Source organism: Saccopteryx bilineata, chromosome 5, assembly GCF_036850765.1.
Source record: "Saccopteryx bilineata isolate mSacBil1 chromosome 5, mSacBil1_pri_phased_curated, whole genome shotgun sequence".
Classification (NCBI taxonomy): Eukaryota; Metazoa; Chordata; class Mammalia; order Chiroptera; family Emballonuridae; genus Saccopteryx; species Saccopteryx bilineata.
In genome coordinates, this window is record NC_089494.1 from 229470048 (window position 1) to 229542136 (window position 72089).

At 42.7% G+C, this 72089-nt stretch overlaps 2 protein-coding genes across 3 annotated transcripts in view; one reads left to right on the forward strand and one right to left on the reverse strand.

Moving 5' to 3' along the window:
- Positions 1-7424: 7424 nt before the first annotated feature.
- On the reverse strand, positions 7425-57698 carry SPATA18 (spermatogenesis associated 18). 2 transcript variants are annotated; one of them, XM_066279066.1, is made up of 13 exons: positions 57180-57698; positions 41203-41308; positions 40899-41014; positions 38586-38689; positions 33754-33849; positions 31873-32142; positions 29169-29565; positions 26294-26452; positions 18743-18918; positions 14314-14437; positions 12422-12505; positions 9576-9621; positions 7425-9250 (listed from the first exon to the last, which is right to left on the reverse strand). In XM_066279066.1, exons 1-13 carry the CDS (start codon positions 57264-57266, stop codon positions 9243-9245), a joined length of 1773 nt encoding a protein of 590 aa, XP_066135163.1. In that variant the 5' UTR covers positions 57267-57698; the 3' UTR covers positions 7425-9242. The 2 variants fall into 2 exon arrangements, with proteins under 2 accessions (XP_066135163.1, XP_066135164.1); XM_066279067.1 differs by lacking the exon at positions 33754-33849.
- Positions 57699-64915: 7217 nt separating this feature from the next.
- The window catches only part of SGCB (sarcoglycan beta), a 17997-nt gene continuing 10823 nt past the window's right edge, over positions 64916-72089 (forward strand). The window contains exons 1-2 of the mRNA XM_066279068.1: positions 64916-65080; positions 71309-71518. Of these exons, the coding sequence (XP_066135165.1) occupies positions 65048-65080; positions 71309-71518 (243 nt within the window). The 5' untranslated portion in view covers positions 64916-65047. The remainder of the gene's footprint in view (positions 65081-71308; positions 71519-72089) is intronic.

The window sequence follows — 72089 nt, forward strand, 5'->3', positions numbered from 1 at the left end:
AACACTAATAATTTGAAAAATCTTGGAAGTCTTAGAGGATCATTAAAGAAACTACCATTTTCTCCTCTTCTGTGTTTAAAAGCAAAGAGCTTTGTTCAAAACATTTACTAACAGACTGAATTTTGTCTCAACAAGAAATCTAAGTTAACAAGGTGATGGTTTTAGGCTGCATAAATGGGTTTTTTAATTAACACACAAACACACACACACACACACACTTTTGTTCTAGCAGAGGAATTGCTTTCCGAACCTTGAAATTCAAATGTGGAAATCCCTTATTTGGGTACAATTATATAGTTATTTAACACTTCACATTTCCCATCATGCTCTTTGTATTTTATGCCTGGCCATCCTCCAAAATTTATTTCCCAAATTTATGGAGAGCGATTAAACTAAGTTATAGACTTTATCTGAGGAATTGCTATTTATTTGTTTGTCTTGTTACTACTAGCATCCTCTCATTTCTTAAGCAACATTGCCATCTGGTGGCTATGCCTATACATTTCCCAGGAAAACTCCAAGTTTAAAGGAACTAGAGATAGCACCAAAGATTAGAACTGATTTATGTCCCTAAAATTTCCTCCAGTTGTGGACCTTGGTTAGAAAAGGAGAGGTCATCCTCAGACATTTTACAACTTTAGTTTCCAGTCATCAATACTACTTTGTTTTACATTACCACCTTTGGCTATTCAATGAAGAAAAGCTGAATTCAGACAAGGAAAACATTAAGAACAAAGTAAGTATCTCCATTGGAACTATTAGCCCATGTGTTTCAAATCTTGGCACACTCAAAATTGATGTTACATTTGGCCCTCTGTATCAAGATTTTTTTCCTGGAACTTTTTAAAACCTGCTTTTCAGCCTAGACACTGTAGTGATGAGAGATTCTATTGGGGTCTAAAGAGAAAAGATTTAAAAATCCTTCACTTTTAAGGATATTAAAACAGGTTCGTTTCCAATATTTTCTGGAGCATCTGATACTTTACAAAGTAAACAGAAAAGGCCAAATCTCTCTCCTCTATTCAATGTTTGGGAAAATTCCAGTTGAGGTAGACCACCTGTGAGGTCTAGTATTTGGACGTCAGTGTCACTCTATTTTAGATTTTTCTCTAGAGACTCATATGCATATTCATAAGGATGTTCCTAACTCTGAATCACCCAGGTGATCAGCTCCATTTGGCACATACCCACGAGGAGGCAAAACATGACCAACGGGGACTCATTACTCATTACTCCAACCATGACTCTCTCGGTTGTACACAATGAACACCGATCTATAGGGTGGACATCTATGAGTAAGAAATACATATGCTGACAGCTCAACAAAGATGCTGTCCAAATATGAAGCACGAGAGGAAAATTTTAACCTTCAGGGAAGAAAGACAAAATTGCTATTTTTTTCATCCCTTTTATTGAAAATCTAATTGTATAGCCCGTTATTGGCCATATTTTTATATGTATGTATGCAGTAAAAAATACATGTATTAAATTTTCAGTAATTTACTTATTACGTGAGTGTAGCTAATAATTTAATATTCGCAGAGGCTTTTAAGTAACATACAACATATGCAATAAATTATTTGTGCAATATTCTGCTTGTGGGTCATTAAAGCCAGATCTGGACAAGTGCTTTACAAACTTGTCTGCTGACATTAGCAAATACTCCTGGGGATTCTGATGCTGTGTGCTTGGAGTGGAGTCCAGTCCTCTCTCTCTCTGATGCGCACGCCAAGTGAATGTCATCACCAAACAAATTGGGGGAATACAAGTCAACATGTATACTAAAATGTAAATAAAAGCATAGTTCTAATTGGAAGTTTATAATTTAAGAATTGTCCTATTTAATAGCCCTAGTATTCAAAAGTTTAGAAAGCAATTAGTAGAGCTTTGTATAAAATCAATGCATTGTATGAATCAGGATATATATGCATCCTTATACTGAATGCTATTCAGTGTGTTCTTGCTTTGAATAGCATCCCTTGGTCTCTTTCATTGATTCATTGTGACATTATTTAGGTGCTTGTTTTTCACAAGTGTAAAAAGGTGTGCATTAGCAAGTTAACTAGGAAAACAGAATCCCTGAACAAGAGAAAGTATCAGTAGAAGGGAACTAGAGAGAGGAACTAGAAGTGAAGATGCAAAGGTATAACATGGCAAGGAATTTAAGGAAAAACATGAACGCCTGAAAAACAACCCTGACAAATACTGTGCTCAAAGGAACTTTATTTTGTGATACAAATGATAGACGGATGAAGAAAATAAGAAAAAAGGAAAAGATAAGAAGTATAAAGACCAGTGATAGATAAGAGATTCCTTGTTTTGGCCTCTTATTAACTAATTTATTGGATGAAAAGTCTTATCAGACGACAAGAGTCAGGATTCTTTCTTCACTTGTGAAAATTGATAAAACCTAATTCCCAACGGTCAGCAGTCTCTATAATTCTAAAAAATTAAATAGGTTCTAAGGAAGCATTTTCTGAAATGGGTCTTTTAGAACAGTATCTCTATAAGAGCTCCATCAAAAAGGGGGGCGGTACCGTGGTGAAATAAATTTGGAGAGTGCTGCGCATGACGCTGTCCTTGAAGTTGCCCGCGAGCAATGGAAGGTTGAGGCTCTGCAGAGTCCTGCATGTAAGATTTGTCCAACTCATTTTTAATTCATTTTTCAAACCTATATCACCACAGAATTTCTTTTTCGACTTCACAGTTTATTAACATCCTGTGGAATCAGTGAAAAGACAATAGGCTCAACATACAAAAACCTGGGTTTGAACTTCTGCTCCAACATTTACTAGGCTTGTGGCCTGTGACAGGTTACTTAATGACATTGAGCCGCAGCCTCCCCATCTATAAACTGGGTTTAATAATATAAAGTGCTTAATGCAACATCTGGCATATAATGAATATTAGATTAAGTACTATTTATTGTTATTCGAAGAGGATATTCTGGGAAATTTAAAGGCATCTTAAAGTTTCTGTCATATTATCAATATAAAGTATATGTATTAAATTATACCATCAACATAACACCCAGAAAAAGTTAATTTTCCTAATCAAAGAAAAGCTGAAAGTTTTTCTTTTATTCCCCCACACACACCTTTTCTTTTTATTTGCACTTAAACAATTTCAAATCAAACCACGAAAGTTAGAAGTCAGTCTCATCATCTCATGGCCAGTGATTTGCAGCAAACAGGTTTCATATGAGCAACAGGATATACATGAATACAAATGGGTCTTGGATCAAAGATAACCATTGTCTTAGTCTGTTTGAGCTGCTATAACAGAAATGCCATGGACTGGGTGGCTTAGGCAACAAACATTTATTTCTCACAGTTCTAGAGGTTGGGAAGTCCAAGATCATTGCCAGCAGATTCAGTGTCTGGTGAAGACCCACTTCCTCCCTTATAAAAGACTGTCTTCTGCTCTCTCCTTACAAGGCGGAAGAGGTGAGGGAGCTCCCCGGGGTCTCTTTTACAGGGCACTAATCTCATTTATGAAGGCTCCATCCTCATGATCTAGTCGCCTTCCAAAAGTCCCACCTCCAAATACCATCACATTGGGTTTAGGTTTCAACAAATTGCTAGTCCACAACAACCATTTCCAAGATAAAGCTGCCTTTTGGGAAGACAGAACTTTCACTGGCCAGTAAGACTGTGCTCATGCCAAACACAACGGTGGAATAGGCGAGACCTGGTTTTCATGCCCTCGTCCATCACATTCAAAGGAAAAAACACCTTAGAATCAAATTCTTAAGTCCCTAAGAGGTCCTTATTTCTTCCTTTATCGATACGACTTTCAGAAAAAAACCTAAAACCTAATTCATACTCTGGGTTACTGCTCCAAGCCATTTACCTTGCATCCAAACATCCTTCAAAGTCTTAAGTCTAAGTATGGCTTGGAAAGTGACATGTCAAGACTTTGCTAAGGAAGTGGGAGCAGGGAGGGCTCCGAAAATTGCTTCTGTGGACAGTAGATTCTCTGGTCTTGACAATGTATCTTCTCTTGTTGTAATTAATGCCTCTTTTCCCAAAGGTAAGCACAAAGTCCTTGGTGACCTCCTTGCCATCCCTAACCCATTATTTAAGCTGCACCTGTATTTTCTCTGATCATTCTCATGATATATCACATTAAGCTGGGAAACCTCCCTGAATGAGTACCATTCAGTCCTAAGTCTGAGATTCCAGGAGACAGTGCTATGGAAGACTGATTCAACCCTCTATCAACATAATTGACTTAAGATCCTCTCCCAAACAGGAGGCCATTACCAGTCGCTGCCCCATCTTTCAGAGAGACCACAGACCCATCCCATAGGCACACACTGCGCAGGCGCACTGAGCACATTCTCTGCGCACTCTATCCCCAGGGCCCAACGCAACGCCTGGAACCTCATTTAACATCGGCAAACACTTCTTAAATGAATAAATGATGAATAAACAAATAAAACTTCTTCCATTCTCATTTCAACTTGTGACCTGCAGAGCTGGGCCAATCCTGAAGTCCATTATTCTGACCGCACAGCTCTGAAACGTTGAAAAATGTAATTTCCCGCCCCCAGCATCCCAATACCAGAAAGCAATAGCACAAGGGCCCCATTCATCAATGCCACTCAAGATCTTCTGATAATTGTCCAATGACTAAAAACCTTTCCTGAAACATATTTCACATCACATTTCAATACATTATTTTGGTTTTATTACTAACATCTTGGGTAAAACTATACTGAAAGTTATAACATACCCATTTATCACATTATTTTGTTTCTCACCCAACACAAAATGGAGTTAGCTGCCCAGTTTTGATATATAATTGCCAGTGATTCTTACGGTAAGTATATATGATATTCATGCTGGCACTCAGCGGGCAGTTGTTCAAAATGTGAACTTGTGCCATCTTTAAATTTAGAAAAACAAAATTAGTTCCTACTTCATTTTCAAGGCCCCTGTTGACTCACTGTACTAAGGCCAACAAACGTCACTACTTCGAGATTTCAATGGCATAGGGCGAATGTCACCCATATGGTTTCTGGGCTCACATTTCAATGACCTAATGCAGTTTTAATACGTGTCTTAAAAGCTCCACTTCACTTTACCCTTAATTATAATACTATTCACAGTCACACTACTAAGAAATCTTCCACTCAACCCAAACTTTATAGAATGCTATTGGCAACGATCCACCTCATGCAGGATTTGTGGGGTATCTAAAAGTGAATTAGAATGGTCTGCAAAAAGAAAAATAAAAAAATAAAAAAATTAAAAAAAAGAGTGGTCTGCAAATTGTCCTGTTACTTAGAAATATTGCAGTTGAAGCACACAGCTGTGGTTGGAATTGATCTTGAGTTTCTTCTCCCTTTACTCATTTTATTATTAATGATCTTAGAATCAGAGGTTCAATAGATATTTGATAAAAGTCTGAGTAATTCACCCTTGGATGACATAACTGAGTTACATTCTCTGTGTAGTTTACCATACTTTGTTATTTATTGCCTGGCATAACTCTCTTATTTTATAGGTATTTGCCACCCCCTGCCTCCAAATTAGTATGCTCAAATTCTTCAGTTGATATGTGACATTTTCCCTTTTCAGTGTGTTGTATGACTCCATTTTTTTTCTTTCTTCCATCATACCTGCTCTGTATGATAGAGAAATCACCAAGGAATGCAACTGGACATGATGTTCAGTTCCTTTAGAAACAGAACCTTGTCCCCAGAGTATCCCCAGAGTATGGGCTGTATATGGCACGCAGGAGGTACTCACTAAGTGAGTATTCGTGAGTATATGAATAAATAAACTAATAAACAAAAGAACTGATGTTATAGGCCACAGAGAATCAAAAGTAGACAGGATAGAATATTATTCTGAAATAAAGGGCCTTGAAAGAAGATAGCATAGTGTATTGGATGAACAGTTTCCTCACCTATAACACAGAAGACATCTGGATTTGTTTGGGGACACAACTGAAATAATTAAGTGAAAGCTCCATGAGAATGGTAAAGTACTCCTCAGACAAAGCATTTTAATATGATGACAATGAATTGTGAATAACATAAACTAAAGCTACAATTAAGCTACAGCATAGAATTGTAGCAATCGGAGAGTCAACCCAGACATACGCAGAATTCATTCACAGAATGAATTCCTGACTCCGCTTCGGGCCTCACAGAATGGAGATGGGTGAAAGACATTGCTGAACTTGGGAATCTGGAAGGAAAGCATTTTATTACAAAGAACCTACAGGCACAGAAGCACTCTTTTTCTTGATTTTATTATTCAATATTCAACCAAAACTACAGACACTAATATTTACCCAGATTATGAAGTAAGAGTTTTCATTTTATGGAGTCACTAACGCTAAGGTGTATATCCACATACAATGATTACAAGTCAGCCTCCCTTGGTTTTGTGGATTCTTTCCAAAATTTATTCTAGGCTGCTCACCATTCCCTGCTGTGGTTACAGTTCACACCAGAGACGAAAAATGACCAATGACCAGACAGGGTACAGAGCGAATAAACTGGATACAGGTGACCTTTTCCCAAATCAGCGCATGTATCAATATTGCCACACTCAGCTCCAAAATAAATCTGATATGTAAGCATTCTCTTTATTTAGTGAGATTCTAGAAATGACCTTTTAACATAGAACGCAAGGTAATTGTTGCATGGTTTTAATACATACTATTCCAGGATTGCATTTACAGTGTAAATCAAGGCATAACTCTAAGACTTTTGTTCAAAACTCTACCAACAGTCACCCACCATTTCAGAAAATCATGTCCGATGACAACACTGTGTGTGATGTTGGTAATACCACACACACTGATCTGCTTGTGGAGCTTATGACCTGACATACAGGCGGACACATCTGGTGACTTAATTTTACCTTCTAGGATGGTTATGCCCAAGCTTTTTTTTTTTTTTTTATCAAAATACATTTTATTTTATTTTAAAAGTGCCTTTCTTTTTTTTTTCCTGCTTTTTAAGTTACAGTTAGGGTACTATTATGTTCATTGTTTAAAAGTATATAGCGCCCTGGCCGGTTGGCTCAGCAGTAGAGCGTCGGCCTAGCGTGCGGAGGACCCGGGTTCGATTCCCGGCCAGGGCACACAGGAGAAGCGCCCATTTGCTTCTCCACCCCTCCGCCGTGCTTTCCTCTCTGCCTCTCTCTTCCCCTCCCGCAGCTAAGGCTCCATTGGAGCAAAGATGGCCCGGGCGCTGGGGATGGCTCTGTGGCCTCTGCCCCAGGCACTAGAGTGGCTCTGGTCGCAACATGGCGACGCCCAGGATGGGCAGAGCATCGCCCCCTGGTGGGCAGAGCGTCGCCCCATGGTGGGCGTGCCGGGTAGATCCCGGTCGGGCGCATACGGGAGTCTGTCTGACTGTCTCTCCCTGTTTCCAGCTTCAGAAAAATGAAAAAAAAAAAAAAAAAAGTATATAGCAATATAGAGCACATTAACTTCGAATTTCATTTCAGCATAGCCAATATAAACTACTGTATTTCCTCATGTATAAGATGCTCCCATGTATAAGACATACCTTAATTTTGGGGCCCAAAATTTGAAATAAAAATGTTATTACATAATGTTATCGAAATCAAGTTTTATTCATCATAATATTCATACAACTCCTCATCACTCTCAAAACTCCCATCCATTAGCTTGCTCATCTGTGTCCGATGACAAATCACTGTCTTCATATAATGCCTTGTGCTCAGTTCCATCTATGGCATTTGAAATGCCACAACCACCATATAAGATGTGACCAATTTTTAGACACCCCCCCCTCCCAGTTTTTGAAAAAAAGTGCATCTTATACATGGGGAAATACGGTATATGTTTAAAAGGGGGGCACTGACTCCAGGAGGGTAGAGAGAACCACTCACCCCATCCAGCCTGCTCACTCCACAGTGACAAAGGCTCAGACAGAGGAAGTCATTTGTTCAAGGCCACGAAGCAAGCCAAGCTCTCCGCACAGAACACTGCGTTGTCTCCAAGTGACAGCCATGAACACACAGATGGGGGACTGCACCTCACGCTTCATGACCCAGGAGGCAGGGACTGAGGCGGTCTCTCCCTCGTCTCTAGAGACATGGTGTTTTAAGAGAAGTCTGGGATTTTCCACCTGGAAAGCTCCAGGTGCTGGTTGTGCAACGAGCTGATGCACACGGACTGAGCTGTGTCCAGGCCAGAGCCTCTCTCGAAAAGACATGTGGCTATTGTAAGGCTTGCGTTTAAGGCCAGTTATTACTTATCTTGAGAGAGCCGCATTCCATTATTACCTTGAACTCACAACAGCACTTCACAGTGAAGAAATTAAGGAATATACGCTCAATTTAAAATCAGTATATGGTGTGTCTAGTTCTAGCCCTCAAGTTTAGCACTTTTAGTCAGACGGAGTTCATAGGAGGTCGGAATCTGTAAACAAGCAGGTAAACGAGGGGAAGGGCATGTCCCAGGTAGCTTTTATATTTAACACATACACTGAAATGGTATGAAACATTTCCAGGTGATAAAAACAAGGTAATTAATATGTCTCTCAAGGCTGGCTTCTATCCAAATCACTGCTCTGCATTTATGAAGCAAAAAAATTCTCTCAACTCAATAGCTTCGACATACAGTATTCAGCTAAACCAAACATGGCAAAGTAAGAAAACAGAAGCAAGCCAATGACCTATGGTCCCTTACCTCATCACCATTTATATGTAGCCCAAAGTCACAATCACTGCTACAAGTTCCCCACCCTGAGTTTAGGGCTGTCTTCCCAACCTTAAAAGCACATTAAAACACCCAACATTGTATTCAAGTTAAAGCTAACACCATCGATTATAATACTTATGATCAAGTCATGAACTAAAATTTCTCCTCGTCTTTTGGACTTGGCATGGTAAAGGTTTTCCTTTTTTTTTTTTCTTCATATAGTTGCCATAAAAGGGCCTTAGTCCTTCAGGATGAGAACCCTAAGTCTGGGTAATGGACTCTGCTTCGAATGAATATGATCCTAAACACCTATGCAATGGTTTTTATCAAATTAATAGAATGTGCCTCTATAAAATCAAATCAAATGCAATATGTCTGAAATTACAAATGCGTCAAGCCAAAACATTTAACTCTCTGTGTGGACTGATACACAGAATTAATTGCCTTTTCACATTATGTTAAGTGAGGTGTGAGGCGGACACGGCAGGAGACGGGGGCGCCGGACACTGGATGTTGCCGGTGAGCTGTGGCAAACATGTCTGGTGGTTTTAGAACCCTAGGGAGGAAAAAAAAAACCAACTTATTATTATGGTCACTTTCTGAAGGCTTTCTTTTGGTAGGACCTAAATGAAAGCAGGGTGCTTCGTGGAAGTTTATGTCAATAAAATCTCTCAGTTGGAGCCCCCCCCCCCACGTCACCCATGGGACCTGCTCAGTGCCACCGCCCAGAAGTGGAAGGTGTCAGGTGGGGGTAAAGAGGTTCCATAGGAAGCAGAACATGCATTTTGCTGCACAATGCTGAGTATTAAAAAAGTGTTTTAAAAAACCCAAAAAAACAGAAAATGTTCCCTCTAGACACCACCCCTCCCCCCCCCACTTACTTGGCAATACACATCTTATTGGTGAAGGGCTCCTGCTTCGAGATATCTGGAAAACATAAAGGTGGGGTGTGAATATGCAATGGGTTTTTTGTTTTGTTTTGTTTTGTTCTGTTTTTTCATTTTTCCGAAGCTGGAAACGAGGAGGCAGTCAGACTCCCGCATGCACCCAACCGTGATCCACCCGGCATGCCCACCAGGGGGCGATGTTCTGCCAATCTGGGGCGTTGCTCTGTTGCATCCAGAGCCATTCTAGCACCTGAGGCAGAGGCCACAGAGCCATCCCCAGCGCCCGGGTCATCTTTGCTCCAATGGAGCCTCAGCTGCCAGAGGGGAAGAGAGAGACAGAGAAGAGGAGAGGGGTAGGGGTGGAGAAGCAGATGGGCGCTTCTCCTGTGTGCCCTGGCCAGGAATCGAACCCGGGACTCCTGCACGCCAGGCCAACGCTCTACCACTGAGCCAACCGGCCAGGGCCATGCAATGGTTTTGATAAAAACCATTGCATAGGTGTTTAGGATCATATTCACAGTACACGGGGCTCGGTGAAGGAATCCTTGATTTTTTTTTTTCTTCTTCTCTAAAACATCAGCTAAATAGTTGATCTGATCTCCTCCCGTTAAAGTTGAGCCCTGCGTTTCCGGGTTTACTTCTTGAGGTAAATGGGCACCCGATTTACTTTAAATGATATTAATTGAAAGCTGTGTCCGGTGGCCTAGATTTTTGTGGGTTTCTGTTGTTGCTGTTTAATGGTTGCTAAATACTTTGAGATTCAATGCTCAGTGGCCATACTGAATTCAAAGCTTTCCAGAAAATTATTATTATTAACTAATTAAAGCTCACACGGTCAAATACTGTCTGGCAGATCCTTTATGTGAATGATCTCGTGTCCAAAACCCTGCCCTATTAAGGAGAGTCATTACGCAGCCCCCCAAAAAAGTCGTTTTTCAAATCTCACCTTTGCTCTTGCTAAGCAAAAGCCACTCATACCTGCAAACCTGTGATGGCTCATAAATTAACTGCCTGGGTGCATCCTCGTGCTCTGCTCTTTCCAACATTTCAGACAGACAAACACAAAGATGGAAGCTGCTCTGGCTGCAAGACCTCAAAGAAGCCCAGAGACCAGGCCAACCAGAACGATTTGTGTTTTATTTCGCAGGTATACCTGCCTGGCTGTCAGGAGAAGATGGCAGAAAGAGACAGAATTTTGGCAGCGTTTCACCTTCGAGAATATATTTTATTCTCATATCCAGATGTTTAAATTACTTTGTTTTCCCTGGGCACACGGTGGGGAGAGCAGGTGGGTCAAACACGGACAGGGGCTGTTACAGAGGAACAGGGCCCACTGAGAGGCTAGTGAGTGCCAGAGGTAAATCTGCCATGATGTCAGCAGGGTAGGTGTCTAATTTGCTCTTTCTGCTGACATGCCATCTCCTCTCAGAATGCGAACTGTGATTCTTCCATTATCAAACTCTCAAGATTTCCTTTTTATTTATCAGTCTACTAAATGTACTATCCTTTTGCTTTTACTTACTATAAATACTCATTTCTGAATAAGGATAATTAAGTTACATTAAAATCTCCAAGAGGAAAAAAACTCTATCACCTGCATTGCCTTTTCCAGTCTCAGGCCATTTCCTGCACCTGGGATTTTTTTCTCCCCAATGTTCCAGCTCACCGAAATTCTGCCAGATCCAACACCAACTTCCCCCCCGCACCCCGCCCTCACCACCAAACCCTTAAGGCACCACACCTCCTCTGACAATTCTAGTGCTTTCTGCCTCTTTCATGAACCGAATCATAGACCACATTTAATTATTTCAACCCCTTCTGATTTTCATATATTGAAACCTATCCGAGAAAGAGACCAGGTTTTAGTTAGATATTTTTGTGTTCCGCCCTACCCCTCAATCTAGCACCCATGCATACAGAAAGAATGTCTGATAAGGACATTAACAAATATAATGGAGTGAGTGGAGTAACAAGAGATGCTCACTAAACGCAGTAAGAAAGGTGGGTCCTATCACTGCCAGGGATTTTGGTTTCTGTTTTGCTGGGGGCAGGGTTAGAATTTGGGGGCTGGAGCTGCATCGTTAGATGTAATTTCAGAGAAGTGAAGTGTTACCAGATGCAGCTCTCCTCCTCCATCACTCTCTCTAAAACAAGGTTGAAACAAATATTTTTAAATGTTTTATTTGAAGGAACAACAGATTGTTAGCCTGTCTGGTGTCCACATGTCTTAGGCCAGCCCTGTAGCCAAAAGGCATTGACTGCATATTATTTGTTGAATAAATGAACAGTGGTGAATCCTAACAATACTTTTAGTTTTCAGAGATAGTATTGCTATTATTTTTTTTCTTTGACAGGAGTATTAGTAATCCTCCCAAGAACTCCTATAAAAAGAGACTAATTTTGTTCTTCTTACTTTGAAGTAGGAGGGAAAATAAATACTTGCGACGCCCTCTATATGGTGTTGAAACCCTTACGAGCAGTTTCTCCAAATCATGGAGAAAGTTCAGAGGAAGGGGGCGTGTGCCGGGGTCCGTGGACTAGGGTGTCCCCTTCTCCATTCAGAAGACTGAGATCTAATAGCCCGTTTTCTTTCAAAAAGAAAAAGAAAACTATGAAATAAGTAAAGCCTATTAGTCTTTCAATTCATTCAGAAAAACCTACCTCTACTTCTTTCTAGATAATCAATTCCTTAGTCCAAGTTAGTCTGAAAATCAGTTTGGGGTTATTACAACAGATTTCTTTTCTACCTGTAAACTTATAATCACCTCATTTATAAGCTACTGTTGAATTTAAATTGTCAACCATAGGATGATTTGGTGCAAAAATGGTAAGATATGTACCATGCTTAAACCAATATGGCTACGAGGGCAGATGGGACTTAAACTCCTGCTTCGACATCGGGTTACAGGTCGCACTGAATTCCACTAAAAAGCGAGAAAAAGAGAAATAGGTCAATCGCTCATGAAAGCTCACACAGCTTAAAACAATATGCATGTCCAACAGATAGAGAGGTTTTGCTGATATGATCACACTTGCCCATTACTAGTCACCAGCATAAGGTACTCTCCTTTTATTTACCATAGTTGCCCGATATTTGACAATAACTTTGAGGTATTTCTCATATAAAATCCCATTACAATGAACTTCTGGATGGTAAAACTCTTGGTGCTAGTAGAATTTTGTTTTGATGAGTAAATTGTTACAAATTACATTGAGTTCCCAAGTGTTAGAGAATGTAAGCTCCCTGTGGGCAGGGATTTGAGTCTGTTTTGTTCACTGCTGAAACGCCCAGCACCTGGATCATAAATAACCAGAAAACAACTCCTCTTGAATGAAATGAATTGAGTGAGTGAATCACCATTGTCGTCCAGCAACTCTCTGACTAAATTAACAAGTAAGAAGAAAACTATAGTCACTATAATGAGATTTCACTCATAAAAACCCTTCTTAAAATTTTCCTTTCATTCAACCCTTTCTCATTCTGTATTAGGAGTTTAAGTTTGGGCAAATGTTGGTGATATGTTTGACAAGAGAGAAGGAAATTCAAAGGCAATTGCCTTTTGATGTAGAGCATAATAGTGGCTATTTCTTCTCCTTCCCTTCTAAATTGTCCTGCAGACCGCCTACAATTAGAGTTTCCTAACAGAGGGTGATTATTGTTGGGGCAAGAGCATGTTCTATGAGCTCATTCATTGTACAGTATGTGTGTCTGTCACATCAGCACAACCCTATTTCTATGGGCTCAACTTTCATGACACAAACTACTTCATTGAGATATTATTAGCTAAAGTGGGCTGCTAAGGCTCTAAGAACTTTTGTCTCAAGTTCTTTTAAAATACACTACTTCCCTCTCCCCCACCCCCACCCCCATTGAGGAAAAGCGGCTCTGAAGCTTACTCCCTCCTCTCCAGCTTGGAGACCACAGGAACTGGGAAAAGCGGCTCTGAAGCTTACTCCCTCCTCTCCAGCTTGGAGACCACAGGAACTGGGTCACCCAGGTGGTGTCCTTGGCTGGACCGAGGAGCTACACTTCAGAATTTACTTTAACTCTTTCCAAGAAGGGCAGGGTAAACACCCCATAATGTTCACTATACAGAATGTCCCAGCATTCGTGGCCACCAGTTCCAACACCCAGTCCCCACAACCACACACACTCAGACACTTGCATATCTGTGACTCTATTTTAAAGACTGCCCAATTATTTAACACGTTCAAAACATTCTACCACCAATGTACACTGGAAGTAGCCTTCCAAAACTGATTGGTTCCTCTCTCCCACTGCCTCTGTGCTCTTACCTCTCCACCCCTCCCCTCTCTACACTTCATACCAAGGAGAGAAAAACTGGGCACATTCATCATTTCCCAAAATGTAGAACTGTCAGTGCAAATTTGGTAAACCGTTTCCTGAAAGTTAATGGCTTTTAAATGCATAGGGTTAAAGAAGGCCTCCCATAAGGTAAGCTCAAAGTGTTTAATATATCTAAGACAGGGGAGGCAGATAGGACTAGTTCCATCTTAAGCAAGGAACGACTGCCAGGAAATTATGAAGAATCGTGGACAAATCAAAGAAAAGAACCCGTTCTTTCCAGCCAATTCCTTCCTCTCCTTTGTATGAAATCTTATCAAGTAACTCTTTAGGAACTTCTTTTATAGAATCTTTGGGTTTATAAATGTTCTCGAACTTGTGAATCAAACATCTGGGATGAATTGTCACTATGCAAGGCCACCGTACAAAAGCCCCTCTCTTGGTGACAGCTTCTCCCTTCATAACGACGACGTCATTCTCCATGAGGGCAGGCCACACGTGATAGAAGACCAGGGGAGCAGTGAAATCAGAGTCATAGCTGCGACGGTACCTGTTTTAAACACACAAAAGGAGGAGAAAGAGAAGTGAAGCATTTATATCAGTATAAATTGTTTTGATTATGCTCAGATCTAGAAAAATACAGGTCCTAATTCTGTTATTAAAGAGATGGTGCTAGTAGAATTTGTGGGCTTGACTGACCTGTCGTGGGACAATGAATACAGCATCAACCTGGAATGCTGAAGTAATCGGTTCAAAACCCCAGGCTTGCCTGGTCAAGGCACATAGGAGAAGCAACTACAAATTATTGCTTCCCACTCCTTGCTCCCTATCTCTCTCTCCTCTCTTTAAAAATCAATAAATAATATCTTTAAAAGAGAGAAAGATGGTGTGGGCTCTTAGAATAGAAACCAGTGATAACAAGGTCCCACATGGACTCTATAAGAACAAGTCATGCCAGACTAATCTTGTTCTTCTCATCCCTGGAATATAGGAGTTGCAATTAGGAAAATGCTAGAGACCAGTGAAGTCCCATAGGTTTCCTACAAGATTTCTCATGCTATCTTTCTGGACAAAAGAACAGAAATATAAGTGTATGATTAACTTAAATAGGTAGCTTGGAAACTGGTTCAATGATCATATTCAAAGAGGGTTAATTAATGGGTCAATAAGAAAAAGAATGAAGGAGCAAAGAGCTCTCTCTCAATCCTGTGATAAATTAACATATTCATTAATGATTTGCATGAAATACAGAAAAATCGTTCAAAGGTGGGAAGTGGGTCAGAAAAAAAATCATGACAGTATCAAATATTAGCTCAACTGGCTGGAAAAATAAGCTGAATCTACTAAGACACAATGTACTGTGGATACCTATGGGGTCCCATAGTTGAGTCTACGAAGCACTTAACTACATGGACAAAGGTAATAAATGACTTAATCAAGCCCACGTAAAAATTATAACAACAGATTCCAGTTGAACTCAAATGAGTGAATAGTGTTATATGGCTGAAAAAAAAAAAACAACCTATAAAATTAATAGAGAGTAAGAATGGAAAGGGTGCTAGTCCGAACCTTTCCCCAGTTCAAACCAGGGGGCTACACTCAGTGTGGACACTTTCTTAAAAAGGAATGCTCAGAAGAACATGGAGCACCGACCAAGAAAACAGATCTACACTGCTCACAAAAAAATAGGGCATCAGGGACCGTGCAGACACTCCAGTACTTTCAGCCTTTTCTATAGCGCATTTTCACCAAGGAAATAAAAGTTGGTTTTGTATCTCATTTGCATAATTAAACAACTTTCTTTGACTTGTCGTTTGCTTTCCTGATGTTCTTGTTTAATAAAAAAAAAAATCAGGCCCTGGCCGGTTGGCTCAGCGGTAGAGTGTCGGCCTGGCGTGTGGGGGACCTGGGTTCGATTCCCGGCCAGGGCACATAGGAGAAGTGCCCATTTGCTTCTCCACCCCCCACCCCCTCCTTCCTCTCTGTCTCTCTCTTCCCCTCCCACAGCCAAGGCTCCATTGGAGCAAAGATGGCCCGGGCGCTGGGGATGGCTCCTTGGCCTCTACCCCAGGTGCTAGAGTGGCTCTGGTCGCGGCAGAGCGACGCCCTGGAGGGGCAGAGCATCGCCCCCTGGTGGGCAGAGCGTCGCCCCTGGTGGGCGTGCCAGGTGGATCCCGGTTGGGTGCATGCAGGAGTCTGTCTGTCTCTCCCCGTTTCCAGCTTCAGAAAAATACAAAAAAAAAAAAAAAAAATCAAATGCTTCTTTTTTTAATTACTTCATATTCATTTTGAAATATCCCTTCATTTTTGCAAGTAGTATATTTGTCAAGCAGTCTCAAACCCCCACCCCTTCATATGGAAAAAAACAGAAGGCATCAGACCAGAAGAAGGAGAATTTGATTAATTGCTTTTAAATAGTGAAAGACTGCCAGAGTTTAAAAAAAGGGGGGGGGGATTATACTTGTGCTGTGAAGTCCTAGAGGTAGAACCAAATCCAGTCATTATAGGAGCTGCAGTTTCCGCTCCACAGCCCACCACGAGTCCGGGCCAGAGTGCCCCAAGAGGCTGCGTGTTCCCTCTGATTAAAGGCGTGCAGGCAGGAAGCCCGCCAGAGGTCTGTGAAAAGTGCAGATTTCGTAAGCCAAAATGGATGAAGATTTTTGAGTGGGACCATGCATCCACTAAAGGAAGAAAGAATTTTTAAAAAGAGGGATGCAGATATGTTCTGTAAGAGAATCGGAAAGATCCAACGGCAGTGTGATGTTCTAATATTCAGCTCTTCTTTGAACAGACGTACATTGGGAGCCGTGATCTGAAACAAGCTAGAGACAAGGTAATAGCAAGAGAATACGGCAGGCTATAAGCAAAGGTACACATTGCTGTGATTTGCATAAGCAAAAGAAAGATACATGGTCTCTATCATCAACAAGCTTCCGGGAATAACTCTACAGCCAGAAGGAAGACCCAGGGCTAACATTTCCTAGGCATACACTATATGCCAGGCCGTGTCCTTAAGTACCTTATCTGAATGACTTCATTGAACCTTCTACAGCCCTAGGAAGTAGAAATTATTATTTTCCCCCATTTAACATAGAAAAACTAAGGGGACAGAAAATTAAGTAACATGCCCAGATTGTACAGCTAATTAGTAGTGGAATTGGGATTAGAACCCAGGCAGTTTGATACCAGAGCCTCTATTCTTATCCACTTGGCCTTCTCCCAGATAATCTCCAGCTCTATCATAAGATCTCATAAAGTTAGAATAAAATGTTCCAAATTCGTTTAAATTCTTTTAATTTATAAAGGAAATGTATATCATATAACACTTGGTAGAAATCTAATGGTCCTAGATAAAAGATTCTAGAGCATTCCTTTTCAAATGTTAGCGTACATAAAGAATATTGGGGGACTTATTAGATTACAAATTCCAAAAACCCAGTCCCAGACCTACGTTTTTTAACAAATATTTTGTGCAATTTTGATGCACGTGACCTATACACCATACTTTGAGAAACCTGGCCTAAATAATGTGATAAAAACCAATAAAAGCAAAAAAAAAATCTGGTTTAAAAATTGGCAAAGAATCTGAATAGATATTTTCCCATACAGATGGTCAACAGGTACATGAAAAGGCTCAACATCATTAATAATCAGTGAATTGCAAGTCAAAACCACAATGAGATATCACCTCACACCTGTTAGAATGGCTATTATAAAAAAGACATGAAACAAGTGTTGGTGAGGATGTAATGACAAGGGAAGTCTTGCATACTGTTGGTAAGGATGTTAAATTGTGCAGCCACTATGGAAAACAGTAGGGAAGTACCTCAAAAAATTAAAAATAGAACTATCATACGATTCAGCAGTTTCACTTCTGGGTATTTATCTGAAGAAAACAAAAACACAAATTTGAAAATATAGATCCATGCCCATGTACATTTCAGCATTATTTACAATAGCAAAGGTTTGGAAACAGCCTAAGTGCCCACTGATGGATGAATGGATAAAGAACATATGATACACACATACAGCGGAATATTACTCAACCTTAAAATGAATGAAATCTTGCCATTTGCAACAACATGGATGGAACTTAAGGGCATTATGCTAAAAGTTACAAGACAGACAAAGAAAGACAAATACCATATGATCTCACTTATATGTGGAATCTAAAACACAAGCAAACAAACAAAATCCAAGTTCATAAACACACAAAAAATAGATTGGTGGTTACCAGAGGCATGAGGGCAGGCAAATGGGGTAAGGATGTCAAAAAATACAAACTTACAGTTATAATTAATAAGTCAGGAGATTTAATGTACAGTATGGTGACTGTAGTTAATAATACTATATTGTACATTTGACAGTTGTTACAATGTTAGATCTTAAAAGTTCTCAGAACAAGAAAATAATTTTGTAACTATGTATGGTGATGGATGGTAACTAAACTGATAGTGGTGATCATTTCACAACATCTACAAATATATTGCATCACGACGTTGTACTCCTAAAAGTAATATAAAGCTATATGTTGATTATATTGCAAAAAAAAATTTTTAGACAATGAAAAGTAAGTAATACATGTTTGTATTTACATAGCACCTTTCTTTTAAAATGTTCCAGAGAGGTTCCAGGTACTTATTAGTTCTTCCCGGTACTTATTAGATCTTCCCAAGACCAACATGATCAACAAAAATCATATCATCCCCTCTGAATCACATCTGGCAGGGCCTGGACGGCAGGCAGGATCTGTTGATTTCCCCACCCAGCGATCTTTTCCCTAAGTTTTTCCCAGGAAATAGACAAGATCACTTATTTATATATATCCCTTAGCTCCCTCCTCTAGGTCTCTTACTTGGAATCATTAAAAATTTCTCCATCGGCTCCAAACGCAATATCTAAGGGTGGCTCTAAAGTCTGCATCGCAAAGGCAATGCAACATATCTCCCGGATGAAGTTACTGAGGAGGCAAAAATCGACTTCTGGAGGGAATGAAATCTTGGGATTGACATTCATGGCTCGGATCACATCCTGAAAAACAAAAAGATAGCATCACCTTTTACCAAGCTGTGACCAGAAACTGTGACAGTTGACATAAGGACATTATGACTGACAGAGGTGGGAAAAGAAAACATGAATGGAAGCAAGTCAAACTAAAAACGGAATGCATGTGCTAAAGGGAGGGAGCGTCATTCACAGGGAAGGAGGACAGGTGGCAGGGTACAAATGACATACCAAAGGCCAAGAGAATCCTAAAATAATGTTTTTAAATAAATTTTAAAAAACCCTTAGAAGCTTTCATTTATTCTTTCCGTTGTTTTTTTTTTATTCTGGGCAAGTTATATAATGTGTCAACACAGAATTCTTGACTTGTTCACAATTTATAATAATAACAATTATAAGAGAGAAGATGGCAGCGGAGTAGGCGGATGCACAGACACCCAGCTCTCAACACCAAACTGGAATACAAATCAATTTAGAAAAAATCAGCATGAAAAACCAACACTGAACTGCAAGAACAGCTCTCAAAAACCAAGGAGCAAAGAGGAAGCCACAATAATCCTGGTAAGGAGTGCCTGAATCTCCTCTGCTTACAGGAAGGGAAGGAGGGGGGTGAGGCTGAGAGCCCAGAGAGGATTTCACAGAGGAAAAAGAGCAGAAACTACTGCTCACAGCCACTTACCTGGCGACCAGGGAGCAAGGTGGGTTGAAAAGACCAGTTTATCTCCCAAGTGGAAAAGACAGGAAGAGGGACAGACTGTGAGGGGCTAAGGTATGCAAGAAACAAAATAAAAAAGCTGACTCATTCGTGCTGGAGGCGGCCATAGCTGGGGGAGGGACTGAACCTTTCACAAAACAGAGCTGAAGTGCTTCCGGATCAGAGATCTCCGGACATCTATCCAGCTCCAATCAGCACAACAAGACACAGCTGAAAACAAGAAGTGGGGAGGAGGGGCAGTAACTCAGGTCTCCATGGAGATCTGAGATACACCTCCCCCTACTGAAGCTGAGAGAAAAAACCCTGCCCCCAGTGAGATTAGTTGGAGGAAGAGACCTTCAGTGTCTCAGGTTACACCCACAGCATTCCTGGATACAGTTTCAAGGAAGCCCCCTGCTGAGATCAGTTAACAAGACTATCACCTGTTAAGAAAACAAACAAATCAAGACTTCAGTCTGACCTGTGGTGGCGCAGTGGATAAAGTGTCAACCTGGAAACGCTGAGGTTGCCGGTTCAAAACCCTGGGCTTGCCTGGTCAAGGCACATATGGGAGTTGATGCTTCCTGATCCTCCCTCTTCTCTCTCTCTCTCTCTCTCTCTCTCTCTCCCCTCTCTATAATGAATAAATAAAATCTTTAAAAAAAAAAAAAAAGACTTCAAAGCTGCCCAAATCCGAAAGTGGATTACAAATAATAGCTGATACCAACCACGAAGACCTAAAAATAACACAACTGAAAACTGGAGGCAGACAACACCAAGCCTAGACTCAATCAACTCTACAAATAAAAAAAAAAAAAAGAAGAAGAAGATGAGAAAACAAAGGAGTGCAATCCAAATGAAACCACAAGAGACACTTTCGAGAGATGAACTGAGTGATATGGAAATAATCAAACTTCCAGATGCGGAGTTCAAAATAATGATTGTAAGGATGCTTAGGGATCTTAGAACAACAATGGAGGGGGAGTTTGAAAACCTAAATAAAGAAATAGCAAGTATAAAAAAGAATCAGTTGGAGACGACAAATACAATATCAGAAATAAAGACCACAATGGAAGGAATTAAAAACAGGACAGATAGAGCAGAGGATCGAATCAGTGAGTTAGAAGACAACTGGAATGAAGGCATGAAAGCAGAGAAGAAAAGAGAAAAAAGACTCAAAAAGTCAGAGGAAACTCTTAGAGAGCTCTGTGACAACATGAAGAGAAATAACATCCGCATCATAGGGGTTCCTGAAGAAGAAGAAAAAGAACAAGGGATAGAGACTTTGTTCAATCATATCATAGCTGAAAACTTCCCTAAATTAATGCAAGAGAAACTCTCACAAATCCAAGAAGCACAGAGGACTCCATTAAAGAGAAACCCAAAGAAACCTACACCAAGACACATCATAATTAAAATACCAAAGCTAAGCAATAAAGAGAAAATATTAAAAGCTGCAAGAGAAAAAAAAGTTATCACCTACAAGGAGCCCCCATAAGGATGACATCTGACTTCTCAACAGAAACACTTGAGGCCAGAAGGGAATGGCAAGAAATATTCAAAGTAATGCAGAACAAGAACCTACAACCAAGACTACTTTATCCAGCAAGGCTATCGTTTAAAATTGAAGGAGAAATAAAAAGCTTCCCAGACAAAAAACAACTCAAGGAATTCATTACAACCAAACCAATGCTGCAGGAAATATTAAGGGGCCTGGTGTAAACAGATAAAGTGGGAAAAGAATTCAGAAAAAAAAAAAAAGAAAAAGGAATACACCTTTAAAGAAGAAAATGGCAATAAACAACTACATATCAATAATAACCTTAAATGTAAATGGATTAAATGATCCAATCAAAAGACATAGGGTAGCTGCGTGGATAAGAAAACAGGACCCATACATATGTTGTCTACAAGAGACACACCTTAGAACAAAAGACACACACAGATTGAAGGTAAAAGGATGGAAAAAAATGTTTCATGCAAACGGAAATGAAAAAAAAGCTGGGGTAGCAATACTTATATCAGACAAATTGGACTTTAAAACAAAGGATATAGTAAGAGATAAAGAAGGCCACTACATAATGATAAAGGGAGTAATCCAACAGGAAGATATAACTATTATAAATATCTATGCACCTAATATAGGAGCACCCAAATATATAAGACAGACTTTGATGGATTTAAAGGGCGAGATCAACAGCAATACTATAATAGTAGGGGATTTCAATACCCCACTAACATCACTAGATAGATCCTCAAGCAAGAAAATTAACAAAGAAACAGCAGACTTATTGGAAACACTAGATCAACTCGATTTAATAGATATCTTCAGAACCTTTCACCCTAAAGCAGCAGAATATACATTCTTTTCAAGTGCTCATGGTACATTCTCTAGGATAGACCACATGTTAGGGCACAAAAGTGCTCTCAACAAATTTAAGAAGACTGAAATCATATCAAGCACTTTCTCCGATCACAACGGCATGAAACTAGAAATGAATCACAGCAGAAAAGCTCAAAAATTCTCAAACACATGGAAACTAAATAGCAGGGTGTTAAATAATGAATGGATTAAGAATGAGATCAAAGAAGAAATAAAGAAATTCCTAGAAACGAATGACAATGAGCATACAACAACTCAAAATTTATGGGACACAGCGAAAGCAGTGCTGAGAGGGAAGTTCATAGCACTACAGGCACACTTTCAGAAGCTAGAAAAAGCTCAAATAAACAACTTAACCCTGCATCTAAAAGAATTAGAAAAAGAACAGCAAGTAAAGCCCAAATGTAGTAGAAGGAAGGAAATAATAAAGATCAGAGCAGAAATAAATGACATAGAGGCTAAAGAAACAATACAGAGGATCAATGAAACTGGGAGCTGGTTCTTTGAAAAGGTAAACAAGATTGATGCACCTTTAAGTAGACTCACCAAGAAAAAGAGAGAGAGGACTCAAATAAATAAAATTAGAAATCAGAGAGGAGAAATAACAACTGACACAACAGAAATACAAAATATTGTAAGAAAATACTATGAAGAACTGTATGCCAAAAAACTAGACAACCTAGATGAAATGGACAAATTCCTTGAAACGTACAATCTTCCAAAAATCAATCTGGAAGAATCAGAAAACTTAAACAGACCAATTACACCAAAGGAGATCGAAACAGTTATCAAAAAACTCCCAACAAAGAAAAGTCCCGGGCCCGATGGCTTCACAACGGAATTCTACCAAATATTCAAAGAAGAACTAACTCCTATCCTTCTCAAACTATTTCAAAAAATTCAAGAGGAAGGAAGACTTCCAAACTCCTTTTATGAGGCGAGCATAATTCTGATTCCAAAACCAGGCAAAGACCACACAAAGAAAGAAAATTATAGGCCAATATCTCTGATGAATATAGATGCTAAAATCCTCAACAAAATATTAGCAAACCGGATCCAACAATATATGGAAAAAATCATACACCATGATCAAGTGGGATTTATTCTGAGGAGGCAAGGCTGGTACAATATTCGTAAATCAATCAATGTGATTCATCACATAAACAAAAAGAAGGAGAAAAACCATATGATAATTTCAATAGATGCAGAAAAAGCATTTGATAAAATCCAGCACCCATTTATGATCAAAACTCTCAGCAAAGTGGGAATACAGGGAACATACCTCAACATGATAAAAGCCATCTATGAGAAACCCACAGCCAACATCATACTCAATGGGCAAAAATTAAAAGCAATACCCTTAAGATCAGGAACAAGGCAGGGGTGCCCCCTTTCACCACTCTTATTTAACATAGTCCTGGAAGTCCTAGCCACAGCAATCAGACAAGAAGAAGAAATAAAAGGCATTCAAGTTGGAAAAGAAGAAGTAAAACTATCATTATTTGCAGATGATATGATATTGTATATAGAAAACCCTAAAGTCTCAGTCAAAAAACTACTGGACCTGATAAATAAATTCAGCAAAGTGGCAGGATATAAAATCAATACTCAGAAATCAGAAGCATTTGTATACACCAACAATGAACAGTCAGAAAGAGAAATTAAGGAAACAATCCCCTTCACAATTACAACCAAAAAAATAAAGTACCTAGGAGTAAACTTAACCAAGGAGACTAAAGACTTGTACTCGGAAAATTACAAAACATTGATAAAAGAAATCAAGGAAGATACTAACAAGTGGAAGCATATACCGTGCTCATGGTTAGGAAGAATAAACATCATTAAAATGTCTATATTACCCAAAGCAATTTATAAATTCAATGCAATACCAATTAAAATACCAATGACATACTTCAAAGATATAGAACACATATTCCAAAAATTTATATGGAACCAAAAAAGGACACGAATAGCCTCAGCAATCTTAAAAAAGAAGAATAAAGTGGGAGGTATCACACTTCCTGATATCAAGTTATACTACAAGGCCATTGTACTCAAAACAGCCTGGTACTGGCATAAGAACAGGCATATAGATCAATGGAATAGAACAGAGAACCCAGAAATAAACCCACAGTTCTATGGACAACTGATATTTGACAAAGGAGGTAAGGAAATACAATGGAGTAAAGACAGCCTCTTTAACAAATGGTGTTGGGAAAATTGGACAGCTACCTGCAAAAAAATGAAACTAGATCACCAGCTTACACCACTCACAAAAATAAACTCAAAATGGATAAAAGACTTGAATGTAGGCCGTGAAACCATAAGCATCTTAGAAGAAAACATAGGCAGTAAGCTCTCCGACATCTCTCGGAGCAATATATTTGCTGATTTATCTCCACGGGGAAGTGAAATAAAAGACAGGATAAACAAATGGGACTATATCAAACTAAAAAGCTTTTGCACAGCTAAAGACAACAAGAACAGAATAAAAAGACAAACTACACAATGGGAGAACATATTTGACAATACGTCTGATAAGGGGTTAATAACCAAAATTTATAAAGAACTTGTAAAACTCAACACCAGGAAGACAAACAACCCAATCCAAAAATGGGCAAAAGAGATGAATAGACACTTCTCCAAAGAGGACATACAGATGGCCAATAGGCATATGAAAAAATGCTCAACATCACTAATCATTAGAGAAATGCAAATTAAAACCACAATGAGATATCACCTTACACCAGCCAGAATGGCGCTTATCAACAAAACAACACAGAATAAGTGCTGGCGAGGATGTGGAGAAAAGGGGACCCTCCTGCACTGCTGGTGGGAATGCAGACTGGTGCAGCCACTGTGGAAAACAGTATGGAGATTCCTCAAAAAACTGAAAATCGAACCGCCTTTTGACCCAGCTATCCCACTTTTAGGAATATACCCCAAGGACACCATAGAACGGCTCGAAAAGGAGAAATGCACCCGCATGTTTGTGGCAGCATTGTTCACAATAGCGAAGATCTGGAAACAGCCCAAGTGTCCGTCAGAGGACGAGTGGATTAAAAAACTTTGGTACATATATACTATGGAATTCTACTCAGCCATAAGACATGATGACATCGGATCATTTACAATAACATGGATGGACCTTGATAACATTATACGGAGTGAAATAAGTAAATCAGAAAAAAAACTGAGATGAATCCATACATAGAAGGGACATAAAAATGAGACTCAGAGACATGAACAAGAATGTGATGGCAACAGGGGCGGGGGGGGGGGGTTGGGGGGGGGGGGAGGGGGTGAAGAAGGAGAGAGGGGTTAGGGGAGGGGAGGGGCACAAAGAAAACCAGATAGAAGGTGACAGAAGACAATTTAACTTTGCAGGAGGGGTATACAGCACAATCAAATGTCAAAATAATCTAGAGATATTTTCTCTCAACATATGTACCCTGATTTATCAATGTCACTGCATTAAATTTAATTAAAAAATATTAATATTAAAAAAAAACAAAAACAAAACAAAACAAAAAAATAACAATTATAATCGCTTGCTTTTATGGAGAGTTCAGTATGTGCCAAGTCTTGTGTTAAGAAAATGACCTGCTTTCTTTCATTTAATCCTCTCATAAACTCTATGGGGTTGTGACTATTGTTGTTCTTATTTAAAGACTAGAAACCTAAAGCACAGAGTGGTTAAGTAAATGTGCAAGGTCACACAGCTGTTAAGTGGCAGAGGTATGGTGCAAATCCATACCTCTCTTTTCTAAAGTCTTAGGAACTATGATGTTCTATCTTCTAATCTTAAGGGCCCATCTACAGCAGCAATTTTCAATCTTTTTCATCTCATGGCACACATAAACTAATTACTAAAATTCATTAGCACACCAAAAAATATGTTATATTTTTTGTTCACCTGACAAAAAAATATAGGTATAATTTTGATCATTCACACCAGAAAGCTATTATTGCGTTGGCTGTTGTCATTTTTTTATTTGACAATCTAAGGGAAAAGAGGTCAGTGCCCTGACTAAATAGTCAGGTATTGCATGTTTTAAAAATTCTCGTAGTACACCAGTGTGCTGCGACACACTGGTTGAAAATCGCTGATCTAAAGAGTAGAACTATTAAGCTCAGAATACTTTTCTCCATACGATATCTAAGAAAGAAACAGTGAATATTGACTGGTTCCACAAAGTACATTGGATGCTGCTTGTTTCTGCTCTGCCATTCCACAGAAGAATTGAATGGGTTTCTGAGTTACTGGTATTCTGTGTAAACCTCATTCGTAGCAAACCAGCCCCAAGAAGAGACCCACCACTTACGTTGACACTGCTTTCGGAATCATATAGATCAAGGTGACAAATGATATAATCCGAGACGGCATCCTCAAAGTCCTTTGACGCCACATAAGATGGTGACAACGATTTCCTCACACGGATCTTGAAATGTCTGAATGCCATTTTAGCTACATGGAATGCCTCCTGCAATAAAAATTGCAGCAAATTTATTTGGTGAGAGGAGGAGGACAAAGAAGTCCAAAGCAAGGAGTGAGGAAATAATGCCTATCAAAAATTCAACATCACATGGGCCTTCTCATAACCAAACGCAGTTGGTTAAAACTACTCGTACTACGGGAAATATTATATATATATACATATATACACACACACACATACATACACACAAATATACGAAGTCCTCGGGTTACGTCAGTCTCGACATAAAACATTTTGAGTTTATGATGCTCACTTCCATAAAAACTTTTAAAAAATGAGACATGAGTGTTTCGACTTACGCCATTAGCGTGGTACTTACAGACTTCATGGGCGAACTAGTTTGGTTGCACGCAGCAGAAGAATACAGAGTAAGACATATAATACAGTATATTATTTTCCTTTTTTTGTGGCTTAGTTGTGTTTTTATGTTCTAGATTATGATTTGACAACTGTGTTAGGATAGGTAAGTGACTTAGGCTAGGATGTTTTTCGACTTACACCAAAATTCGGGTTATGTCACTCATAGGAACAGAGAACTATGTCATAACCCGAGGACCTCCTGAGTCTCAATTTTGAAAGGTACATAATTACATATATGATTATCCACACTCATTAATTTTAAGACAGTGGATCATCTTTCTGGTAATATGGAATGTAGGACAGTACAGAAATTCAAGGAAATAAATCATCTGTGGTAACATAACTACTTGGAAAGTGTTAGCTGATTCTCTGATCCCACAGTAACATCATATTACTGGTCAAGAAATAAGAGAAAGTTACCAATTTAGTGTTTGTTATGCATAGACACATATCAAGTGTTGGGCATTTTTCCTGACATATAGTATTTCAACAAATATTTTTTAAATGCTTATTATGTAGTCAGCACTGGGAAAACTTAGTTGTACGTGAAGAACATCACCTCTGTGCTTACAGAACTTTATTTAGCTCAGTAAATGCTTCTCAAACCAGGGACTGGCAAACTTTTTTCTGTAAAGAGCCAGACAACATACATTTTAGCTTTGCTGTCATATATTTCTCTGTCACATTTTTTTTCAATCCTTTAAAAATATAAAACTATTTTTATCATCTTAGCTCTCAGGTAGTATTTTTCGTAGAAATATAGTTCTCTGCCAGATAGGGCCCACAGCTCCTAGTCTGCTGACCCCTGACATAAGTTAATAAATACAGGATATAGAGTTGAATAGAGTCTGAAAATTCTGCTCTCATACCAATGTCCTGTTTTATTTAATATTCAGCTGTGGCCCTGGCTGTTTGGCTTAGTGTAGAGCATCAACCCAGCATGTGGATGTCCTGGGTCCAATTTGCAGTCAGGGCACACAGGAGAAGTCACCATCTGCTTCTCCACCTCTCTCCTTCCTCTCTCTCTCTCTCTCTCTCTTTCTCTTCCCCTCCTACAGTCATGGCTGGATTGATTCAAGCACATTGGCCCTGGGCGCTGAGGATGGCTCTGTGGAGCCTCTGTCTCAGGCACTAAAAATAGTTCCATTGAGACCATCAGCCTTACATGGGCAGAGCATCAGCCCAAGACAGGGGTTTCCAGGTGTCCGTCGGGGTGCATGTAGAAAGTCTGTCTCTCTATCTCCCCTCCTCTCAAATTTTATATATAAGGTCTACCGGAAAGTTCTGTCCATTTCTATCACAACAAGTTTCGACACGTAAGCACATGTTTATTTGGTGTATATGTGCCTCTCTATTTTTATCACTTAATGTATACATACAGACGTAGCAAATTAACTAAAACAAAGTTGATTCAAGTTATATGTGAAGCGATAGTATACCCATGGCTACTGATAAAGTTCATTTACGCCACTGTAATTTTTACGAATTTCAACAAGGAAGAAATGCTACAGAAGCATGTCTGTTGCATCCACCATATTCCCCGGACTTAGCACCCTCCAACTATCACTTGTTTTTGTCCTTACAAAATTTTTTGAAGGGCAAAAAATTAAAAAATGAAGGAGATATCAAACAAGCACTGGTTCAATTTTTTGCATCAAAAGATAAAACATTTTTCAAAAATGGGATATACAAATTGCCCTCACGCTGGCAAGAAATCATTAATAATAATGGCAATTATATTATTTAATAAAGTTTATTGATGGTAAGAAAAATTTGTATTTTGTTTTATTCCAAAAATGGACAGAACTTTCCAGTAGACCATATATATATATGGCTGTTCTCATAATGGACTCAGTGTCTCAATATGGTACCAAAGAAATAACTCCACTTGCTTTAAGGATTATATATGAGCACTTTTTAATCTGCTATATTCAAGTAGCTGATATGACAGCAGTTTTAGTAACTACTACTGATTTTTCTAATAATGGAAGGAAATCAATCAAATGATAGCCATTAGCAATAACATATCCACTGGTGTATCCACACCCATTTATAAGCTTCTGTGTAAATCAACTAAATATATACCCATTTCTACAAATGTCTGGTCAACAGCAATATTAATACATAAGAATAGTTATTGACTGTGACAAACGATTCATCTCAAATACCTGCAATGGAATGAGGAAAGGAAGAGAGGGAGGGAGGACAAGCATGGAAATCTCACTCTCTTGCAGGGACCCCAGATCTACCAGTTTTTTTAAGCTGTACTGTTTAGTTTACCAAACTGCTGTCTCCCGGCCGCGCCCACAGACCTCTAGAGCGCAGCCCGAGGGTCACATACCACGGTGGCGATGTAGATGATCCGCTGCACGGTCTCGGCTTTGTCGATGCATTGCCGCAGCAGGCACTGCACATCCAGGCGGGCCTGGGAGTAGGCATCGCTGAACCGGGACAAGAGCGCAGCCTTGCGCGCCACACTGGACAGTTTGGCGCGATTCGGGGACGGGGTCCTGATCTTCACCATTGCGGTGGAGGGGCTGTGGTTGCGGCTGTGGCTCTGGCTGCGGCTGTGACTGCGGCTATGGCTACGGCTGCGGCTGCGGCTGCGGCGGGGGCTGTGGTGGGGGCTGCGGCTGCGGCTGCGGCTGCGGCGGGGGCTGTGGTGGGGGCTGCGGCGGGGGCTGTGGCTGCGGCTGCGGCTGCGAAGGGCAGGGCTAGGAGACCGGCTCCTGGTGGACCTATTGGTAAGCAAGAATCAGCATGGAAGCACCTTGATTCACTTCCCTGTCCTTCCTGGGCTCAGCTTCTCCCCACATGAACTGCAAATGATACTCAGAGCCATGGGCCCCTGCAGGCCCCGAAAGCAGCTGCCTCCATGGCCTCCCCACTAGGCCTGCCAAAGGCCCTGCATCGCCGCAAGGTCTCAAATGTGACCACAGCCGTGAAACAAGACTCTATATTTGCATGGTGGATCAGACGTGATAAAGCACTCTGACTCACTGAGCACCCCATTTATCCTTCAAGCAGCCCTGTGAGTCCAGCACTGACTGTCGGTGTTTTACAGATGAGGAACTTGGAGCTCAGAAACGCTAGCCTGACCTGTGGTGGCACAGTGGATAAAGCGTCGACCTGGAAATGCTGAGGTCGCCGGTTTGAAACCCTGGGCTTGCCTGGTCAAGGCACATATGGGAGTTGATGCTTCCAGCTCCTCCCCTCTTCTCTCTCTCTGTCTCTCCTCTCTCTCTCCCTCTCCTCTCTAAAATGAATAATAATAAAAAAAATTTAAAAAAAAAAAAAAAAAAAAAGAAACGCTCATTGGCTGTCCTGGGGTACGACAGCTGGTAAGAGCCAGAGTTAAAGAAGTCAGATTTTCTTGATTGCACCTCCCCAGCCTCGGGGAGCCTTGTGGTGGAAGATGAGATGAACACAGGACGATGGGAAAGGCCGTCTGTGCTGTAGTCCCAGCCCCACTACATCATAGCGGCAGGAACAGCACCAATCGTTTCTCTTCTCCAGAGCTGCAGTTTTCACCTACATCTTGTCTGCTCTGTTTAGGGGCGGGGGGTTGGGGCTGGAAAATCAGGTGAACGAATATATGTGGAAGTACTTGGCAAAGTGGAAAGAACCAAATCAGTAAAATGTTTATGGATACCAAGTACAACAAAAATGATCAGATTAGCTAGCCCAAAGGCAATGCCTCACCCCACAAAAGGAAGTTTCGAAGAAGAAACCATGGGACAAAAAGTAGTGTAAAGTGGACTCTGAAGAGAGGGGGAGAGCCCTCATTAATAGTATATGTCAATTTCCATGGTGCAACAAATACTACAACCTTGGCCGATTTCAAGCTATCAGTGCAAAGTCACTAAAGTTGGAGTTGGTCAGAAATGCACGGAATACATTCTTAGGAGCTGGGACAAGCCAGCAGCAGCACAACACTGAAGTGATTCTTAAAAATGAAAGGCTAAGGTGACATTTAGGGGAATGGGGATCAGGCATCGGGGTGGCTTTAATAACTTGAATAAGGGCTTGTTATCAGGCTGAGGGAGGGGAGGTATTTAGAGAGAACAAGGAAAATGCAATGACTCCAAACATCCTACTTTGCCTTCACTCAACATTGTCTGCATGACCCGTCTTAATGTTTGTCCACAGTAGAAAGGGATATTACAAGAATGCTAACCTATACCTTCATCAAACAAAGCCAGAGAAAGGAAATACCTTACAGTAAAATGACAGTTGGTCATCCTGGAGAAAGGACTCTTAGGCCTTAAGAAAATAAGACTGGGTCCTGACAAGTTGGCTCAGCGGTAGAACATCAGCCGGTGTGTCGATATCCCAGATTCAATTCCCAGTCAGAGCACACAGGAGAAGCGCCCATCTGCTTCTCCAGCCCTCTCCCATTGCTTTCTGTCTATCTCTCACTTCCCCTCCCGTAGTCATGGCTCCGATGGAGCATATTGGCCCCAGGTGCTGAGGATGGCTTGATGGCCTTCCTTCAAGCAATAAAATAGCTTAGTTGCTGAGCAACTAAGCATTGGCCCCAGATGGGCAGAGCATTGCCCCATAGGGGGCTTGCCAGGTGGATCCCAGTGGGGGCACATATGGGAATCTGTCTCTGCCTCCCTGCTTCTCACTTAAGAAAAAAAATTTTTAAAGAAAGAAAGAAAAAGGGAAGTAAACAAGACCTTCATATAATGAAACATTCTTTCAATATGTGTACCAACTCTTGCCTTTCCTGGCCCCCTCAAATCTTGTTTTGAGCCAAAGAATTTCCCTTTCTCATACCTCTCAGTTTCATTCCTTAAGTTTCTATGTCAGCCTAAAATCAATTAGTGCTCAAGCAGTGGCAAGCCAGGAGGTGGCTTCTCTCTCTGGAAGGGTAGGGTGCAGTCAGAGAAAACCCTTTACAATTCAAAGCTTCCCATACTTGCCATATTGTTGGGTTTTGGGGGGGTTCCAGGGTGTCATTTTACTTCACCCCCCCAAGCCACATTTTTATAACTAACACAAGGAACTTAAATGAAAAGATGTGTGAGAATATATCAGACCTTCCTTGGAGTGCAGATTTTTCAGCAGACAGAAGAGCGATCTCGTCCTTCAGCGTCCGGACCTGCTTTTCATAATCGGATATCACTTCTGCATCAGACCTGTCAGAGCTGCGCTTGCTGGAGCTCATATAGTCCGGTCGCCTCTGCTCCAAGGTCCGCTGCATTAAGCCTCTGCTCTCAGCAGGGCGCTGCTCCGGGATCCGACGCGGAGAGCTTCTACGCGCTGTGCTTTTGTGGCGGGATTCCTCCTGGGCTTGAAGAGATTTAAGCCTGAACAGGAAAAAAAAAAATGTTTTGTTTTTAAGTAAAGAAAGAAAAGAGAAGGGGGGAGGGAGGGAGGGAAGAAGAAAAGGTAATAAGCAACAATAGGCATTAAAACAGAGGCTACTCTACATCGTATGGCATCATTGCTTTGGAGACCTCTAATGGAAGTACATAGGAACAGACACAGATCAGCGAAGAGGAGACTTGCCAGGGTCAGGGGGCCACTCCCCGTGGACAACTTGCATTGGAACAGCTCTCCTGAGGATACATAGGCAGATCCTCTGGCAAAAGCAGAGTGGGCTCATAGTCACATCGTTCTAGGCTGGACCAATACTAACTGCACAGAATTCCAGGAGCATCTGACCTCAACAAACCTAGTCTGGAGGCTGGGCAAAGATACTATCTCTGAAGAAGGATTACGGGGAGAAACTACCATGGAAACTGAATAACATCCACGATACTAGGCGGAAGTGCGGACCTATGAACATAATGTATTACAGTAACAAATGAAGCTTTAGCAATAAAGTTGGCATACTCATAAAGGTACAGAGGCCTGGCCATCATAAGACAGGAGCAAAGCCATAAGAAGACATGCTGTGAGGAAAATGACATTGGGTGAGACAAATAGGTAAGGGGTAAGACTGGGATGGATGCAGAGAAGCCAGAAATGCGACAGCAGAATTAAAAACTGCTCTAGAAATAGTGAAGAACAGAATCACTGCGTAATCTGATCAGTGCATGTGAGAAGGTCTGTCAAACAGGAATAAGAGATTAAAATGATGAGAGAGGAGATAGAAGTGGAAAAGAGAATGGTGCTCCAAGCTAAAATTTAGTGGTATTTCTGAAGAAATCAAAACAATTAGAACATGACTGAAGACAATAGATATTCATATATATATATTCATACATAATCATATTTATATATATGTTACTATAAACTTAATACAAAAAATTATATTTTAATACAATTTCCACTTGCTCTTTTTGGAAGGAAAATATCAAAATGAAAATCAAGGAAGGTATCATTTTAAGGATCAGTGTTTATTTTTGCCTCTTCTAGAAATTTAACTTTAGAGAATCATCTGAAATTTAAATTAATATTTGCCACAGAAATCATCATTTAACATTATTTCCAATGTTGAAAACTGGTATCAAAGTAAATAGTCAATATTAGAAAAATACCCAACTGACAAGACATGATGCACTTATTCAAAACTAAGTTCTGCAGTGAGTTATTTTTCATTAGTAATAGAAAAACAATGTTAAGTGGGAAAAACTGGGATCCTAAATTGTAATTATTCTTATTTTGTAGCCTTAACTCTATTTTCAAAGTATGACTTGGAAGACATGTCCAATGGTAACAGAACTGGTTCTGGAATTATGAGAGGGGTTTTTACTTTCCTGTATGCTATATTGTACTTTGAAAATTCTCTCTAGTAGATAGGTAATGTTTTTGTATTGAATAGTAAGAAAAATATATAAAACACTAATAAAAATATCGTTCTCTTTCCTCTTTGATTTCAAACAGATTCTTTCATGTTGTAATGGAACACCAAAAAGCTAAATTCAAAGATTAATCAGCAGGCTGCATTAATCCTGTCATTTTTTTTTCCTTACTGCTTTCTTAGCTGATTTATTTCCTCCTCTGCAGCCAAAAGGGATATGGCCGATCTGTTCTTGGTTTCTTCAAGAGTCTTTGGAGTTTCAGCCAGACTGTAAGAAAAATCAGTAACTAAAGACAGATTTTCCAAAATTGGCAGACTTTCTAAATCAAGGCATAAGATTCTCTCTAGGGAACTTTTGGCATATGATATAAATTCGACATAAACAAGATCAAATTATAAGACATCTGCATTTAATCAGGTGATATTGCAAATATTATGGTGCATTTATATGCAAAAACATGCTAGCATCCTTTTTCAATGTCAAACACAGAAATTATGAAGCCACTACCCCCTAGAAGACTATATAAGTACATAATAATTAATATTAAAATGTAAAGGACAAAGAAATTTGTTCAATTCCTTCTTTTCACCCTCTTCATGCATCTGCTCTAATTATATCAGGTCCCCAGACAGCCTTGCTCTATAAAATCTTCATTTTTCTGAACTACACTCCTATCTATTCTGATTACTTTGCATAGTAAATTGAACTTGACTTAATTTTCCTAGACTTCCTAAATATATTTTAAAAAAATTATTTCCCCATCTATAAAGTCCTCCACAATTACACTTGATTACCAAGTATTTCGTGTCTTCCTGCCTGTGACTTCCATCTCTTATTAAACACGAGTTTCCTGTTTTTCTGCAAAGCTCAGTCACTGTTGTTTTAATGAATCTCTCCATTGTAAACAAACCATAGTAAATGATACTATTTCTTTAAGTGTAAATTCAAAAGGAAATGGGCATGTGCTGGATGATGATGGTTGAAGACCAACAGTTCTCAATTAAGTGGTCCCAGGACAGTGAGAGGCCATGGGTTGGCAAAGGTTTCTTGACTTAGCTGAGCCCAGTTCCCTGGGACATCCAGGCTCTTACACAGTGGTCCTGAGGCTGAGAGAGAGCACCTGTTATCTAAACCCACACCAGCTGTCCTCATCCTTCAGGTGCCACTCACAGCCCAGCCTGGACTCTCTCAGGTGAAGTCTGTCTCCCCTTCTCCTGAGCTCCTCCACCACTAACTGCACATTTACAATAGCCTTACAAACACACTGTGAAGTATTTGGGGGAAAAGAGATTATTTTATTCAGCTTATTATCCCCAGCACCTAAAACAGTGCCTGTCACATAGTACATATCTTTTTTAAAAACCTGAAAAATGAATGAACAAAATGTCTAAAATCTAAAGCAAAGCCAGAGTAGTAATAACTTCTCAATAGGCCTACTGTAGGAGGTTGAGAGGAAATTGCTGTGGTCTAATTCAAATGTGAATATATTATAGGTTTTAAAATATATATCAATATATGGGAAAAGGAACATTTTATCAAGAGAAAACTGCAGAAAATTAAAAGAACAAAACAAACTAAGAAATGAAAGAGCATGAAACAGGAATAAAGTACTTTTTTCCCTCTGAAAACGTGGCACACACATGTGAGCACATATACACATCACATGCATGCTAATGTGGTACCCTTGGATGACATTCAGAGAGAAGAAAAGGAGGTGTATTCATGTGCCAAGAATTGCTTTAAGGAGATGAACATCTATTTAAATCTTTTTGTTATGGATTTATGTATTCATTGACCAATTTCTGAGAATTTATTATGTGCCAGGCATAATGCTGGGTGCTAAAGATACAACCGTGTCAAAACATCAATATACGACAGTAAGCCCAGTCCACCAGATCCCAAATATGCAAACAATGTTTAAGGGTTCCAAATTGTGGAAAGCGATATTCTTAGATCATTGTGAAAGAGAAATTTAAGGAGAAGAAGAAAGAATAGTAGTCACAAGCAGACTCTGAGAAAGTCCTATTGAAGCTGAGGCATGAAGGACAATTAAATGCCAGCCATGCAAGGGCCAGCGGGAGACCTCCGTGTTTCCGAAGGAGCACAGGCAAAGGCTTAAAGTGAAGAGGAAGCAGACAGCAGACTGGGTGAGGGGAGTCTGGCATGAGATGAGGGTGAAGCGAGAGGTAGGGTCCGATCAGGCAGCGCCGTGAGAACCCTGGGAAGCCCGCTCACAGCTTTTAAGCAGGCAATGACTTAGTACAGTAAAAATATATCGGTGCTTTCTATGTGTGAAATGGCCTGTAGTAGAGCAAGAATGGAAACAAGGAAACCAGGAGGAAGGCAATGAGCTGAGGCCAGAGGTATCCGAAGCTTGAGCCAAGGCAACAGTAATACAGTAGACAGAAAAAAGGCGTGGGGGAGGTACTTAGGAAGCATAGGACATGCGGAAAGTGGGATTCCTAACCAGAGCCCAGGAATAACATTGAGCAGTCAAGCCTTGTCTAGAGTTCATCAGAACTGGGCAGACCTGTCCCCATTCAGCACGTGTTGGAATTTGCACCTTTGAAACTGAGTCACAACCAAGCTGGTCTCCACAAAATTAGACATGGGGGCCATGGCCGGTTGGCTCAGTGGTAGAGCGTCGGCCTGGCGTGCAGGAGTCCCAAGTTCGATTCCTGGCCAGAGCACACAGGAGAGGCGCCCATCTGCTTCTCCACCCCTCCCCCTCTCCATCCTCTCTGTCTCTCTCTTCCCCTCCTGCAGCTGAGGCTCCATTGGAGCAAAGATGGCCCGGGCGCTGGGGATGGCTCCATGGCCCCTGCCTCAGGTGCTAGAATGGCTCTGGATGCAACAGAGGGGCAGAGTGTCGCCCCCTGGTGGGCATGATGGGTGGATCCCGGTCAGGCACATGCGGGAGTTTGTCTGACTGCCTCCCCATTTCCAGCTTCAGAAAAATGCAAAAAAAAAAAATAGACATGGGAACCTCCCTGGGTGGGTCACTCATCCCACAGCAAGTGGCACACTGGTTTTAGAGACAGGTGGGCAGATTAAGAGAGGGAGGAGAGAGCTGGCTACCACAGAAGGTGGGGAACAGCCTCTGTCATGTGTGATGCCTTAAATAAAAATAAAATAGGAACCATAGGTGGGTTCATAATAAAACAAAACAGAACTAGGAAATTCAAAAAAATTAAACTAGGAAATTCAGAGAAAAGCAACAATACCTTCCTATGTGCAACTTTCAAATGGATGTGAGGGGTAGGGAGGCGTATAGAAAAAGAGAACACACGCAAGCAGATGACCAAGCAAATGAGGCAAAAGGTATATGAAAGGGTGTGCGGGTGTTCTTGGTAATCTTCTTGCAACTTTTCTGTATTTAAAATTACTTTCTAATAAGAAGTTTTAAAAGTGCATGCAGTCACAGTTTCTCAGTCCATGGTGCCCTTTACAGCTAACTACAGAGCCACAGTGACAAGAGAGAGGGGAGGTGGGAATTCCTGGCCCCTATTGGTAACATCTTGAAGCAAAAAAAGACAAATCAAGAGACCTGGTCATCAGCAGCAGTGGCCAATAAATGTCCCAGGAAACCTCACCAGACAATCAGAACTCAGCACAAGACCTCAGTACCGGATGGAACCGAGGCCAACAAGACCAGAGCCCCTCTCCTCCCACACCAGGAGAGCAGGCAAGCATCCCGCTACCCCCAGATGTCAGTCTGAGAAGATGGAGGGCAATGAGAGCCCTTGAAAGGACAAACACAGCCCCTAGTGAAAGTCTGGACTTGGAATTAACTGAATATTTACACAAAAGGAACTACAATAAACCAGAAAAGACGTGGTAAATTTAAGGATCTTCCTCACCCCACTCCAAATCAGCTGACACTGGTTGAAATAAGTTGTAAAATTAGAGGAATTATGCTTTTCGTACCTTACATTTGTAAATTCTGTGGCAGCTATAAAACCGCTCTTTGATGATGGGTATGATTGGAAACATGAATGGGGGTGTGCGGAGGTCAGGTGCACACAGTGGAGAAGGTCTGGAGTAAAACAGCCCAAAATATTAACAAGGACGAGGTACCAAGTGATTTCTCTATACACTTGTTTGTTGTATGCATTTTGCAAAAGGTATCTGTATTTTCCTTTCAGGCAAAACTAAATCAGTAGAGATGTTTTCCTTAGAAAGAAATCATCATCAGAGAAAAAGGCAGAATGCCACACCCTCGTCTATCACAAGCCTGAACTAGTTTAAAAAAGAATTCCCTGCTGTCTCAGACATGTCAGCAATGGATCAATGCTTGGGAGGAGAAACATCTTATTGATTGAAGGGTTTTTGTTAGGTATGCTGAATGCAATTTCATATATGTATATCTGTCCTCCTTAGAAAAACCCAAATTTGGCAATTTTCTTTGAAGTGATTCCTGGAGCTTGCCTGCCCTGGTTTTGTACACAGCAGGCATCTCATGTCTGTCGCTTCCTTACACTGCTTAACTTTTTTAAAATACACTTTTCTATCTGCTAGTTATCCCAGAATCTGGAATGGTTCGTCATTTACAGAACCTGTGCTCTCAGTCTCAAGCCCCAGATGAGTACACCTGACAGGGAAATGCAGCCTGCTCCAGCTTGCTTCTGCTCTCACCCTCCTTAACCCTCTCCCGCCACACCTTCTAATTCTCCTCCCGAAAAACAGATCTTCATGTAACATTTCTACTGTTTATAAATATGGGCTAATAATGGATCTCATGAAAAGTAGGCCCAGGAATGGGGCCAAGGGGTCCAGAGTCTTAGGGATCATAACGACGTACAAGGAAAATCCTGGCCCCAAATTCAAAGACACTGACTCCCAACTCTCTCTCATACACACACACACACACACATACACACATACACACACACACACACATTACTTATTAGCAAATCACTTTACATGATTCGCCTTTCAAAATTAAAAATTAAATAAAGAACAAACAACTCTTTTTGGAAAAAGATAACTTGCATTCCTCTTACTCGTCTTGAACCTGGTTGAGTTGACTACGAGTTGAGTTCAGCTCCGAGTCTAGCTGTCGATCCCGAACGCCAAACTCTTTCTGTCTCTCCCTATCAAAGGTGTCCTGGAAAGATACACACATCAAAAAAATAGTCTGAATACATGAAACCATAGACATGTTGCACAAACATCATGTTGAGCAAAGGAAGTCAAGCACAAAATAGCACATAAGGGACAGTTCCATTTATGCGAAGTCCTAGTGAAGACAAAATTAATCTGGAATGATAAAATCAGAAGAGTGCTTGCCCTGGGGGTGGAGGGATGTACCTGGGAAGTGACATGGGAATGTTCTGGAGTGATGGAAATGTTTTATATCTTAGTAGGAGTCTGAGTTACACAGATATACACATTTCTCAAAATTCATCAACCTATGGATGTCACTATAGGTAAATTATACCTCAATTAAAAAAAAAAAAGACATTTAGGCCTGGCTGGTTGGCTCAGCAGTAGAGCGTCAGCCCAGCATGTGGAAGTCCTAGGTTCGATTCCCGGCCAGGGCACACAGGAGAAGCGCCCATCTGTTTCTCCACCTTTCCCCCTCTCTTTTCTTTCTATCTCTCTCTTCCCCTCCCGCAGCCAAGGTTCCATTGGAGCAAAGTTGGCCCGGGTGCTGAGGACGCCTCCATGACCTCCACCTCAGGTGCTAGAATGGCTCCGACTGCAAACTAGCAACGCCCCAGATGGGCAGAGCATCGCCCCCTGGTGGGCATGCTGGGTGGATCCCGGTCAGGCACATGCGGGAGTCTGTCTGACTGCCTCCCGGCTTTTGGTTTTGGAAAAGTACAAAAAAATAAAATTAGGCCCTGGCCGGTTGGCTCAGTGGTAGAGCATCGGCCTGGCATGCAGAAGTCCCGGGTTCGATTCTCAGCCAGGGCACACAGGAGAGGCACCCATCTGCTTCTCCACCCCTCCCCCTCTCCTTCCTCTCTGTCTCTCTCTTCCCCTCCCGCAGCCGAGGCTCCATTGGAGCAAAGATGGCCCGGGCACTGGGGATGGCTCCTTGGCCTCTGCCCCAGGTGCTAGAGTGGCTCTGGTCGTGACAGAGCGACACCCCGGAGGGGCAGAGCATTGCCCGCTTTGGTGGGCAGAGCGTCGCCCCCTGGTGGGTATGCCTGGTGGGTCCTGGTCGGGCACATGCGGGAGTCTGTCTGACTGTCTCTCCCCGTTTCCAGCTTCAGAAAAATACAAAAAAAATAAAAAAATAAAAAATAAAAAATTTTTTAAAAATAAATAGATAAAATTAATTTTTAAAAAAAGACATTTAAATATCCTCCTATATCTCTATACCCAGAATAACATGCAGAGGGGGTAAAAATCTAAGAATCATGAAAATCGACAGAGAAAAAAATTGTGTGTAAGTCTATAAAGTACCAAACATAGTTGTTTCTCACGCTTATCATATTTAATTCTCACAATGACCCTGTCAGGCTAGCAAAAGCATTGTCCCCAATTAGCAAATGAGGACATTATGACATAAAAGGTTAGACAACCTACCCAGGACCACAGAAGAAGGGTAAGAATTCTGTTCAGTGATCTCCAGCAGGGATCCTTCAGCCACTACCCCATAAGGCCCCGTGGCTTAGAACAGCCTGCTCGACATGCTTTAATTTTAGAAAGAAATGTATGGAGATCCGTGTAAACATTTAAAATCAAGATCACTAATATTTCCCTTACCCAGATATAATAATGCCAATGCCTTAAGCAAGGTATATGTTGTTTCCAGTCTGGTCTTCAACTGTTAAAACACTGACCCTGTCCATGGAAACCACCAAGATCAACCACAAATTAGGACTCCTTTTGTCAGTCTACCAGAATTGAGCTTTCTTCTCAGCATGAAATTTCCCAATTAATTTTATTTGACTCTTTCAGAATCACTTTCTCTTCTTAGCTCCTGTCATACCCTAACTCTCTAGGTGATTATTTTGTCATTTAAAAGTTACTATTTAATGCCTAATGTAGGCCAACCAATATCCTAAATCTAGAACATGACCAGGCCCTTTCTGTAGCTGAGGAAGCTGAGGCTCGTTGATTTGCCTGCTCACACCATTAGTAAAAAGGCAAACTGAGATTTGAATCCAGGTCCATCTTAAGAGAAAATTCAATCCATTCTGTCCCACACTACTATAAATAGAAACTCACCTTTAATACCTATGACCCAACTCCATAAGTAGAGTTGAGCCCCTCTCGAAGTCAAACCATATCTTATATAAGTTTGAGTTCCCAGAGCCTGATCAGGATGCTGCAAGTCGAGGGGAGTCCTCTAACATCCTTACCTGTAGAGAGGGGACCTTGCTGTCGACAGGCTTTCCCAGGGAGGCCGCAGTAAAGGAGGCCTCCAGCCAAGGCAGAAGACGCGATTTGATGACTTGCACACCATCATAATGTCCTCCTAAAAGAATCCACAAAGCAGGTCAGCCAGAGAAATTCAACCACACCAACTCAGAGAGCACAAAGAAAAGAAGAGAAAAGAAAAGGAAAGGAAAGGAAAGGAAAGGAAAGGAAAGGAAAGGAAAGGAAAGAAAAGAAAAGAAAAAGGGGGGAGGGGAAGCTGGATGGGAAGGCACAGGCTATCCTCACCTTCTTGAGCTGTTACAGTGAGGATTCCAAAGAGTTGTCCCTGCACCTTAGCAACTTGTTCAATGAGTTCGAGGCAAAGACTTAGATTTTGATCACATGAGTTTGTCTGCAAAGCCAAAATGGTGGACATCAGTGCAATTCTTTACTCCCATTGCAGGTTGACAAGGACTTCACTTTACAACAGGGCCACCTGGCTCTGCTGTACTCCCAAGGCCACCTGGCTCTGCTTTACTCCCGGGGCCACCTGGCTCTGGGGTACTCCCGGGGCCACCTGGCTCTGCTGTACTCCCGGGGCCACCTGGCTCTGCGGTACTCCCGGGGCCACCTGGCCGTGGGGTACTCCCGGGGCCACCTGGCTCTGGGGTACTTCCGGGGCCACCTGGCCGTGGGGTACTCCCGGGGCCACCTGGATCTGGGGTACTCCCGGGCCACCTGGCTCTGCTGTACTCCCGGGGCCACCTGGCCGTGGGGTACTCCCGGGCCACCTGGCTCTGCTGTACTCCTGGGGCTACCTGGGTCTGGGGTACTCCCGGGCCACCTGGCTCTGCTGTACTCCTGGGGCCACCTGGCTCTGCTGTACTCCCGGGGCCACCCGGCCGTGGGGTACTCCCGGGGCTACCCGGCTCTGATGTACTCCCGGGGCCACCCGGCTCTGGGGTACTCTCGGGGCCACCCGGCTCTGCTGTACTCCCGGGGCCACCTGGCTCTGCTGTACTCCCGGGGCCACCCGGGTCTGCTGTACTCCCGGGGCCACCCGGCTCTGCTGTACTCCCGGGGCCACCCGGCTCTGCGGTACTCCCGGGGCCACCCGGCTCTGCTGTACTCCCGGGGCCACCCGGCTCTGCGGTACTCCCGGGGCCACCCGGCTCTGCTGTACTCCCGGGGCCACCCGGCTCTGCGGTACTCCCGGGGCCACCCGGCTCTGGGGTACTCCCGGGGCCACCTGGCTCTGGGGTACCCCTCGAGGGGTTCTCTTCTTTTTCTCTCTTTCCCCACCTGCCAGCCAATCACAGGGACTCCAAGGACATTAGGGACAGTGGAGCCACAAGATTTGATAGGTTAATTGAACACTTACAAGGACCATTACATAATCAAGAAAGTTATTGGTGGATGTTAAGCCACTGAAGAATGGGGGTTCTTTTAATACCAATAACCGTAACTCCATACTCAGTGAAATCTTGCAAAAATTGTAACACAGGGCAAATCATTGTTTCCTAATTTACCTACTTTATTGGTTCTTGTCCTCTACCTAAGTTCAATAAGTATACAAAAACACTACTTGTTAACAGTAAGAGGGTATTGCTGGGATACAATGGAGAATAAGACAAAAGAGATGGGTCAGGCCATACGGCACGTGCAGATGAATGGGGGAGACAGACAGTGGGCGGTTCTCCTGCTGTGGAATAATGTCTGACCACAGGGCTGAGCACAAGGTCTACTCAGGACCCCTCTGTCTTGGAAAGTCAAGGAAGACTTCCTTCCAAGAGGAAGTAAAATGTAGGCAAGAAGAAAGTAGGCAGACTTGGGGAAAGGGGTGGTTCAACCAGTTGTAGGACATTCTGAGCAATAAGGGCAGAGCATGAAGAAGCCAAGAGGCGGGCCTCTTAGCTATTACCCTGCTTTTGTCATCTCCCTGGTGAATTTCTACAGTTTCCTCATTGGCTGAAGCTCTAATAGAGTCTAACAATAAAGGAAGGGACACAACTATAAGCAACAAAGTGGGAGTTAAAATGCACAGACTGATGTGTCAGCTCAAATCATAATAAGGCACTAGGAGTGGGCACTAGGAGTCCCAACACAGGAAGTGGGTCACATGCAGGATAGAAACTAGAATGAATAGGAAAAGTTTAGATGACTTCTAGGCAAAAGTTTACAAGAAAAATGCATATCTGTGTCAACAAGAGCAGTGCTCCAGACAGGTAGTAAGCTCCCTGTGGACTGAGGCTGTGCCTGCCCTGTTCATTCACTGTTGTAGTCCTAGCCTGCATATTAAAGCACAGTAAGTATTGGATGGATGAGTGAGCATGACGTGGTTCACATATTTTGGACTTTTTACATACCCCCTAAACGTGAGGCGCTATTCAAGCCATGCATATACATATATAGAAACTCAGTTAATCCCCACAATAGTACAGTGTGAGATGGGAGTGCGATTATTATTATTCCCATCTTCAGATGAGAAGACTGAGATGCATAGGGGTTAAAAAAAAACTTGCCCAAGATTACTTAGCTAATAATACGTCAGAACTGAGATCAGAACCCAAGCGGCCTAGGTCCAGATCTCATGCTCTTAACCACTAAATATACTGATGTTTAGATGAGGATTAGTGCCAGGAGTGAAGGGAGCACTAGATAACGTGACAGAGTGAACAGGAGGGCAGTTAGGGAGGCCTCTCTGAGGAGGAGACACTGAGCTAGGTCCCGAATGCAGAGACCAGGGAGTGTATAGGGCTGTGGGAACAGCAGGGGCAAAGGCCCTATGGCAGAAAGTTGGCTGGCAACCTGGAGAACCAAAAGCAGGCGCACGTGGCTTCGCACAGGAGGTCAGAGAGTTGGCAGAGAGATCTTGGGGGCCTTGCAGACCCAGGGGCAGCTGCTGGTCTGCTTCCCATGCCTGGTGAGTAGGACTGGGTGAGGAGCTCTGCTGTAGCTTATTCCTGTTGTGGCCATTTGGTTCCCTGTCTCATCCTCTACCCCTTTCTCCTAGGAAAGCTGTGTGTTTTTAAAAAATGATTTTGCCTTTCTCATGTTTGTATCAATTTCCACTAGTATAGCAAAACAAAGGCTCAACAATATTTGATGAATGAATGAATGAATGACTTCGCATAGTATTGGCAAGATCAGAACATTTTGAGCACACAGCTTAAATAGCTATCTTCATTCCTTGCTTGTTGAACCAGCAGCTCCTTGCCCTGCTGGTTGGCTCAGCAGTAGGGCATCAGCCTGGCATGTGGAAGTACCGGGTTCAATTTCCGGTCAGGGCACACAAAAGCAACCATGTTTCTCCACCCCTCCCCCATCCCTTCTCCCTCTCTCTCTCTCTCTCTCTCTCTCTCTCCCCTTCCCACAGCCATGGCTCAAATGAACAACTCGGCCCGGGGCACTGAGGATGGCTCCGTGGCCTCACCTCAGGCACAAATAGTTCAGTAGCTAAGCAACAGAGTAGCAGCCCCACATGGGCAGAACATTAGCCCCAGATGGGGGGGGGGATGCCAGGTGGATCCCAGTTAGGGGGCACATGCAGGAGTCTGTCTTTCTACCTCCCTGCCTCTCACTTGATAAAAAGAACCAGCGGCTCCTTGCCCTTGTTATTTAACTCCTGCACTTAGAACACTGACCTTCAATTCCCCTTACAGCCTCTTGCCCCTGGCTGGACCATGCCATGTGCTAGTGGACACAGAATGGGCATAGGAGCCAAGCAGACCTGAAGGAGTATCTCAGCTCTGCCACTTGTCACAAGTTTTATGTGATGTTGCACAGGTTACTTAAACTCTCTGAGCCCATTTCCTCTCCAGAAATGAGGACAGATAATGCCTTGCAGCGTATTAGGAGAATTAAATCAAAATAATGAATATTCAGCACCTCAGAGACAGAATGCATTCAACAATTGGTACCTATGAGGTGGCATCTGGAGTTGAAAGGAGCAGTGGGCTCAGGAATAAGGCAGACCTTAGTTCAAGTCTGGTTTTCCACTTATTAGCTACATTCCCTTAGAAAAGGAATTTCCAATATGAGCCTCTGTTTACTCATATTCAGGAGGTGGTTGATCTCATGAGCTAAGTTAGGTGCAAAAGAGAGGAGCTACAGGCCCTGGCCGGCTAGCTCAGAGGTAGAGTGTTGGCCTGGCGTGTGGAAGTCCTAGGTTCGATTCCTGGTCAGGGCACACAGGAGATGTGCCCATCTGCTTCTCTACCCTTCCTTCTCTCCTTTCTCTCTGTCCCTCTCTTCCCCTCTTGCAGCCAAGGCTCCATTGGAGCAAAGTTGGCCCAGGCACTGAGGATGGCTCCATGGCCTCTGCCTCAGGCGCTGGAATGGCTCCGGACAAATCAGAGCAACGGCCCAGACGGGCAGAGCATCGCCCCCTGGTGGGCATGCCTGATGGGTCCTGGTCGGGCACATGCGGGAGTCTGCCTGTCTGCCTCCCTGCTTCTCACTTCAGAAAAATACAAAAAAGAAAAAAAAAAGAGAGAAGCTACATAATCATTAGAACTATTATGGTGGTATTATTACTATTTGCTCTTAAGCCTTGCCTATGCCTGGTACAAAGTAGCTGCCCAAAGGAATGTGTGTCGCACGGGTGGTTCAGTGGTAGAATTCTCACCTGTCAAAGGAATGTTTGTCAAATGTATGCACAACTTAAATAACGGAAGAGAATATACTGTCAGACGGTTCCTGTTCCCAAGACATGTCACAACACGTTGCCATCTCTAACACAGAGCATTGCACAAGATACAATAGTTTTTTTAATAGTGTCACATTACCAAACACATACTCACACAAGATAAAGATTTGAACTAATTATACTGTCTCCTAATTCAAAGCACAGACCCTCAAACTTCCTTCATTCATAAATCATTGAACTCCTATTATATGTAAAGGCTTGGGCTGGCAGCTCAGGACACAAAACCACATTAAAATAAAAATAAAAAGTGTTGCCTGCTGTCCATGAGCTCAGCCACAGGGGAAGGCGGGATAGTGAATGGGAAACATGTTGGGTTAAATAATTACCTTACAGTTTCTTAAGGGTTTTAGGTGGATGGTCAGCTGTTGAGGAGACAAAACTCACACTGGTGACGGATGAGGTTAGGTAAGAAGTTAGGACATTTCAAGAGGAGGAAGAGCAGGTAACAAGGCAAGAAACAACAAGGTGTACTACAGGGGAAAATGGAATACAGGCACAGACCACATAACGAAGGACCTGATTGTCACATGGCCCCTGGGCTTCACCCCATCCCTGAAAGATTTAACAAGGCAAGTAAAGGAGCGTGGGTGTGACATGGTCAGATTTGCTTCGCATTTTACGAAAATCAAGCTGGCAGAAGCAGACCCGACAGGGTTTGGATTAGAGAGCCTGCCCGGCAGGAAGGTAGGCGGTTTGACCCATCTGGCTGAGGGATGCTGAGGGATGCTGAGATGCCAAGGGCCCCCTAGAAGTCGTTCCCAGCCCCATGTCACATCTGTGTTCACCACTAACACCAGCATTACTTGAGGAAGAAGTTGGAAAGTTTGGAAACAGGTAAGAGGTATAAGAGGGATGATGCTGTTTTGGAGACAGTCTAGGGCAGGGGTCCCCAAACTTTTTACACAGGGGGCCAGTTCACTGTCCCTCAGACCGTTGGAGGGTCGGACTATAAAAAAAAACTATGAACAAATCCCTATGCACACTGCACATATCTTATTTTAAAGTAAAAAAGCAAAATGGGAACAAATACAATATTTAAAACAAAGAACAAGTAAATTTAAATCAACAAACTGACCAGTATTTCAATGGAAACTATGGGCCTGCTTTTGACTAATGAGATGGTCAATGTCCGGTTCCATATTTGTCACTGCTAGCCGTAACAAGTGATATGACGCGCTTCCAGAGCCCTGCCGCGTGTCACCGGAAGTAGTACTGTACGTGAGCGACACCGCGCTTTGAGCGCCACCACATACAGTGCTCCTGGAGCACAGGATGCTCCTGGATCCACATCCTGTGCTCCTCTCACTGACCACCAATGAAAGAGGTGCCCCTTCCAGAAGTGCAGTGGGGGCCGGATAAATGACTTCAGGGGGCCGCATGCGGCCCTCAGGCCGTAGTTTGGGGACCCCTGGTCTAGGGGGTCTGCAGGACCTCAGATGGAAATGTCAGTCATAGCACCTAACAATTATTGAGCACCAACTCTCCGCCAGCCAGGCACTGTGCCAAGAGCTTGAAACACACTGGTTCATAGAACCCTCAAAACAACCCTGCAAACTGAATACCACCCATCATCCCAAATCCACCACCAAGGAGAATAAAGATCTTAAGAAATTGGAAGAGAGAGTGTTTGACCTGCACCCATTCCTGCAGCCTCTGACACTGGAGTCAAGCTCTCAACCACGACACATTACCCAGAAGAGCTGGAGAAGCAGTCTGAACCCAAGAGGAGGGAGGGTTGGAGGAGTGGCTTTGGAAGCAGTCGGCAGGTGGGGAGTGGAAGCCACAGGCACAGAGGAGATCACTAGGAGGAGAGGACAGGCAGAGGGCTGAGGGCACGTTTGCTAATTCAGAAGTGGGCTAAGGAAGAAGGGCCGGCGAATGAAAAACAACACAAGAGCAGTAAGAAATACGAGGATAGCCAGGAAGAAAGACAAGGAATCAGGAAGGCAAAGAAGGAGATGGTTCATTCTCTGCCTCACTTGTGCCTCTTTGCTCTCAGCCGATCTTCCGGGATGAAGCTACTGTGTGCTGGGTGCCAGGGACAGGATGGTGAAGGAGACTGTCTCTTGCCCTTGAGGAATTTATAGTCTAAGATAAGCACATTGAAAAATACAAAACTAGTGACTACTTGCTATAATAAAGGTCGGATCAGATTTCAGTAGTGAGGCTAAGAAATTGTAAGAAGCCAAGAAGACTCACGAAAGCCTGCGCCTGAGCTTTGTGGGCTCCTACCCCATGAAATTCTCATTGTTTCACAGTGGAGCCTGGACATTGAAAAAAAATGTAAAGCTTTCTAGAAGACTTCTCTGTGCAAACAATATTGGAACCACAGAGCTAGTGGAAAGTGAGATCAGTTTAGTAACTCTCAACCAGCCCACGTCCAATAAAAATTAAGAGAAAACACAGTATATCACAACTACTAAAGATAAGATTTGTAAAAACCTTGCTCCAGTTATCTTTATTATATGTGGCTTAAGTGTCTGTTTGTTGCTGATAGCTTATTGGTTGCTTGCGTAATTGTACTAGCCAATGGGGTGAAGTTGCCACGGCATTCAAATAGTCCCGCCTTCTGGCATGCCACCTCACAAATTGAGGTTAAAGATTGGAGCAATTATTATGCTGTTAAGAAATCTTAACACCAGAAGGGGTCTTTGCAATGGTACAAGACTAGAGGTTCTCCAATTGAAAAATAATGTCATAATAGCTAAGTCTTTGACTGGCTCCTCTAAAGGTGAAATACATGTCATTCCAAGAATTGATTTGGCTCCATCTCAAACAGGGTTGCCGTTTCAATTGAGACATAGACAATTTCCTGTAAAACTTGCCTTTGCTATGACCATCAATAAGTCTCAGGGCCAAACGCTTAAGCGTGTTGGCATTTTTTTACCTGAGCCTGCATTTGGACACGGTCAACTTTATGTTGCCTGTTCAAGAGTTCATGAAAGAATGGACGTAAAATTAAAAATAATTGATGGTCCTCTGCAAGGCGAGCTTAAAAATGATGGAAAGATCTACACAAGAAATGTTGTGTACAAAGAGATCTTTGACATGTGAATTAACATTTTACTATTTAAATCACCTTTATTTATTGAGCTAGCGGTGGCTCTTAAGAAATGTACCGCCAGTGGTTTCCTTCATTGCACTCTACTTTAAGCAATTAAGCAAGTAGAGGGGGAAACCCCGTGGGGCAGTAAGCAAAGGGGTGTCCTCGCCGCCTGCCCTGGGTAATTCAGTTTGAATTAGCAGACACCTTTACACAAATAATTTTAATTACAATTTATAATATCTAGAACAGCGGTCATTTTGTATGACCGCCGGGCTTTCTAGTATAAGCATAAAGGTGCACAGGTGCTATGTTGTGAAGTAAAGTGCATTGATTTCTGTGGGTAGTTTTTAAAACTTTGCCCTGTGTTGAAAATCACTGGTCTGGGCCATTAGGAGCCACACACACACAAAAAAAAACCCTCAACCAGTGCTTTTGAAGTCAGATTGGAGGTGTACACAGAGGAAGCCAAGGAAATCAATAGGCATCGGCCATGTCCTAGGTGTGGAACTTCAACAAGTAACCTCACGCTTACTCCTGTGGCTTCATTCAGATGGAAAGCTAGAGGTAACAGGAGTAGAATATTCAGGAATATAACCACTAGGACTCTTAACATGAAGAAAACATGGTCTTTTAAATCTACCAACCCCTGTGCAACAGTGGTGGGCCGCCCATCCCCTTTTTGTAACCGTAATGGCTTCTGTGAGGGCTGTAAAGAGAGTGTGAGCCCAGTTAGGGGCAGAGTTCTCTGGACAGCATGAGGCCACTGTACCAAGCCTTCAGCCTGGGCTGCAGACGTTTTGGCAAACAAGTTCTCCTGAGATCTGCACTAGGCATACCCAAGAACCTGGTTTTCCCACACATTCAGGAAATGATGGGAACTTCAACTAGAACAATAGCCACTAGAAGGGGAAAGTGGGAGGTATCTGACACATATTTAAGGAGTGGAGTCCTCAAGGCTCGACGTGTCCATTTGTGAGGTGAGATGGGAGGGAAGGGCCCAGGTTTCTGACCTGGGTGGCAGGGGAGATTGTGATGCCAGTGCCCAACCAGAGGCCACAGGTAGCCAGCCAGAAAGGCGGGACAGGGGTAACTGGTCCCGTGAGGATTGTATTCATTGGGGGATGTGCAGCTTCCAAGCTGTCTGGAAGACAGGGGACAGGTCAGGGGCACTGGAGAAAGGCCCACACTAGAGAAAGATTGAGAATCACTAGCATCTGCGAAGCAGCTAACGGCATACAATTTGATAAGGTGTGTCAACTGCTGCAGAGAAATCAAGGAACTAGGACTAGGGAAAAAGAGATTGGACTCGTCTGACCACCAGGTGGCTTCTAGTGACTGTTATGAGCAAGCTGTTGTAGCAGAATGAAAGGGGCGGGGGGTCCCTGGTGTCCTTCCAGATTGTTCCAAGTTGAGGAAGCAAAGGCAATGAGGACAGAAGGATAGTACTCTCTGAAGATGTTTCATAGTATGGGGAAGGAGAGCGACAGGACAGTAGCTTTGTTCCCATCCCTTCGGTGTCTCCACGCTCTGGCCCAAGCAAAGCTCCTGGTCTATTGAACCAAAATGTTGCCCCATTGCCAAGGTCCTTCCTAAAAGTCTGCACACAATGTATCCAGCCTTCCTTCCCTCCAGTGACTCTCTTCACTCCGGTCACACCAACCCTTTGATCCCTTTCACTTCCTCCTGAGCAGCCTCGACCTTAAAGCATCTCCCCCAGGAGGACCCGATCACCCACGCCTCGCTACCAGTGGTTCTCTCCTGTCTGCTATTCTATTACTAACCTTGCCTCATGTCCACAACATGAAAAAGAGCGAAAATTTCCCATCACTAAATTAATACTAACTATTTGTAATCAACTTGTAAACTTTTGTTTGGAAAGCTATTTAAATCCATCAGTTTCAGTACAAATAACAGTTATTTTCTAAGAAACGTCAGTCACACACACAGAACATGCTTCACCTATATGAATTAAATAGTACAAAAGGATTCATCACAACATTCCTTTATAATATGAATGCTATTACATTAAACGGTTTATCTGACGTTTTTATTTTTTTAAATTTATTTTATATACAATAAGAATACCATTTCAAAATGCCAGTTAGAGGATTTTTGGATAAGGAAGGAGAAGAGACGATTATCAGTGTACAGAGACTAGTCTGGGGGCAGGGGGCAGCCTTTTGCAGGTTCCTGCATCAAGGAGATTCACACATGGAAAACAAAAGCCCCCCATCCGCCTTCTCTGACTCCCACTGTCCAGAGTACATATGCTGGGATTGGGTGGGGACGGCGGCAGGAAACGGGCACTGCAAGTAAGTGGAATTTCCTTATGCCTTCCCTCCTCTGCAGGAGATAAGAGAATGGACTTGACCAGCAAAAGACGGGGTTTCAAATCCAAGTTCCACCCTTTCTAGCGGACTGACCTTGGGCAGGCAAGCTGCCCTCTTAAGGTTTGGTTTTCTCATCTGTAAAATGTAGAAAATAAAACCTACTATTTCATAGGTTCTTACAAGGTTGAAAGGCAATAATACATCAAGAGTCCTTTGAAAGCATTCAAGGGTTCTTTATACGCTGGTTATAACAGGCTACAAACACTCCCCTAGGGAAGTGGCAGTCCCTTACTAGTCAGTCCTTCAGGTAGCTCTGTTCCCAAAAATAACCCTTTATTCTTCATCATGGCTGGTTTTGCACATCACCACTACTTCGAAAACACAGTTTTAAAACCAAAATACTGAACTTTAGGTCTAAGAAAATGTAGGGTTATATATACCCCAACAATTTAACGAAAGCTTACAGGTAGGCTTCTCCCTTAGATCTTAGTTAAATTCCTATTGGAGTTCTTTCATTATTTATTCTTCTCAAGTATTAATCTTTACATTAACAAGTTTGTCCTAGCCTGACCTGTGGTGGCGCAATGGGTATAGCGTTGACCTGGAACGCTGAGGTCGCCGGTTCAAAACCTCGAGCTTGCCTAGTCAAGGCACATATGGGAGTTGATGCTTTCTGCTCCTCCCCCTTTCTCTCTCTCTGTCTCTCTTTCTCTGTGTCTCTTCTCTCTAAAATGAATAAATAAAATCTTTAAAAAAACTGCATGATTAAAAAATAAAAAAACAAGTTTGTCCTAAATGAAAATAAGTCAAATTAAGAAGTTGATAGTCCGTCTGTAAAAAATAAAATAATCTGAAGCCCTGGCCGGATAGCTCGGCTGGTTGGAGCACTGGCCTGGAGTGTGGAGGTTGCTGGTTCGATTCCCCAGTCAGGGCACATACAGGAGCAGCTCCATGTTCCTGTCGTTCTCTCCCTGCCTCTCTCCAAAACAAAACAAAACAAAAAACAAGCACAAATAAAATGTAAAAATAAACTGATCTGCCCTAATCACTTTTCAGTATCTTTCCTAGCCATGAATTCATCGTTAGTAACTATGGCAGAAACGAAAGCAGCAACCACATTCATGTGCTCCCCATTGCTCAGGCTCCCTCACAATTAGATTGGAGCCACATAACTAATTCTGGCTGAGGGATGATGAGCAGAAGTGATGTGTCTAATGTAAAACAGTGCAAGCTCGTTGCTCTCTCCCCCCCTGTGGATGCTCGGGGTTCTGTAACGAGAGGGCTGCTGCCCCAGATGGAGGGCCCCAAAAGCTGAGCCAATGATGGAGAGAGCTGCCACCAGACTTGGCATGGATAAGACAGAAGTCCCTGTATGTTATGACACTAAAATCTGGGGATTTTATTCATTCCTGCAGCACAGTCTACCTAATAAAGAGATGAAGCTTCTGAAGGGAAGAAAAATGTTCTCTGTAGATTTACTAATTAGAGTGAATCGTCAAGAATGGAGAAGTATTGTTGACTATAGGAGAGGAGTGAAAACAGGCAGGGAGTCTGTTTGAAGACACCATAGCAACTACAAATGAACTCTGCACTAAGAATCCGGCATATTTTGGCAACTACAAATGAACTCTGTACTAAGAATCCGGCATATTTTGGCAGAAAGGCAGCCTCTAGTTCAACCGCAAGATTATTCTAAAGTAAACAGAGTAGATACCTCCTTAAGAGCTTCTCTTTACGTGCTGATATTTAATATGCTGTTTTCACTTGTTAGTGAATATTTCTATAACACAAGAGGAGAGTAATGCCAGAGGAAGCATTACCCAGCCTGCCTTGCCATCCTCACTCATTTATCAAATATTCAAAAGTTGGTCTTGGCTGGTTGGGTTAGTGGATAGAGCATCAGCCCAGCATACGGACGTCCCAGTTCAATTCCCAGTCAGGGCACACAGGAGAAGTGACCATATGCTTCTCTTCCCCCTCCCCTTCCCCCTTCTCTCCCTCTTCTCCTCCCACAGCCTGTGGCTTAAATGATTCCAGCGTTGACCCCAGGCACTGAGGATGGCTTGGTTGGTTTGAGCCCATCAGCCTTAGGCACTAAAAAGAGCTTGGTTGATTTAAGAATCGGCCCGGGAAGGGGGTTGTAGGGTGGCATATGTGGGAGTCTGTCTCACTATCTCTCCTCTTCTCATTTAAAATATATATATATTCAAAAATCTCCAGATTATAATGTCCTGGGGTCTATTATTTTACTTTATGAAATGTAATCCTATCTTATCTTAGGGGTGGGGTTATCAAAGATGTACTAAAGTCTTACTAATTGCTACTATAATTACATAGAACACATTTCAAAAAGTAATATCTCAGAGCATATGACCAAAATTAACTCTCTAGTCCACAGGCCTGAGTGGAAATAAAAGCATCTCAGAGAGAGGAGAGTTTCAGCTTAGAGTTGATCTTCCAGGTACTGCTAACATTGTCTGGAGGCTAATATCTCTTCTCATCTTAACATCTTTATGGAGTAATGAGGTGGTTGTTTGACCCTTTTACAGAGCTGACCAATAACACCATAGGGATGTTGCATAATACATTAGAGGTACTGGGGACAGCATCCTCTTACCAGAACCTGAAGGACCATTCTCAGAGTCCTCAACCCATTTACTAAGTGTGCCAGCATAGTTTACAAGAGGCTGGTTCATATTATCTCTTGCCTAATATATATCCCAGCCCTGTCCGTCCTCCCCAGAATTTCCAATGTCCCCATCATGCAACAGCTAGAGCAACCTTTCCAAAACACAATCCAAACATGTCTCCTCCCTGCATAATGCTTTCAGTGTCTCCCCAGTGCCCTCCGGATCAAGTCCAAACTCCTTACGACACCACCTAAGGCCTTCCACCCTCTCACCCCACAACGTGAACTCCTCAGCCTCATCTCACTTCCCCTCCCTGCCTTGAACTATATTATTCACAGCCCCCTCTCCAACACCAGCCTCTGCACATCTCCCTGTCTGCACAGGCCGTTCCTCTGTCCTTCACTCTCTTCTCCAGAAGCCCGTCATTAAGAAGCACTTGACATTTCTATTCCCAGCACCTAGCAGAGACAGGTACATCATAAGCTTTGAAAAAATATTTGTTGAATGAATAAATCAACAAATGTGCACCACACAAAGTGTAAATATAGAGTGTCTCGCCCAAACCTTTACATATAAGAGACGCTAAAGAATTATTTGTTGAATGAACTATTAAAATTATAATTGGCCCGGTTCTTGGTTAAACAAGAAGGGATTCTCTGTGGCTCTTTCGCCAACATTCTCAATAACTACAAAGGAATAAAACAATTCTGAGTGTTATGTGTTCGCATCAAGCTGTCCCTAAACATTTAGTGGAATCCAAGTTTGAAGGCTAAGTAATGCAATGATCCAGTATCTCTTTAATAACTAAAAGAAAATAAGTCGGCAATGTTTACCATTGTTCTTGTGATTTGTTTCAATAGCCATCATACTGGACAGTACAGATATAGAACATGTTGGTCATCATAGAAAGTTTTACTGGGCAGCTTTGCTCTAGAAAGACAAGAAGGCCCGTATTGCTAGGGTGGATAGAGCAAGGGTGAAAGTAATAGATGAGGTCACAGAGTTTGAAGGAACACAGTTGTGTAGGAGCTTGATAGATATTGAAAAAAGTTGGGCTCTTCTTCCTAGTGAGATAGGAAATCTGAAGGGTTTTGCCAAAGAAGTAACTTGATCACACTTGACATTTAGAAGAATCACTTTAGACTTTTATTTGTGTAATAATCCAGATGAAATACTGATCGAAGGTGGACAAGGGTGGTAGCAGTGGGGGTGGAGAAAAGTACTCAGGTTCTCTGTGAAGTTAGAAGCTGGTACCAACAGATTATGCTGACGAAAAGGATGTGGAATGTGTCGTGATGAAGATGAGGTCCGTGTTTGGGGCACAGGAGAGGCTAAGGTCGGTTTTAGACTAATTTAACTTTGAGACGACAACAGCATAACTGAAAACGATCAATGGTCAATCGGAGAAGCGGTACCTCAGATAAGAACAGAACCTGAATGCAGATATGAGATTCATCAGCAAACATACAAGGGATGAAGCAAGAATGGAGGTTGGCATTAAATTTAATTAAAAAAAAAAAAAAGAATGGAGGTTGAAGAGTTCTAAAATCTGGCCCTTGAAGAACAGCCGCGAGAGGAAAGTGGGTAAGACAAGGAAACAAAAAAGCAAATTATTAGAGCCTTAGAAGAATGGGTGTGTCAACAGTCAAACGTAACAGAAATGTCAGAGTTGAAAAGAAATGATGGTGCCCAGGAAATGAACACATAACTTGGAAAGGCATGGCTCTCTGAGAATGCAGTCTCTATTATGTGTGGGGATAAGGGGTGGGAGGCAGAAAGCAGAGGGTCAAATCCCAGGAGAGAAGCTAGGCTGGGTCAGTTTCAGTGAGAACGGAGGTATGGGATGAACTACTGTTAATGAAAACGAAAATACAGTTAATTTTGACATTTCTCGTACTTACAGGTAGTGTCTAAAATAATCATTTAATTTGACCCAGCCTCCTGACAAACTTAATATACTTTCTAACATTCAGAGCTTATTCAGGCCACAAGGCAATAAAAAAAAAAAAAAAAAAAAAAAAATTAAGAGGTCGTTTTAAGAAGGGTAAATACCTGTATTAAGATTTGTTATTCTCAATCTTCTGAGACTAGGTAGCAAGTAGGCACTCGCGTTCTATTTGCTATTAAGAGTAGAACTATCTTATTTAAGACGGACAGACCAAATGTAAAAGCAAATTCAGCACTGGATTTTTAACTTGCGGGAGGGGGAATAAGGGGGAGGGGTAATGGGCGCCTGTGCAGGAATGGGATTAAAAAGTCTTGAGCGCTCTGGGTTTGATAACAGATATTGTCCTCTTACAAATGCCCAGGCAACAAGCCTTCGGAAATCTGCCTTGGTGTTGAAACTGTGCCAAATGCCACGCTGACCAGCACACCAGTGAAACCCGCAACGTTGGCAAGTGACCGTCTCACTCACTTCTGGGTAAAACAACTGGATGTGTTTAAAAATCTATTCTGATACAACCCCTGGGTATCTTCATAGTGTGAGACTTGCGGAGAAGCAAGAGAAAGAGTGTAGTAAAAAATAATTCGAGGCCTGACCTGTGGTGGCGCAGTGGATAAAGTGTCGACCTGGAAATGCTGAGGTCGCCGGTTCGAAACCCTGGGCTTGCCTGGTCAAGGCACATAGTGGAGTTGATGCTTCCAGCTCCTCCCCCCCTTCTCTCTGTCTCTCCTCTCTCTCTCTCCCTCTGTCTTTCCCTCTCCTCTCCAAAAATGAATAAAAAAATAAAAATAAAATAAAAAAAATAATAATTCGAGGCCCTGGCCAGTTGGCTCAGCGGTAGAGCGTTGGCCTGGCGTGTGGGGGACCTGGGTTCGATTCCCGGCCAGGGCACATAGGAGAAGCGCCCATTTGCTTCTCCACCCCCACCTCCTCCTTCCTCTCTGTCTCTCTCTTCCCCTCCCGCAGCCAAGGCTCCATTGGAGCAAAGATGGCCCGGGCGCTGGGGATGGCTCCTTGGCCTCTGCCCCAGACGCTAGAGTGGCTCTGGTCGCAGCAGAGCGACGCCCCGGAGGGGCAGAGCATCGCCCCCTGGTGGGCAGAGCTTCGCCCCTGGTGGGCGTGCCGGGTGGATCCCAGTCGGTCGCATGCGAGAGTCTGTCTGACTGTCTCTCCCCGTTTCCAGCTTCAGAAAAATACAAAAAAATAAATTAATTAAAAATAAATAAATAAATAAATAAATAATTCGAGATGGTGATAGGAGGGGGATTGCTGGAGGAAGGAATGGGGGGGGGAAGTGGCGGATCGCAGGTCTTTCCCGTTGCTAGGGCCGCCAGCGTCCTTGGTTACCGCTAAAGAGAAGGCGCTATCACGGGCTCCGAGTCCCGCGCTCCGGAGACCGCGCATCCCCAGCGCCGCCTCGCGTCGCGGGGAGGAAAGGGCGCCGGCAGACACGTGCGGGTTTTTCCTTCCCCGCGATCCCGGTACGAGGCTGGCTCTCTTAGGAATCAGAACCGCCGGGGCTCTGCAGAGCGGCCACCCCAATGCCAGACCTAAGAAACCCCGGTCGAAGGCTGTACAGGACCTAGAGGGAGAGCGAGCCCCGAGGTCTCCCGCCCTGACTCACGTTGTACTCCCTCAGCCAGCGCTCTAGTTTGTCCTGCATCGCTCGTAAAGACTCGTTGGAGACCAGTTTCCTCAGGTTTTCCGCCATCGTTCGCTTTTCCACTCGGCCTGGCTCTGGGAGATGGAGACGCGGAGCCGACCGGTCGGTGGCCTCCGCAGGACTGCGGGTGATTAGTTGGGAAGGATGTTATCTTCCTGGGGGGCTCAGAGCGCGGCAGATGTTTCCATCCTCCCCCTCGGGTCGGACCGGGCAGGGTTCGGGAAGCCGGGGGGAGGTGCCCTGGGCCGCAGCCGCCCCGCCTCATCCGCTGCCCGGCGCGGTCTCCGGGCTCCCCCGCGGCCGTCGCGAGCCCAGGCCGTAAATACCGCAGCGATTATTAAACAAACCTTGACGTGGGCGGGCGGCTGCTAGGGACGCGCGCCGCGGGCGCCGTGGCAACTCCTGGATCGCCGCCCAGCCCCTACTGCCCCCTCCATCCACGTCCCGCCCTGCGGCCCTCCCACTTTCCTGCGGGGTCCTGGGCACCTCCTGGGCGCGGGATATTGCTGTTCCCGCTGATCTTCCTCCTCCTCCTCCTCCTCCTCCTCCTCCTCCTCCTCCTCCTCCTCCTCCTGCTGCTGCTGCTGCTGCTGCTGCTGCTGGCCTAAGGCCAACGCAACCCATGCCATTGAGATTCCGAGGTGAGGCAGGCACTGCTCATCGCCAAGACTCCAAACGGATGGCCGCTGGGCCAGAGGGGGCCGCAGTGTGAGAGAGGGGCGAGTCAGCTGACAGCCTCTTGTCTAGAAGAAAAGGTTATTTCTGCAAAGAAGTTTTCGATTAGGAAAGCACGTTTGGCTCCTTTATTCTTTCGCTTCTCGGGCCTTTAATTCATCGTAGGGGATCAGGGAACGTGCAGATACTCCAGTACTTAACGCCATTTGTATAGTGCATTTTCACCAATGAAATAAAAGTTGGGTTTGCATCTCATTTGCATAATCAAACAACTTTCTTTGACTTGTCATTTGATTTTCTGATGTTCTTAAAAAAATCAAAAAATTTTTTTATCACTTCATATTCATTTTGAAATAGCCTCTAAATTTTTGTGAGCAGTATATAACCCTAGGGCTTACCTGGTATGAAGTTTGCTTTAACTAATATTTCAATTATTCCCGCTTCTATCTTTTGCAATCTTCCATGGCTCACTAGGTGGGTGCCCAAGTCAATAGATTTTAGTTCCAAGATGTTCACAAATTGAAGTTAATACCCCAGGATTGGATACTATTTGGCACTATATTTTTAGAATCATTGAGCACTTTAAAGTTTCATTTAATTCTGAACTCTTTGATTTAGACTTTGTGAAAGTTCAGACCTGGTTTGATACTATGTATTTCAAAAGGATATATAATATTGCTACAGTGATAGTTTGAACTACTTAAGAAATGAAACCATTTCAACCATCGTTAAGTACTTTAAAAAAAAAAAAATCATCACAGCCCTGGCCGGTTGGCTCAGTGGTAGAGCGTGGGCCTGGCGTGCAGAAGTCCCGGGTTCGATTCCCGGCCAGGGCACACAGGAGAAGCGCCCATCTGCTTCTCCACTCCTCCCCTTCTCCTTCCTCTCTGTCTCTCTCTTCCCCTCCCGCAGCCGAGGCTCCATTGGAGCAAAGATGGCCCGAGCGCTGGGGATGGCTCTGGTCACGGCAGAGCGACGCCCCGGAGGGGCAGAGCATCGCCCTGGAGGGGAGAGAATCGCCCCCTGGTGGGCAGAGCATCGCCCCCTGGTGGGCGTGCCGGGTGGATCCCGGTCGGGCACATGCGGTAGTCTGTCTGACTATCTCTCCCCGTTTCTAGCTTCGGAAAAATACAAAAAAAAAAAAAAAAATCACCTTAAATATTTATTAGATTCTCTTTTTCTTTAAAAAAATAAAAAGGGGAAAGAAGAGAATGGAGGAACACCCTCACACATTTCTTAATTTGGAGCCAATTACTTCATATTTCAATAACCAATTGAAATATTGAACAGTCCTATTTACATATTCATAAAAATGTTGGAATATTATGACAGATCAGGAATTAAATCCTCTTCCTTGCTGTGGACACTTTAAATCCTAATCCTTGGTTTCATCTTTTTTTTTTTTTTTTTTTTTTTTTGTATTTTTCCAAAGTTAGAAGCGGGGAGGCAGTCAGACTCCCGCATGCCCCCAATCAGGATCCACCCGGCATGCCCACCAGGGGGCAATGCTCCGCCAATCTGGAGCATTGCTCTATTGCTGCCACAGCCGTTCTAGCACCTGAACCATCCTCAGTGCCCGGACCAACTTTGCTCCAAGGTTTCATGATCTTTAAGGAAGGATAACAGTTCCTACTTCACAGAATTGTTACGAGACTAATATTCATGTGAAGTAGTTAGTACATTGCTTGGTGTATACAGTACTGTGATCTACATTTGTAGTAACAGTGATCATAGCAAAATGCTATTTTAGAGAAAATTAGGTTGGAAACAATCTAAATCTTCCACAACAGGATAATGGTTGATCAAAGCATTCAATGAAATGTTGCAAAATAAAAATCTTGTGGCCAAAGAATATCTAGTATCTAGGAATTCTTACAATATAAAGCAAAGTAGAAAAAGCAGCACATGGGGGGGGGGGAGTAAAGAGGGACAAATATACAGTGACAGAAAAGAATTTGACTTTGGGTGATAGGTACACAACACAATCAACAGTTCAAATGCTATAGAAATGTTTACCTGAAACCTATGTACTCATATTAATCAGTGTCACTCATTAAATTTAATTTTCTAAATAAAATAGAGAAAAGGCAGGACACTAAATTTTATATATATTGTGTTATAGTAGGATAACTACTATACCTTTACTAACCAATAAAGGTATGGTTATGGTGACTTTAATTTGCTCCTTTACTCCTTTCTGATTTTCCAAATTTCTACCTTGAATACAAATTGCTTTTTTACAGAAACAAATTACCTAAATGTCCACATTACCAATTTAATAATTAAACTTATAAAATCTTCGGATAGAAGGGATCTATGAAATCCCTTAAGGACATGCTACCTGATATTATTTATTTCCACAGTGCTCTAGCCACACAACCAGATTTAAGACCCTTAAGGCCTGTAATCATTTTGTGTACATCCTGGTTTCCTTAAAAGACTGGAGTGTCTAATAGGAACTTTTTATTAATAACAAAGAAGCATAGTACTCAATGACTCAAAACAAAGGAAATGTTTTACATATGCATTATTTACCCCCACTATTTCCAAAATAGGATCTGAGATGGTTTAAGTAAAAGACTTGTAGAAAAATGTTATTTTTTAATGGATTAAGCAAACATGCCTGGGCCCTGGCTGGTTGGCTCAGTGATAGAGCGTTGGTCCCGCATGTAGAAGTCCCGGGATCAGTTCCCAGCCAGGGCACACAGGAGAAGCGCCCATCTACTTCTCCACCTTTCCCCTTCTCCTTCCTCTCTGTCTCTCTCTTCCCCTCCCACAGCCAAGGCTCCATTGGAGCAAAGTTGGCCCAGGAGCTGGGGATGGCTCCATGGCCTCCGCCTCAGGCGCTGGAATAGGTCTGGCCAAAAAGGAGCAACACCCCAGATGGGCAGAGCATCGTCCCCTGGTGGGCATGCTGGGTGGATCCCGATTGGGCGCATGCGGGAGTCTGTCTGACTGTCTCCCTGCTTCTACCTTCGGAAAAATACAAAAAAAAAAAAGCAAACATGCCTGAAATTTAAGCCTATGTACTAAGATTGAGCCATATTTTACCTTTATTTCTGAGCTTTGTAGAAGCCAAGGCAAAAAAGAAAATGAGTGTGATAATTATTTTTAATATATATATATATATAAGTTATTTGAATGGAAATGCATTTTCCTGGTACTAATTCTAAAGTATGTTTATCCTTTTTTCAAAGAGTATAGAACAAAAGAGATGAAGGTTTCTTTAATAACCTCCTTTCTTAAAATAAAGAAACAATCTTGATATGACTGTTTGTTTCTTGCAGTCACTCTGAATCAATGCCAGGAGGATAACACCACAACATATCATCAAAGAGAGGGACAAGCAATTGACATGTCATCTCTTAGCTCTGGTGATGTTATTTGCTACAAATTTAGAAATTCCGTATCTGTAGGAATAAATGGACATCTTCATAAGTGCCCTTAATGATGATCCCCTCCTCAGAGCTCTTCAGGGTATTGGATAGCTATCAATTAAAGAAAGAGCTAGAGCCTGGAGTGCAAAGAGTCTTTCTGATTAAAGAAGAATCCATATGATTCAAATTCTAAGCATGCAGTCAACAAGGTAGAGGTTCTGTTCAAAAAGTTGGTGAGATGTAGAATAGGTCAGATAAATAAAGGTTCTATTTGGAGATAATTTTTATGCTCTCGTTTTATCCCAATTTGATTATTTCAGAATATTATAAATTTGGCAATTATTTGGGAAGAAAAGGTAAAAAGCAAACCTTTCTTTTGTGACATACTTTTAGGTACTTGGAGAAGTTGAAAGAACTAACTTGGAACATGGGCACTCTTGCCTCATCTCACATTCTGCCAATAGTGGTTTTTCATGACTCCACACAATTTTAATCACTGTGAGCCTCATTTTTTTCTATTTACATAAGAAAAAACATGGACTGTTGAGTTCTATGATCTCTTGCAGTTGTGACATTCTTTAGAGTTAGTTTTTGTTTCTGTTTTTAACATACTGGTTAAAGTTCAGATTGGGCAAATCTTGCCCTTTGTTTCAAGTTTTGGTTTGCAGTTTGGCTCAAGCCTTGCTTCTGACAGCAAAAGTTGAGCATCGTTCTTGAGTAGAATTTATTCTGCAGGCTTGCTGGAATGACAAATACACCTAATGTCCAAGAAATAAACATGGTGTTTCTGCTTAGTTGCACTTTAAATCAAATTAAACCCAGCTAAAATTGACAAAAATCTCCCCATCTCCCCCAAGTTCCCAGAGCTCATCACTCTCATTATCTTTTCTGTCTTTAACTTTTGGACATGTTAATTCTATTGCAATTTTCACAGGATATAGTACTTTATTGTCTGCCTCTGATATAAGCTTGTGACCTTCTTGAAGAAAATAGGCTTATGTAGTTTCATATCTTCAGCATAGCCACTCGTATTTCTAGGCCTTTCAGATAAGTTTGTAAAACTGAATTGTTAACAAAAAGGGAAAAGAAAGGAAGGGAGGAAGGGAGTGAAGGAGAAGGAAGAAAGGAAGGAGATGATTGGCGCCTTAGTATCTGATGTCATTATCCCTTTGAGTTTGAAGAAAGCAAATTTAATAGCCAATTGGTGTTCTATGCCTACTAAGGACGGCATGGCTAAAGAACAGTCTGTTCTGCTGTGACCTGAGTTGCTTTCTCAGGCGCCCCAATCCTCTTCTGTGTGTGCGACACTGTTCTTGCCCTACAACCATTTGTATTAGGATCTCCTTTGGGTCAAGGCCTACATTACTACAGTGTGTTTGTAAAGTCATGGTGCACTTTTGACCAGTTACAGGAAAGCAACAAAAGACGATAGAAATGTGAAATCTGCACCAAATAAAAGGAAAACTCTCCCAATTTCATACTTATTCAGTGCAGTTCAATGTGGGCTCACACACAGATTTTTTAGGGCTCCTTAGGTAGCTATGCCATATAGCCTCTACAGACCTGTCACTGACTGATGGCCTACCAGAATGGGGTCTCTCCACCAAACTGCTGGTTTCCTTCAACTGCTTATCCCACCGAGTAATGTTATTCCTATATGGTGGCGCTTCGTTATAAACGCGCCAATATTCACGTTGCACTTTGGTCACAGATTCGAATTTAGCGAGCCACAGAACACACTGAACTTTCCTCTGTACCGTCCACATCTCGACTGGCATGGCCGTGGGCTGCTCTACTGTATACACGGTGTTACGTCATCATCTGCACATGCGCACATGCTGCCACATCTACAGAAACTGGGAGGGTTTTCCTTTTATTTGATGCAGATTTCACATTTCTATCATCTTTCGTTGCTTTCCTATGACCAGTAAAAAGTGCACCATGACTTGATAGACACTGTATTTGAAGAAAACCTTTTGGCTTTGCTCCTGTTTTGCACCTGGTATATAGCAAAACACTGACTTGCCAGGATCTGCCCATTTGCTCAGTGGTCTATAACCTGAGCACTCTGCTCTCTCAATTTACCAGCTTCATTTGGTCTTTGTTCTCTGCCACACTGGAAGGGAAAAGATCTTTTTAAAAACTCATCCAATGGTGAAAGAACTATAGTTGACTCTTAAACAAAATAGGGGTTAGGGGTGCCAAACCCTGCAAAGTCGAAAACCTACATACAACTTTTGACTCCCCCAAAAATTGTACTAATAGCCTACTATTGACTGATGTCTTACTGCTAACAGTTGATTATTTTGTGTTATATGTGTTACACACTGTATTATGATAATAAAGTACGCTAGAGAAAAGAAAGTGTTAAGAAAATCATATGGAAGAGAAAATATATTTACAGTACTATGTATTTATTGAAAAAAAAATCTGTATATAAGTGGATCTGCACAGTTCTAATCCGTGTTCAAGGATTAACTGTAATTGGTAGAGATCTGAGCTGAAGGCTCTTTAATTTCTGAAATGACCACAGTAGCCAAAATCGGAAGGGGAAGGGAAGGAAAAAGTCTATGAGGAATTTATTATGCAACAGATTACCTATTTAAACCTCACAGCAATCCTCTGATGCAAAGCAGGCAGAGCTGTGGAATAACGGCTCCAGACATCAAAAAGCAAAACTGATCTAGTTCCTAGCGAAAGGTTTTGCCAGCTAGTCTGTTGGTGCTTCCTGCTGAGTTAGGCAGCCCTGGGGCCCAAAGATGCTCATTAGAAGTGAGGAAAGTTTTTTACATCTTGGTTGCTACTGTCCTCGCTACATATAAAAAAACAAAACTAAAACAAACAAAAAACCTACCAGGATTATTGGGTCATATTGAAGACTAGGAACAAGGAATGGGTTCTCTGGGCAAAACGTATGTGTTAGATCAGGTGCCCCGGGACGCACTGACTCCAGTACTAAAAGGAAAGGCGCCTGACCTGTGGTGGCGCAGTGGATAAAGCATCGACCTGGAAATGTTGAGCGCCAGTTCGAAACCCTGGGCTTGCCTGGTCAAGGCACATATGGGAGTTGATGCTTCCAGCTCCTCCCTCCTTCTCTCTCTCTCTGTTTCTCTCTCTCTCTCTCTCTCTCTCTCTCTCTCTCTCTCTCTCCTCTCTAAAAATGAATAAATAAAATTAAAAAAAAAAAGAAATATTAAAAGGAAAGGTCACTCCCATTGCCACAAAAAATAAGCATCGGCCTTCATAGGCCCTCCAAAGTTAAGAAGCACCCCTGAAGTAGCTGTCTTCCTTGAGGACCCTCCGTTTTCCAGATTTTAGCTGGCTAATTGGCAATTTATTACCTCCCGTCCACACTGTCACCACTCCGTCCTCGTCTACGTGCATTCTCGAAAACGCCCCTTTCCAGCCCAGCCAGGAGACCCGGGCGGGTGACAACAAGGAGAATGTCCCAGCCCGGGAGGGCACCCGCCCTGCATGATGAGGAACGAAGGAGAAAGGGACAGGCGTCCTCGTGCCCGTTCGGGAGCATCCAGAGGCGGCCCAAGGTCGCGTGGAACTCCTGGCGCAGGATAACGTCCCCGAGGCTGCAATCCCGGGTGCAGGGGGCGGCGGGACGGTCGCTGCATCTCGGCGGGCTCCAAACCTCTCCGCTCCAGCGGGGTAACGGGCAGTGAGCGGCGATCCCCTCCCACTCCGGCCGACAGGGCGCAGGCGCAGGCGCTCGGTGCGGCGGCGGCGGCGGCGGCGGACGGGGAGGGCGGCCGCGGGCGCGGGAAGATGGCGGCGGCGGCGGCGGCGGCCGCCGAGCAGGTCTGTGAGCCCCGCTGCGGTTGGGGGCTGGCGGGGCAGGGGCGCCGGGGTCCTACCGGGGTCCCGCCGTAGAGCTGGCTGGCGGGGACCGGGGCGCGCCGTAGAGCTGGCCGGCTGGGGCGGGCTCTGCGGGGTGGGGCGGGGCGGGAGGAGCGGTCCGCAGCCGGGGATGCTGGCGGAGGCCGGCGGGGGCGCAGGCGGAGCTCCGGGGCAGGAGGGGAGCAAGCCGCGGGCCTCGCCTGGCCGGGCCGCAATGTCCCCGGCCGCGGCGAGGAGGGGTCGCCTGCCTGAGAGCCCGCGAGGCGGCCGGACAGCCCGAGCCCGCGCCAGGACGTGCCCCGCTCGGCGGCCCGCGGAGATGCGGTAAAAATAACCTCAGGCCGGCGCCCCGAGGCTCCCGGACCGCAGCCAAGCGGCAGACAGCTGTTGCCTGGGAGTCGGCTCGCGGCCACTTGCGGCTGCCGTCCCGATGTGGGTGTGCGGACACCCAGGTTTCCCCTCCCGCTTGGCTTTATGGAGCGCGGCGGTCACCAGTATAAAACTGCCTCCTGGCCGATTGGTTTAAAATAATTTTTAAATGCTTTATCAAGTATTTCCTGATGTGCTTATAATAGCTCCAAAGGCTGTTTTCCCCCAAAAGCAAGATATATATCTGTATACATATACATGAATATGTGTGTAAGTATATATATTTATTTATATAGTTACATATAAAATCTATATAATATATACATATAGTTACTAGGGTAATTTAAAACAAGTAATTTTCATGGTCACTTTTTCTTTTTTCTTAACTGTATTTCCCTTTAGAAAAATAGAACTATGATGTGACAGGTTTTTTTTTTTTAAAGTCCCATTCTTAACCCTTGTTTAAAAAATAAATACAAGTTAAGTAACTAACATTCTGCTTCCAGAAAAGCTTTTTTTTCTGGATTTTCTTAGGTGATTAAAGTGCTATTAGAGACCTAGTGTGTGTGTGTGTGTGTGTGTGTGTGTGTGTGTGTGTGTGTGTGTGTGTGTATATCACTGCAGGCATCATTCTTAGGGATATAAAATCTAAAAGACATGAAATCTGCATCTGCTTTCAGGAGCTTAAAGTCAAAGTGCCTAATAAATGCAGAACCATCAGCTAAAGGCAGTAGGCAAGCTACAGGTTGTAGCAGTAAAATAAAGGAATGAGTGAAAGTGAAAGGAGACAAAACTTGGAGTTGCTGAGATTAAAAGTTGTTCAGTGGCTTTCCTGATTGCCCTCCTAATCTATCAGCTTCTATTTTAAACAGTTCTTATTTTACCTACAGCACCTTATGATGTTCTTGAGTTGCCACTGAGGTTTTATTCTTTTTTTAAAATAAATTTTTATTAATTTTAATGGGGTGACATTAATAAATCAGGGTACATATGTTCAAAGAAAACATCTCCAGGTTATCTTGTCATTCAATTATGTTGCATACCTGTCACCCAAAGTCACATTGTCCTCTGTCACTTTCTATCTGGTTTTCTTTGTGTCCCTCCCCCCTTCCCCTCCCTCCTCTTCCATCCCCCCCCCAACCACCACACTCTTGTCCATGTCTCTTAGTCTCGTTTTTATGTCCCACCTATGTATGGAATCATGCAGTTCTTAGTTTTTTCTGATTTACTTATTTCACTCCGTATAATGTTATCAAGATCCATCCATGTTGTTGTAAATGATCCGATGTCATCATTTCTTATGGCTGAGTAGCATTCCGTAGTATATATATACCACATCTTCTTTATCACATAAACAGGGCACTCTGATCCATCCCTCATCCTCCACTTCAAAGTTATGCATTTATGTCTCTAACCCTGAATGTAACTGAATTTTCCACGGACAGTTCAAACTCAAAAATGTTCAAACCTGGATTGCATCCTATTTACTATTAAAAGGGCTAAAATCATTCATTCTCCTAGCCAGAAACTTGGGATCTGGGCCAGCTTAGGGGTGCTCAGAAGGGACCCTCATTTGGTTTAATGCTGTGCTGTACCAGGCTTGGTATTTGAACAGTTTCTTTTTTCTTCAGATCCCAGTAACTATGCAGCAGGTCCTACTGGGGAGCTATCTTAGACCCCACTTTGTCTCATTCACACACAGTCATTCACCAGGTCCTCCTGTCAGTTCTGCCTCTTAACCTCTGCATAATCTTTTCATCTCCAATGCCCAGGCTCAGTCAGGCCCTCTTTTGGGACTGTTAGAGAAAACCGCTGTTAATATCTTCGACTCTAAACTCTTCTAATCCAGTTTATTGCATTTTGATTTGATTTTGCTGTAAGGCAAATCTGATCATATCACTAACCTATTCTAAATGTTTGGTAGTTCCCTATCACTTTAACAGTGAAGTCCATCGATCTTGTCATGGTACTTACATCTGTTCATTTACTGGCTCTATCCACATCTCTCACCTCATTTTTTGCCCCATTCCTGTACTTGTCCTCCTCACCATTCACATAAAACATCCAAAATTAGTTTGTCCAGAGGTGACCCATAAGGAAATCTTAAATTATCTTAAAATCCTTCAGCTGATGCCCCTGCTCGCCAAACAGAACTGCATTCCTCTCGTGTACCCTTTCAGTGGCCCGTGCATTGCTCCACATGGCACTTGCCATGCTGAACTGCAGTTGTTAGCAACCTGTCTGCCTACCCTACTTGCTTGTAAGTTCATTGAGGGTAAATGCTATGCCTTGCTCATCTTGGTAGTCTGAGCATCTGGCATATAGTCAGTCTTCATTAAATGTTAAATGCATCCAGTGAATATAATAATATACATGAGTTGGCAGAGATGAGTAAAGAATGCATCCCAGCAGGTATAGATTTGCCCTGCCTCTATTTTATGCAGACCTATATTCAAACTCTGGCTAAGACTTAAATTGCCCACCTGTCAGCACTGTCACAGGTGTCTGTGAAAATTAAAAGCAAGCACAAGGCATTTTACTATCTTCAGGCAAGAACTCTCAAAATGCATCTTCAACTTTAAAATGTCTACAGTCGATTCACCTCATGCAGATATGCAACCTACACAGCTGTGTTCAGCATTCAGTTTTGTATAAAATCTGTTGAGTAGATTGAATTCTCTTCTACCAAGCCTTCCTTACTGTTTTGTGGAATTAAATTTTTTTTTATCTGCATATTACTCCAGTGATTATCCCTGTCTTTCCCCATAAGTCCTCACCAGCCTGCTGCCCCTGACACCATGATAAGATTCCAGTTGGCCTTGCCTGTCACATCCCTAGTAAAAAGAAGAGCGTTTTCCTTCCTGGCATGAGTGAAATGGGAGCCCACCCTTTAAGACTGTTCTTTTCTCCTGTGCTCTGTGTCACTTTCTTTCCCACCTCCTGCAGGCTGTTTCCTGCATTCCCCTGCTCTACTCTGAGATCTTTGATCCACTTCTCTTGACATCTTTCCCTCTGCCATCAAACATACAGTTTGGGGGTGGGAGGGAGGTGCTAACAACAACAAAAGAAGCATAGTTTTCCTCTGACAGTATGTAATTCTTTAGATGTAATCTTTCTTTCCTTTCTTCTTCTGGACTCAAAAATACATGTATACATGTCGGCATCTTTTCAAGACTGTTCCCGGCTTACCAACTTGCTATACAGAGTTCATCTTTGAAGGTAGTGGAAGCGCTTCCTGACAAATCAAGTTCAGCAGCACTGCCATTCTGGTCTTCTTACCATTCATCGTAGTTCTTATTTTTAATTGGTTCTGCACATTTAAAGTTTCCCAGTACTCTGTCCCTTGGCCCTTTGTTCTCTTTGTACCATTTTTCTCACAGTAAACTGAAGTGGTCTCATAGATTTAACTTACCTCGAGGCTGAGAGCTCTCAAATGTGTTCCTCCGGACCTCAGACCTCCCATTGCCTTTGAGGCACGTGGTTATTTCTCATTCAGTTCAGACACATCTGTAGAATTGCGTCCCTTCTTCATGCCCCATATTTAACTGGTCACCATTTAGTAAACATGCGATTGTGTTCTTGAAGTTGGTTACAAATTCAGTTAACTTTTCTCTTGCAGTCTATTTTTAATTGTCCTTTTTTCTCCCACCTGCGTTTAGGCCTTCATTACCTCAGACCCCTCTTCCTGCAACATCCCCAACAGCCTACTTCCTGGTAGTGCTGTTCCCTAGCTTTTCTACAAATGTCCACACTTTTAGCATCTTGAAACATGTCACTCATGTTCAGAAACTTCCAGTAACTCCCAGTTAAACAGATATAAAGACAAAAATTTTCACCCAGCAATCCAAGAACTTTCACAAGCTGTTCTACTTATCTGACCTTATTCTCCCTGAATAAGATCGGGCACAATCTGACCCAGCCACTCTGTCCTGTTTCCCTGGAAACTCCACACCATCCCATCTTTCCTCCCATTAAATTCCACAGCATGTATTATCTATACCAGGGGTCCCCAAACTTTTTACACAGGGGGCCAGTTCACTGTCCTTCAGACCGTTGGAGGGCCAGACTATAAAAAAAAACTATGAACAAATCCCTATGCACACTGCACATATCTTATTTTAAAGTAAAAAAACAAAACGGGAACAAATACAATATTTAAAATAAAGAACAAGTAAATTTAAATCAACAAACTGACCAGTATTTCAATGGGAACTATGCTCCTCTCACTGACCACCAATGAAAGAGGTGCCCCTTCCGGAAGTGCGGCGGGGGCCGGATAAATGGCCTCAGGGTGCCGCATGTGGCCCGCGGGCCGTAGTTTGGGGACCCCTGGTCTATACTATTGACTTTGACACCTGAACATACAGAATACTTTACTGCATTACTATTTTATGTACCCAAGTCACATTTATAATATCTGGACAATAAGGATGCTGTCCTATATTTCTTTTATATTTCTATTCATGGTATTAGTGTTTAAGCTAAAAGTGCTTACCAAATGCCTGTTCAATAAATGAATTTTCTCAGAGCTCTAAAGCACATATGAGTTGGGCAGTATCCATTTCTACGCATTCCTTCTGTGTTTGTAATACCAGATTAATACCTAAAATGTCAGCCATAGTCTAAATCAAGTTCTCAAACTTTTTGGCCTCAGGTTCTTTTTATACTCTTAAAAATTAGTGAGGATCCCAAAGAATTTTTGTTTACATGGGTTTTACTCATTGGTATTTACCATATTAGTAATTAAAACAAAAATTTAAAACAGAATACACAAAGCTCACATTTTATTAGCTGTTATAGCAATCATGTCATCACATACAGTCATGGAGCCTATGGGAAATTCCACTGTACATTTATGAGAGGAGAGTAAAAAAGGAAAAATACCATCTTAGTGTTATTTTGAAAAATAGTGTTCACTCTCCAGACCCCTGAGAGGGTTTAGGGGAGCCCCTCCAGGATTCCCAGCCCATACTTTGAAAACTGCTGGTCTAGGATAATGTTAGCTTTAGCCAGGTCTTAGTTTGTTTGGGGTTTTTTTGTATTTTTTCCGAAGCCAGAAATGGGGAGGCAGTCAGACAGACTCCCGCATGCGCCCAACCGGGATCCACCCGGCACGCCCACCAGGGGGCAATGCTCTGCCCGTCTTGTGGCATCGCTCTGCCTCAATTCTAGCACCTGAGGCAGAGGCCACAGAGCCATCCTCAGCACCTGGGCCAACTTTGCTCCAGTGGAGCCTTGGCTGCAGGAGGGGAACAGAGAAACAGAGAGGAAGGAGAGGGGGAGGGGTGGAGAAGCAGATGGGCGCTTCTCCTGTGTGCCCTGACTGGGAATCGAACCCAGGACTCCTGCACGCCAGGCAGATGCTCTACCACTGAGCCAACTGGCCAGGGCCAGCCAGTTCTTAGTTTTGATAAAGTCTATCAGCCTTTCCAAATCCTTTTCGTATAAATGAAAATACATGTATAATTGAAAATAATTATACGTAAATCATTAATTTAAAAAAGATTACCCACTGTAATGTGTATATGTTCCTTCTTCCTCCCAGTGTGCTAACGGTACATTCTACTAAGGTGGGACTGTTCAAAGCAGAGAGTGGAAATCTGTTATCAGATAGTCATACTGCGAGTTTTTCTCTACCACCCCTCGAAGCATAGTAATCACGTCCATACGTGGAGACTGAAACTCAACGTGATCTGAAGTTTATTAATGAAAATATGTCACTAACCAATTCGGCTTTCTGTGGTTAGGAATATGCACTTAATAAATAAATGCATCCAAAGAGAGGCTATAGCTGTTCCAACGTGTTACGCTTTGTTTTAGCAAAGTTCCAATGGTCCTGTGAAGAAGTCCATGCGGGAGAAGGCTGTGGAGAGGAGGAACGTCAATAAGGAGCACAACAGCAACTTCAAAGCCGGATATATTCCTATCGACGAGGACCGCCTCCATAAAACAGGCTTGAGAGGGAGGAAGGGCAACTTGGCCATCTGTGTGATTGTCCTCTTGTTCATCCTGGCTGTTATCAACTTAATTGTGAGTATGAGGCACAGAATATTCTTTTGTTAATTCCCATAGGGAACTTTTCCTCTGTTTCCCAGTGAAATCATAGACTTTGTTTATATAATTTCTTTCAGGACTCTCTTACTTTCTGCTTTGCTACACATGTTTTATCTCTTACTGTGTTTTAAAGAATATATATAAGATATATGTATGTGTGTATATCTTAGTATGCATATGTTACCATATATTCTTTAAAAAAAAGGATGTTTATGGATTCTTCCCTTTAAAGGACTTAACTTATAAAAGGTAGAATCAACTCAATAGAAGAGACCTTTTGCTAAGATGATTTTACTGCCTTCACCTCTCCTAAAAAATATAATCCTTTCTCTATTTATTCCGCTTTGCAACATTTAGTCTTATCTCCTCAGGTAGATTTTTTTTTTTTAGACTGAGAGACAGACAGACAGAAAGGCATAGAGATGAGAAGCATCAATTCTTTGTTGCAGCATCTTAGTTGTTCATTGACTGCTTTCTCATATGTGCCTTGACCACCAGGGGGCTCCAGCAGAGCAAGTGACCCCTTGCTCTAGCCAGCAACCTTGGG

Coding starts and splice junctions, on each gene's coding strand:
- SPATA18 (XM_066279066.1), bottom strand. CDS start 57,266: ATGGCGGAAAACCTGAGGAAACTGGTCTCCAACGAGTCTTTACGAGCG. Junction 32,143..33,753: donor ATAAATCAGCTAAGAAAGCA/GTAAGGAAAAAA, acceptor TTTCCTGTTCAG/GCTTAAATCTCTTCAAGCCC. Junction 29,566..31,872: donor AAATCTGCACTCCAAGGAAG/GTCTGATATATT, acceptor GCTTACCAATAG/GTCCACCAGGAGCCGGTCTC.